The sequence below is a fragment of the Magnolia sinica genome, chromosome 9, assembly GCF_029962835.1.
Source record: "Magnolia sinica isolate HGM2019 chromosome 9, MsV1, whole genome shotgun sequence".
NCBI classification, from domain to species: domain Eukaryota; kingdom Viridiplantae; phylum Streptophyta; class Magnoliopsida; order Magnoliales; family Magnoliaceae; genus Magnolia; species Magnolia sinica.
Genome location: NC_080581.1, coordinates 89,911,900 through 89,983,988, shown reverse-complemented (window position 1 = coordinate 89,983,988; position 72,089 = coordinate 89,911,900). Strand labels below are relative to the sequence as shown.

At 39.7% G+C, this 72,089-nt stretch overlaps 5 protein-coding genes and 2 pseudogenes across 5 annotated transcripts; 4 read left to right on the top strand and 3 right to left on the bottom strand.

The window, feature by feature from the left end:
* The first annotated feature begins 1,166 nt into the window (after positions 1-1,166).
* On the top strand, positions 1,167-2,394 carry LOC131255365 (putative disease resistance protein At1g50180). The gene is made up of 2 exons (XM_058256059.1): positions 1,167-2,324; positions 2,380-2,394. The coding sequence occupies exons 1-2, from the start codon at positions 1,167-1,169 to the stop codon at positions 2,392-2,394; spliced, it is 1,173 nt and encodes a 390-aa protein (XP_058112042.1).
* An 11-nt stretch (positions 2,395-2,405) lies between these two features.
* LOC131255364 (probable disease resistance RPP8-like protein 4) lies at positions 2,406-3,854 on the top strand. The gene has a single exon (XM_058256058.1). The coding sequence runs from the start codon at positions 2,406-2,408 to the stop codon at positions 3,852-3,854; it is 1,449 nt and encodes a 482-aa protein (XP_058112041.1).
* Positions 3,855-5,233: 1,379 nt separating this feature from the next.
* LOC131255363 (probable aquaporin PIP1-4) lies at positions 5,234-13,134 on the bottom strand. The gene is made up of 4 exons (XM_058256057.1): positions 13,037-13,134; positions 6,419-6,555; positions 6,290-6,376; positions 5,234-5,977 (listed from the first exon to the last, which is right to left on the bottom strand). Exons 1-4 carry the CDS (start codon positions 13,132-13,134, stop codon positions 5,625-5,627), a joined length of 675 nt encoding a protein of 224 aa, XP_058112040.1. The 3' UTR covers positions 5,234-5,624.
* An 8,810-nt stretch (positions 13,135-21,944) lies between these two features.
* On the top strand, positions 21,945-24,956 carry LOC131256032 (disease resistance protein RPP8-like). Its single transcript, XM_058257030.1, has one exon. It carries the CDS (start codon positions 21,976-21,978, stop codon positions 24,676-24,678), a length of 2,703 nt encoding a protein of 900 aa, XP_058113013.1. The 5' UTR covers positions 21,945-21,975; the 3' UTR covers positions 24,679-24,956.
* A 5,355-nt stretch (positions 24,957-30,311) lies between these two features.
* LOC131255362 (aquaporin PIP1-2-like) lies at positions 30,312-31,546 on the bottom strand (annotated as a pseudogene).
* Positions 31,547-32,637: 1,091 nt separating this feature from the next.
* Positions 32,638-44,252, bottom strand: LOC131255361 (aquaporin PIP1-2-like; annotated as a pseudogene).
* Positions 44,253-64,022: 19,770 nt separating this feature from the next.
* Positions 64,023-66,713, top strand: LOC131255360 (probable disease resistance protein RF9). The gene has a single exon (XM_058256056.1). The coding sequence runs from the start codon at positions 64,023-64,025 to the stop codon at positions 66,711-66,713; it is 2,691 nt and encodes an 896-aa protein (XP_058112039.1).
* The last annotated feature ends 5,376 nt before the right edge of the window (positions 66,714-72,089 follow it).

Here is a 72,089-nt window from a genome sequence, read left to right as displayed (position 1 = left end):
GAGATTGTTTTATGGTATTACAAAGAAAATGAGATAGATCTAAATTTCAAGTGGACCCACCACAGAAAACTGTGGGAGCCATTACACCCACCGTTGAAACATTTATAGGGCCCACAGTGATGTATTTATGAGATCCATCCTATTCATAAGTTAACATAGCGATAGATGAAGTGAAAGCAAAAATATTAGCTTCATTGGGAACTACTGTGGTCCCTAAGAAGTTTTGAACGGTGGATATTACTGTCCCGACTTTTTTCTATGGTGGGGTCCACTTGAACTTTAGATCTATCTCATTGTCTTTGTAATGCTATAAAACGATCTCTCAAAATGGTTGGACGGTATGGATACAACACATGAATCATGGTGGGGTACACAGAGCTTGGTGACGTCCCTTCGGCGGCGATTTGGCTGCTGACATTGTCATCCGCGGCCGGCGCGGATTATCTACCGACAGGTCGAGTAGCCGCACTCGCTACGAAGTTGCATCCATCGTGTGTATGTTGTATCCCACTGTCTTAGAGAGATCATTTTAGGGCATGATTCAAAGAAAGGAGCGGATCCAAGGCTGGAGTGACCCGCTATTCAAAACAGTGGGGAGAGTGACACCCGCCGTTGAAACCTTACGAAGGTCCACCGTGATGTTTATTTGAGATCCAACCTGTTCAAGTGTTAACGCACGTACAAGATAAAGGAAAACACGAATATCAGCTTGATCCAAAATTTTCTTAGCCTTCAAAACTTTTTAACGGTGGGTGTCACTCTTTCCACTGTTTTTTGTGGTAGGGTCCACTTGAGCTTTGTATCTGACTCATTCTTTGGATCATGTCCTAATATGTTCTCCCCAAATGGATGGACGGCTTAGATACAAAACATAGATCATGGTAGGCCCACATAACTTGTGAAGACCTGTCAGTATCTAATCCGCGTCCGTATTTTGTAAATAATTTTTTTAAAATTAAAGTATTACGGTGACAACAGCGAAAATGACGTGGACCAATTACATTTTAGGGCACGGAAAACCCTGTGCGCCGGAAACAGACAATCCGCAGAAATAATTGAGTGGCTTTGCTTTTGCAACGGATGTATCTTCCTTGTTGTAAGAAGAGTTCCAGAAAGACTTGTTTTCACGACAAGAGCCTTCTCAGGAAGAAATTGAGAGAGAAAAAATGGAGAGTGTTGTTAAGTTGGTCATACAAAAATTGAACGATTTTGTAACGAAGGAAGCAGATTTGGTATTCGGAGTACATGATCAGATCATATCGGTTCGAGCCGATCTTGAATGGATGCGTGCCTTCCTCGAGGATGTCGATAGGGTTGGCAGAGAGAATAAAAGATTTAAGATTTGGGTGACTCAAATAAGAGACGTAACCTATGATGCTGAGGATGTCATCGACTCTTACATTGAACAGAAACGACGAGAAGATACAAGTGCTGGATTGATGAGATGCTTAAGTAGTTTTGCTGATTTCATCAAAGATATACCGGCCATCCTAGACGTTGGAAAGAAGATCCGCAACCTAGAAAGAAGGCTCGGCCATATCAAGGAGAACATATCACGGTACGGCAATATATCAGTTGGTGGAGAAGCTTCATCTTCTTCAAATCAAAGCCAGCTGCGGAGGGAGAAGATGGCTCCCATCGTCGAGGAAACCGATGTGGTCGGTTTTGATGACGAGACAAAGACACTGGTGGGGCGGCTGACTGAAGGAAATGTGCGGCGTGCTGTGATTTCGATCACAGGTATGGGAGGGATAGGTAAGACTACTCTCGCAAAGAAAGTTTACAATGACATCCATGTAAAGAAGAGTTTCGATTTTCATGCTTGGGTGTATGTATCTCAACAATGTCTAGTCCGAGAGCTTTTACTGAGCATTATAAAATGCTTTAGAGCCCTCCAACGAGATGAAATGGAGAAGACGCGTGAGGAAGACTTGCGGCAGGAACTCTCTCAGTACTTACAAGGGAAGAGATATCTGGTGGTAATCGATGATATATGGCATAGACAAGCTTGGGACAGTTTGGTTTCTGTATTTCCAGATACGGAGAATGGCAGCAGAGTGCTGCTCACGACTCGCAATGAAGATGTAGCAAGGCACGCAGATGCACAGAGTACACCCCATAAACTCCGTTTGCTGGATGGAAACGAGAGCTGGTCACTATTTTGTAAGAAAGCACTTCCCGGGAATCTTGCTCCTACGTGCCCTCCAAATCTGGAAGAGTTGGGGAGAAAGATGGTCGCCAAATGTGGAGGTTTACCTCTAGGAATCGCAGTATTAGGAGGCGTGTTATCAAGAAAAGAGAAGTCAGTGAATTCGTGGGAGAAGGTGCTTAAAAGTGTGGAATGGTGGCTACATGAAAGCAAAGAAGATGGGATATCAGGCATATTGGCCCTGAGTTACCATGACATGCCCTACTACTTGAAGCCCTGTTTTCTTTATTTTGGAGCTTTTCCTGAAGACGATGAAATCTATGTCCCCCGATTGATTCAGTTGTGGATAGCAGAAGGATTTGTGCAGAGAAGAGGAGAAGAAGAAATGGAGGATGTTGCGGAGGATTACCTAGATGAGCTCATCAGTAGAAGCATGATTCAGGTGGGGAGCAGGAGGAGCAATGGAACGGTTTTTATATGCCGTATTCATGATCTTCTACGAGACCTCTCAATATCAGAAGCGAAGGAGGAGAGATTTCTGGAAGTGCATGGGAACATGGCGCCTGAATTACCTACAAAGGCACGCGGACTTGCAGTTACTTGTGGTGACATCAATAAGTCCATCTCTCTTAACTGCTCCACTCCACAACTACGCTCTTTGTTGCGCTTCAGTAGAGAGGATCAAATGCTGGAGAAACCGCAGTTGAAAATCATCTGGGGAGCTTTCAAATTGCTCAGGGTGATGGATCTCCGTCGGGTACGCATCTCTAGTCTCCCTGATGAAATAGGGTATCTAATCCACTTGAGGTACCTATGTCTCATCAGGACAAGGTTGGAAAGGCTACCATCCACCATAACTCGCCTCTCCAATTTACGGACTCTCGATCTACGAGGTACAAATGTCCACATGCTACCAGATGATATTTGGAAGATGGAACAGATAAGGCACCTACATCTATTAACTACGGCAAGACTTCCTGTTCAAATCAGCAACGTCATGCAAATCCATCGCGTAAGCAATCTCCAGACTCTAAAATATGTAAAGGAGGGCAGCTGGATAGAAGATGGATTGGAGAAACTAACCAATTTGAGAGATTTGGGAATAGAGGGAGATCTCAAAATGGCATTGTCCCGTTCCATTACTAAACTGGCAAGCCTCAGATCATTGCGGCTAGAGGCAAGTCCTAATTGCTCGATTCCAGCGTTTCCATCCTTTTCAAATCATCATCATCTATTTTACATGAATTTGGTCGGACCCTTTGAGAAATTACCGGATGTGCATGAGTTCCCACCTAACCTCACAGAGCTATTCTTGAGGGGGTCCCAATTAGAGCATGACCAGATTGGAACGCTGGAGATGCTGCCGAACCTTCGGAGACTCTGTTTATTATCCAAATCATACATAGGAAAGGAAATGGTTTGCTCCGTCGGAGGGTTTCCACTGCTCGACTATTTATATATTTATGATTTGGATGAATTAGAGGAATGGATAGTGGAGGAAGGGGCGATGCCGAATCTTAGACGTTTAGAGATTAATAAATGCAGAAGATTGAAGATGCTTCCTGATGGATTGCGACATATCAGCACCCTTCAAGATTTGCAGTTAAGAAGCATGCCGGAAGGATTCATAGAAAGGGTGCGAAAAGACGATGGAGAGGACTGGTTTAAGATCCAACACGTACCCGCGCTCACCATCAACCCGTAGTGTATGGGAATCTTTCCATGTAGGTAATTGGTTTTGGACCTGTTCGCATCCATTTCATCTATCCAGACCGTCCGTTAGGTTCAGTCCACTCATCTTCTGTACCTTCCAAAATTTATAATGATTGGATGATCCAAACTGTCCATTTAGTTTCATTGAGAAAGTAAGGACAGGATTGCTCATAGAATATAGGTTTAGCCAAGAACGCTTACTGTCATTTGATTGCTGTGATTTTTACAGTGGAGAAGAGTGGACAGTACCTAATGGACGGTCTCCATAGATGATATTGATTCGTACAAGTCTAAATGCAGTTAGGTGCATGTAGAAGTTTTTATACACTAAGGGGTCGTTTGGCACCATGGGTTTGGAGATCGTTTGAAGGGATTTCAAAACTCGGTTCTCATATTTCAATTGAGGGGGTGTAAATACGTAAGCTATCTACTTTTCTTGGAAAATTTAGGCTTTTTAAGAAAATGTCCTCTTGTATTTGTTGGCTATTCCTCTATGTTATTGATGTAATAAAGACAGGACAGGATTTGGTGAGGCTTGTAGCCGGTTTGAAATCTTATACTTTTATTATTATTATTTATTTATTATCATTTCAACAAAGTTACAGGTGGTTTGCTCCCCCTTTCTCCGATGAAAGTTGGGATGACTAGTATATTTCTTCCAACTTATATATATTTGACATAAGAATATTGCCATGCATAAAATGTTGGCATGTGGTTGGTGGATTTGTGTCGTAAGTAGGTGATGATGGGTTGAATTTACTTCTTTCATGATTTTCATATGACTTGTTTACGCTGTTAGTAGAGAGTGTGCAGAGGAGGTTGGACAATGTTCTCATATAGTACTCTTATGTTTCATTCCAATTCCATCAAACAACTACTTATATGATGTTTGATGTAACTTCTTTTCATTGTGTCTTTAGATTAAATGAATTCATGGATTACCAAATATTAGATATTGATGTTTACTTGGTTTTCCTTTTGTGGAGATCAGGTTGATGTCCCCCTCTTTTGTTTTTTTTTTCTTCAACCTATCAATAAAATTCAGTGTAATCTGATCATTGAGCACCAAAGAGGCAAGGAAACAAATGACGAAGAAGCCTACTCATCCAAACGAGTAAGGGAAATAGACCAACTTCAGCAGACTTAAGTTCTAAAGCGCATTAGCATAGTGTACACCTCTTGTTCAAACTAGAGGTTGAAACCAAACTTCTGCTCAGAATCTTTTCTGAGATTCAAGAATAGTAACTGATTTGAAACCAAACATGTCCATAGTTCATCAGTTTAGACTATCCAATTAGTTTGTTCCACTTTAATTGACCAACATGAGAAGACACACATCATAGATGAAATTTTCCATCCCATATAATAAAAAACAAACCTTCGGAGCAAAGGTCCAATATTCTAGTGAGTTTGCATTAGATATCATACTCCAAGGAACCATTTTGGTCACATGACTACATCTCTGTTTTTCTTTTTCTTTTGGCAGCAAACAAGACAGCATAACCTTACAATCATCACCAATATCAATACCACGTTCATCTTCAAAATGCTCCACACCTCATCCATCCAAAAGGACAACATGGGAACCACACACACACACACACACAGAGGATTACACAAGGAGAATGACAAAGAAAGAAAACCCGAGAAGAGAGAGAGAGTGATGATGATAGAGAATCTAAGCCTTGGCCTTGAATGGGATTGCCCTTGCCACAATCTGATGGTACACAACTGCAAGCGCTGCCCCAATGAATGGGCCTACCTAGAATATCCAATTGTCATCCCACGCATGGTCCTTTTTGTAGATGATGGCAGCTAAAAGGCTCCTGGCTGTGTTGATGTCGTTTTCAATGATGGGGAGGGTGGCCAACTGCAATAGGAACACAGCTAACTCAATTGGGAGAGGTGCAAGGATAGGCACATGAGAATCTCTAGCATTTCTCTTGGCATCAGTGGCAGAAAAGACAGTGTAGACAAGAACAAAGGTGCCCACAATCTCAGCACACAAACCATCTCCCTTGGTGTAGCCGTGCTTCACAACATTGGCTCCCCCACCCAACATCTGGTAAGGGCCCTTTTGGAATCCTTTCACCGCACCAGCCCCACAGATTGCCCCCAATCACTGCATCACCATGTACAAAACAACCCTCATCAGGGAGATCTTCCTGGCCACCAGAGGGCTGCTGCTATTTTGTTGGCGCTCGCTGAATGGTTGTACAGAGCTGTTTTCAGTCAAGAAATTTCAGGTGAGTGCTTCCACATTCCATTAAAAAAGAAAAGAAAATAAAATAAAAGGAAAAGGAATGAGAAAAGAAAGCAGCAGCCCAAACATCACAGCTGTGTTTATGTGTTCACTTGAAATCCGAGCCATACAATAGACCAAGGCAAAAATCATGCCACCAAATGCCCATGCAATCCCCTGAATACCCACACTGGCACACATGGTAGGTGGCCTTTTGACACCCATGACAGTGAGGATGGTGATGCAGAGGAATGGGAAGGTGGCCATGAAATCTGCAATCCCATGCATCAAAAATGACCATGAATTGAACTCACCAGGCTCAAACAAGGTCACTGATGGTGGCTCCTCGTAGGCCTTGTCTTGGCTTTGTGCTGCTGTCCCTATAGGCTGCCTCTGTGAGAACTTGTTTGCTCCCAGCTTCTCATGACTATAGCTATTTCCTTTGATGGCTCTGTAAATTGACAATATAAATAGATATGCTAATTTTGGAAGGTTAACATTCTCTAATTGAGATGAAATTTTCAAGGTGGCCTATAAATATGAGATGAACCTAACAGGCGGTCAATACCAATGATTTGACACTCTGCTTCTGAAAGCACTGTGGCACACTAAGGCCATGTCTGGATCCCAAGGATTCCATTCCAAACAATGGGAAAGGAAAACAGTTTTCCTTCGACATTTACAATTTGTCATGTTTAGATAATAAAGAAAAAGATGGATTACACAAGGATAAATATAATTAGGTGACTAATATCATGTTTTTTCAGTGTATAACGACATTATTCAACTTGCAAAATCTTGCCAAGCAGCAAATGCTTGCATGTGAAAGTCAGTGGTGGCAGTTTGAATTTGCTTCTTTCGTGGTTTGATCATCTTCTCCATTGTTATTGTTATGTGCAGAGAGAATGTGGAGAACTTTGAATTTAGTGTTTGAACAATGATTTATATTTTGTTGGAACGAAAATTGTTATTTTCAAAGAATGAAATGTTAGATATCAGATATAAAAAAAATACCGTGTACAACGTGAACAACTAGCTGCCTATCTTGGGATTCACAGCTGCATTATCGCATAGACCCTGCAGTTGATCGTGTTTCTTCATTGCGGCATTTTCACAAACACCTAGCATCTTATCTTGCTGATCCGACCGTGCTACATCTGCTGGCCCCTCCTTGTCTTGGTTAATACCTCCCTTTCCTTTCGAGATGGAAAACTCTCGTCTGACTAGCGTAAGCAGCGGATTATATGACCACTCCCTATCTAAACGACACGTGTCGGAAGATCACATCATACAAACGAACGGACGCTACGTGAACGGAAGAGTTCATGTAGATGGGTCCACCTCGTTCATCAGCTGGCGATTATATAACCATTCCCTATCTAAACGACATGTGTCGGAAGATCACATCATACGAACGAACGGACACTACATGGAATAGCGTTAATTAATTCCATCATGCATGCTTCCTCATGGAATAGCTAGAATACAAACGCCGATCATTAAAACTGTTTAGAATTTATACAGGCGGCCATGCTTTTTAAATATATCCTGTCCCATTCTCAAGATGCATCTATTAAGGAGGATGAATGGACACCACATCGTGATGTATGTGTTATATCTACGTTGTCTTTTTTTTTTTCTTTTTATTTCTTTTTTTTTTTTTCTCTTTCTTTTTTAATGTTCATATTAAAACATAGAGCCGAGGTAGATGTAAAGTCGAAGCGGACCACACAACAAAAAACAGTAGAAATTGAATGCCTATCATTGAAAACTTCTCAGTGGCTATAAAAGTTTCGGATCAAGATGATATTTGTATTTTCCTTTCATCCATGTCCATGTAACCTTATTAACAAGTTGGATCTCAAACAAGCATCATGCTGGGCCCTATGTAAGTTTTGATGGTAGGCGTGCCATTTACTTTAGCTTTGGATTTGCTTCCTCTTTTGCTCATATCTTAAATGAGAGGGCAAAATATAGATATTTGGGTCCAGTTTAATCATAGCTTGTGGTTTTATAAATTTGAAGTTCTTGTTATAGTTTTCTTATTATTAATGTCAGTTTGGAAAACTTCTATTTATGAATGTGAAACCGACTCTCTCCCTTGCCATCTCGTGAAAAAAATTTCTATTAGATTGATGGAAAAGTTAACACAGCGTTGATGTCAACCAGTAGCGACACCAAAATGTTCAGGCAAACAACACAAAATATTAGGTCAACACTATTTCAATGCCTCAAATAAGCACCATTCTGGCCAAAATGTTTTATGACAGGTCGGACATGCTCCTATTAAGGCTTGACATGAATTTTGAGCCAAATTCGAGCTAATTATGACTACATAACTCTTGTTAATCTCGCTTGACCCAAGTGAGTTGGAATCGGGGCTATTACTTACGAAGCTTGACACCAGTTTTGAGCCGAATCCAACCCAATTGAGGCCATTGAACCCTACATGACCCAGCTTGACCCCTCCCAAGCTGAAATCAAATCTACTACATTTATTGCTCGAGTGGGGTCACACGGGTCATCTAGGGTTCATTTATGAGATACATTTATGAGCTGACTATAACATAGGAAATAATGATGATGGACCGTTAATGAGTCCAAAAAGTTCCTGATAAAGTTGATATTTGTTTATTAACATTCGCAATAGATTTGATGGCACATAAACAGTAAGTAGAGATTTACATGAGTCATTAAAAATTTAAATGATACAACACTCAATCTCCACTGATTTCTAGATTATGGTCCACCTGATATTTAGATCTTTTTAATTCTTTGCCAAATCTACTAGAATATGATTTGAAAAAAATGGATGGACAGAGTAGATATAGAAAACATACATCGAGGTTGGCCCCACGGTGAGGGGCTGGACCGTCTTGGGTATGACAGCGGATGCAACTAAAATGCTCCTATCCTCGTGTAGCAGCATTCCACGAGTGTACATGTACGTGGGAACGGAAACGGATTGGCTACTCTCCTGCCACCAGCCAATGGCTGGTGATCGGTGCTCTGTGGGGCCCACCATTATGTATGTGTTTCATCCATGCCATTCATCTATTTTTATAGATCATTTTAATGAATAATACCAAAAATTAGGTATATAACATTCTCAAATGAGGTATATACCCAAAATGGGTCCTTACTCTTACTTGGGTGGTAGACTCTAAGGAGTTTCAACACCGGTCAAGGGTTTGAGTACCTATAGGTGGTGAAATTCCACTAAGGCGTGACTGTGCGTGTGTTAAAAAAAAAAAGTATATAACAATCTCAAATGGACCACGTTATACAAAAAAGTGTTAAATCAACACCAACCATTAAAAACTTTTTGGGGGCCATAAAAGTTTTGGATCAAGCTGATCTTTATTTTTTTACCCTTCATCTAGGTCTGTATTACCTAATCAACAGATTGGATGTCAAATAAAAAGTACAGTGGGCCTTAGGAGGATTTTTATGGTGGATATCCAAACACTATTGTTTTCTTGTGGTGTGGTCCACCTGAGATTTATATACCTCTCATTTTTTTGGTTCAAGCTATAAAATGATCCGTAAAAATGTATGAATGGCATAGATGAAACACATACATCATGGTAGGCCCATAGAGCACCGACCACCAGCCACCGGGCGTGTGGCAGGGGAGTAGTCAATCCGTTTCCGTGTAAACATACATACTCCACCATTGCTTATCTTCATTTCTTATCTTCATTATCCATACCAACCAATGAATTTTACTGAAAATATTGTAAAATAGCTAAAAAATTGACGTAGATCAAAAGATCAACCGAACCAGCCGGGACAGATGACTTTTAATGATGCACAAACTGCACTGTTAAAGCTTCGTACGGCCCACCAACCACTTAGATCCGCGCCATTTTTCGATCAATAACCTAAAAGGATAGGAGCAAAAGCATGAACGGTGGTGTTTAGCACACCAAGCAATCTGCTTCCGACTGTCTCTTGCATCCTTAATTTTGGTGGGCCCCAATCGAAAATCCGAACCGTCCACCATTTTCACCGTCTAATTTTATGGTGTGGGCCCATAACCCAAGCAGATTCAATATAAAGGTGGGTCCCAGGACATGAAAATGTGGGTATATGGATTACTACCATTAAAACTACCAATGGTCCAGCTTTGATATTTCTAGGCCATCCAAACCATTAAAATAACATGTCCAACCGTTCAAAATGCCATTTCCAGTGGGTTAAAAATAGCTATCTGTATTTGCCCTTGATCTAAATTTTTTGTGGCCCCATGACAATTTGAAGATGGTAGCTTCAATGTGCACTCTTACCCGTGTGGCCCACTCGAGCTTTGGATCTAGATCTTTTTTGGGGCTAAGCCCTAGAGACATATGAGGATATGGCAGACAATACATAATTTTCTCAAAGAACACAGTGGGTCCACTGTCAGAAACGCCATCCGCTTGGACACGGTGTCGTGGGAGCGGATTAGGTGCGTCCCTGGCCTCACTCAAGATGGTGCAGCCCTTATCATTGGGCCCACCATGACTTGTTTATTCTATATCCACACTGTCTATCCGTATTTCTAGATCATTTTAGGGCATGCATCCAAAAATGAAGTAGATTTAGTTTTCAGGGGGACCATACCATAGGAAACAGTGGTGATTGACCATTAATAGGTCACAAAAGTTTTGGATCAAGCTTCTGTTCATTTCTTTCTCTTCATCCAAGTTTACATGACCTTATCAATGGGTTGGATGGTACATAAACATTACCGAAACTTTATGATAGGCCTTGGGATGTTTTTAATCGTAGAGCGCTCAATCAATACTATTTCCTATAATATAGTCCACATGAGATGAGACTTGGATCTTCTTCTTGTTGGTCTTATGCCCTTAAATGATCCAGGAATATGGGTGGACGGCATGGATATAAAATAAATATATTAAGGTGGGCCCATGGTAACGGTCGCATCGTCTTGGGAGAGGATGGGACGCACCTAATCTGCTCCAGTCAAGTACAGAGACGTGACTTCTTAATGCAACCATGATTTTGGTGGACCCCACTTTCCCGATACTTATCGCAAATCCAGACTGTTGGCCAAGTTTTTCATCTCATTTTAGGGCAGGGGCTCAAAATTCAGGCTAATCCAGTGCAAAGGTGGATCTCATGGCAGGAAAAGGTAGGTGTGTGGCTTATCACCTCTGAAAGGAGCCCAGATCAGGTCAACTCCATTTCAACACCTCAAACGAGCTCCGTTCAGCTGAAATTTTTCTGACACGTCGAACATGGTTTTAAGAGACAGGAACATCAGCTTTGAGGCCAATCCAAACTAGTTAAGGCCACAAAATCCTAGTTAACCTTGCTTGACCTCACTGAGCCGGGGTTCCATGCCTTAAACGAGCCCATCCTAGTTGCAATTTTTCAGACATGTCGGATGTTGTCCTAGGAGGCACGTCACTAGGTTTAAGGTGAATCCAAGCTAAAGTGACAGAACTCAAGTGCCTCAAACGAGCCTTTTTCTGGCTCAAATGTTTGCAAGGTCAAACGTGCTCTTAGGAGGCTTGACATGAGTTTTGAGCCAAATCTAAGCTAATTACCTTGCTTGACCCCAACCGAGCTCGAATCAAGGCTACTAGGTTTTGGCGTGTCAATAGACCTCCATTCTAGCTGATACAGCGCTGACACATCTAACGTGGTCCTAATAGGGTTGACATCATTTTTGAGCCAAATTTAACCCAATATGGCCGTTAAACCCTATATGACCCCGCATGACCCCACTTGAGTCCGAATCGGGTCTACTATGTTCTGGCACCTCAAACGAGCATCGTTCAGGCTGAAATTTTGCTGACACGTCAGACCTGGTCTTAAGAGGGTCGACACTAGTTTCAAGAAGAATTTGAGCCATTCAAGACCACTAAACCCTAGTTGACCCCACCCGACCCTATTGGAGCCGAAATCCGCTATGTGGGACAAACATGCATAAAATCCACCCCATCCATAAGATGTTACATCACATTTTCACCATAGATCCTAAAATTCAGTCAAATCCAAACTTCAGTGGGCCACACCACACCATAAGATGCACCATCACAGTTGCTTGCCTTAAGTCCAGGAATGAGCTTTAAAATAAGGTAAATAGAAACCTTAAATGGGCTACACCATAGAAAATAATAGGATAAAAATGCCCACCACTGAAACCTTCCGGAGGCACATGCCATCCAACTCATTCATGAGGAGATTCATAACAAGATCAAGGGAAAACACATATCACAGCTTTAAAATGGTAGACATCTAACCCCACCTTTTCTTGTGGCACGGCCAACTTGAATTATGGATATGCCTTTTTTTTTTGGGGGATCACGTCCTAACATTAGCTGTGCGGCGTATGAACGGACTAGATGTAACACGGGCATCACACTCGGCCCCAGATCTAGAATAATAAAGCTTTCTCTAGTCTCCCTTCCTACTGTTGTAGCGTGACTTGCGTGGGCAACTTAGGGCCTCACTTGCGTTAGCAGATTGCTTCCTGGAAGAAGCATGCAGCAGATCACCCCGTCCACCGGATACTCCATCAAATTTTCACCATGGATCTTAAAATTCAGTCAAATCCAAGGCTTAGGTGGACCACACCATAGAGATAATGTAAAAGCAGGCCTAAACTCCACATGCGCGTTGCTTGCATAAGTCCAGGAATCTCTTGATTTTAAGGGAATCGATGCATCCTAGTGCGGTAGGTAGGATGAGTGGTTTGGATAGAATACAAATATGACCGTAAAAAAAAAAAAAAAAAAAAACAATTTAATGGCTGAACTTCCCATCTCAACTGTTTCCCATGGTGTAGCCCACTTGTGTGTTGAATCAGCATTATTAGTTTTTTTTCCTTAATGTACCAACATTTTCTGGGGTACCTGATGGACGGAGTGGATCACATCCAAATGAAAACTTTCCATCAAAGTCAGCATTGCAAGTACAAGACTCGAGTTGCTACACTCAGGTGTTGGCAACTGGCAATAGAAGGCCCTGCAGCTAACTTTGCATCCGCTTCCTGTGTAGAATCATCAAACCTCATGATTTTGGGAAAGTCATGCGTCCATGGATGTACCAACAAGATGAACGGTTTGGATCATATATCCAAGTGGGACCCATTCATCTTGGATACAATGCTAAAATCAAAATCAATGTTCTATATGCAGACCAAAATGAATGACTCCAATGCATGTGGTTAGGCGAATTTCTTAATCAAATGAATAGTCTAATGACAAGTTGATGGTGTTTATAAATTAAAGTCAGTCAACAAATGTTTATATATCATGCCACATATGGAACCGTACCATATTTCCCGCAGCAAGCCACTGGGGTGGTATGGTAGGCCCCGCCATAAAGATTCTCTGGCACAGAATTCAGGAATCCATGGTCAGATGGCCACATCATTTGAATCAACGGACAGAAGAAGGTCTGACTCAAGATATGATATGGGTCACCATGTGAGAAGATCTAACAGATTTCTTTAGATCAGCAACATTTATAGATTTTTTTTATTTTTTTTTTTTCCAGATCCTTACAGGACACCAAAGTTCAAGTGGACCACACCATAAAAAGTAGTGGAGATTAAGTGGACTACCGTTAAAGCCTTCCAAGAGCCAACAGTAAGGTTAGTTTGCCATCTAACCTCGTCATAATATCACACAGGCACGGATGAAGGGCAGAAACAAATATCAGTTTGATGAGAGCCTTCCGGCCTCAAGAAGTTTTCAATGGTAGACATCCAGTTCATACTGTTTTCTGTGGTGTGGTCCACTTGAGCTTGGATTGACCTTGTTTTTGTGCTCCTGTTTTGAAAAGACCTGAAAAAAAATGAATGGACGGTGTGGATATAAGAAATACATCATTATGAGGCCACGTAAATTTCACACGTTTGCTTGCATCCAAGTGGGACCCATCTAGTCTTGGATGCAAGCCAAAATCAAAACTCTGATACATGCGGTTGGTGGCCTTTCTCAATGAAATGAAAAGTCTAATGGCAGGTTGCTGATATTTTAAATCAAAGTCAGTAAACACGTGTTTATCTGTGATGCCAATTGTATAACCACGCCATCTTTCCCCAACATCCACTGATCACTGCGTTTTCAATACACAGTCTTTTGAAGAAGAGAGAAAATGGATCAGAAATTTTGGTGTAGTAATGTCTTATTTTTTGTACCTATGATTTTATTATATATATATATATATATATATATATATATATATATATATATATATATATATATATATATAGTTGTTTATCATAAAGAATCTTATTTTTTCTAAATTAACAAACTAAAATATAAGACAACAACTCCTTTAAAAATCATGTTGTGTAGCACGCAATCTATTTGGGAGAGAGAAATCTGGCATATCTTGTTAGCTTGAGTCATCAGAAATGGTGTGGACCAATGAGATCGGACAACATTGGAATTTCCCGTGCCTTCAACAAAGACGATCCACAATTATAATTTATAAGTAACTTATATATCGATCGGTTCGAGTTGGGTCAGGCAACCCAAGCCTGACCCAAGTTTTATTGGGTTAGTGTTTATATAACTCAAGCTCGAGACCAAACCCGATACATATTGCCCAAGCCCAACCCAATGTTGAGTGAGTCATGGGTCAGTCAGGTTGAACCCGCCCAACTTTCAGCCCTAGGCTCATATGCAGGCAAAGGTGGTTCTCTACTCCGTAAAAATTCTAGCCCATGTAAATTAGTATCAGTAAGAGCAATCCAGAGAGAGTCATCCAAAAGCTCCGACTTCATCGTACTCTTGGAGGTTTCAATTCCTATCAGCCAGAGAAGTCCTTGCATGTTAATACTCTACTTCCAAAAGAGCCAATTGGAGCTCCATCTTTTTACTTGCTTTCCCAGCCGTTTGTGTTTTGTGGCTGCTGTTTCACCCTCTTCTTCTTCTTTTTTTTCCCCGCTCATCTTTTGGTTTGTTTTATTGTTGCTTGTAGCCGGTGATTGCCCTGTAGCTCTCTGCATACGGTTGGTGGCCTTTCTCAATGAAATGAAAAGTCTAATGGCAGGTTGCTGATATTTTAAATCAAAGTCAGTAAACACGTGTTTATCTGTGATGCCAATTGTATAACCACGCCATCTTTCCCCAACATCCACTGATCACTGCGTTTTCAATACACAGTCTTTTGAAGAAGAGAGAAAATGGATCAGATACACGTGGGCATACTTAGTGCTTGAAAGACTCAACTGAATTTATTTTCAAAGAAAAAAAAAAAGAAAAAATAAAATAAAAATAAAATAAATCTACAGAAAATCTGGAGGGTTTAAAAGAAAACTTACCTTAGTTATCTTGCACAGATCTGATCTATCTCAGTCTCTCCCCGGCAACGGCACCAAAAACTTGATTGCTTGCCTCTAAGTGCAGAAGTTCGTAAGTAATATCCTGTGAATACAGGGTCGCTCCCACAGGGAGATGAATTGCGAGAAGAAAAAAATCAAATGCAAAACAAACTAAGTAATAAAAACTAAATTGATGATTTGATTTTGGGATTTTTGAATGGATGTAATTCAACTGAATAAAATAACACCCAAGCTTCAAAGTTCCACACATAGGTTAATGTTTCAAAATCATGATGACTTAGATAATACAACTAGGATCTGAGCACTATGGTCAGCCTAATCGAAAAATAAAATAGTTTAAATATTTTAATAAATGATATAAAAGATTAGAAAATAATGGATTTGCACCATTGACATATATTCTCAAGCGTCAGTGATTTTAAGTATTCAATATCTACAGGATAATGAATATCAAAGAAATATAACAGGTTGAGAACCTCTCCTATTTAGGAAATCTGATTGATCTAGAGTAAGCCTATCCATCAATGTGGATCTCATATGATGGAAACATATGGATCTCACAAGAGGATAAAAAACAAAACTTAAATAATAGATAACATGCATACACCATTCTTCTCATCATTAAAACAATCAATCATCATAACTTAAAGAAATATTAAACCCATGTGCTTCCCTTCTAGCTTGGGCTAGAGGGAACTTAGAAAAACATAATTAAATTGCAGAAATAAAAAGCAACAAGAAAAAACAGAAGAAGAAAAAAATGCAAATAGAAAATATCTAAAATAAGAAAAATAACTTATAAAGCTTTAATAAAACTAAAAACTCTTTAAAAAAATTCTAAATATTGCTCTTGAATGCTTCTAATGATGTTTAAAAATGCCCTAGGAGGCCTTATTTATAAGTAGGGAACTCCAATTTTCGTACAAAGTTGAAAACCCTATAAAACGCCTCAAATATACATATTTTTCTAAAATAAACTTCTCGCTGCATAGTTCGTTTAAAACAGACTTCCTGCTGCGTAGTTTTTCAAAATAGACTTTAGAGCTTTAGAATACACTTTTCAGGACGATTTAAGGATTCTTTACTTCAAATCTTCGATTCTTTTCATTCCTTACTTGGTTTTCTTGGATCTTTGGCATGTGAATTCTTCAATCTTGGTTTCCTAAGATCCATCCCTTGCCTTGGTGATTTTTTAGCATCAAATTCTTACTTTTTAGCACCATTTTTCAATCCAAGCTTTTAAATTCACCTTGCAACACATACATGAGTAAAATAGAATATTAAGATGATTTATGTTCATAAAACTAAGATATAAATGGGAAAAATTATGCAATATTTGAGTCTCAACAGTGGGGCCCACAGAGCACCGACCACTAGCCATTGGCTAGTGTAGGGGGAGTAGCCAATCCGTTTCTGTTGGAAGCGTTGGGCGGTGCCCTCCCATTTGTGGGAATGTAGATCACAGTCTGTTGATCTTTGGGTAGTGCTCTAGCTCTGCACATACAAAGCCACACATGACCAGTTAAAGTCTTGAAAGAGCTGTAGTTAATAGTGTCATGGGCCGTGTCTTTGCATTTGGACTTGAGGAGATTTAGCTGATCACCTGAGATCTTCAAGAGGGCCACGGTAGGACTGGTTTCAGATGTGTGGGATTGAAAAAAAAAAAAATGGGTAGGATTGTGGTGGGGTATACATGAATGGTGGGGGTTGGTACTCGATGTGATTGAAGAATGGAGTGGGTGGGTCCGTGCTCGCATTAAACTTGGGTCGATAAATGTCTGGATGTTGGGATTGAGCCGGCGGGCCACTTCTGACCAGTATTTGATGAAATGAAACTGTGAGGGCCCGTTGGCGACTGTGTGGTGGGAACATGAGCCCAACCAGACGCCTCCACATTTGAAGTAAGTTACCTGTGGGTCAGTAGAAAATGTAGCATTGTTAAAAAAACTCAAAACTCACCTCACTTCGAAAATCTTGGCAAGTTGAGACGAAATAAAAAGTGCAAAAGGAGAAGAAACTATTCGCGTTGTACAAAAAAAAATCTACATCAATGGTGGTTAGAATCTTCAAATTCGGTGGTTCATCCACCGTGAAACCGGATTGCCCGGTGGCCCTGACCCACCTACCGCATTCTCTCACACCAAAATCCCAATTGCACTTGATATATATATCGTGTTACACCTGAAATAGAAAACTAATCCCGCACTAACACAATTTTGGATGGGACTTGGATGGAATCAAGCACCCATTGAGGATGTGTCCATGGAATTGACCACTCATCAAGGATCCCTCGATGGCATCAAACTCTTTTGGTGCCATCAAATAGCAGTACCGAAACATTCCAACAACCAATAACAGGGGTCTATCGGTGCAGCATTGGGTAGTGCTGACACACAGGTGCTCAAAGTCATTGAAAAAATTCAAAACTTTTATGTTGGTTGTTGGAATGTTTCGGTACTGCTATTTGATGGCACCAAAGGAGTTTGATGCCATCGAGGGATCCTTGATGAGTGGTCAATTCCATGGACACATCCTCAATGGGTGCTTGATTCCATCCAAGTCCCATCCAAAATTGTGTTAGTGCGGGATTAGTTTTCTATTTCAGGTGTAACACGATATATATATCAAGTGCAATCGGGATTTTGGTGTGAGAGAAGTGTTTTTAATTTGTTAAAGGGTTTTAAGGGAATAGATAGGGCTTGTAAAGGCGATTTGAGACTTCTTCGAATCAATAAGACTCCATCTCTTGTAATCTGTTTTCATAGTGCATTATTCATCACTTTATGTCATAGTTTTTTTCTGCAAAAGTTTTTCCACGTAAAATTTGAATTGTTATTGTTTGGACTCAGTTGTGTGATTGTGTGTATGCTTGATTCGTATTTAAGTGTTTCCACAGTTTCCACCAATAACTTTGTGGGGCCCACCCTAATATATGTGTTTTATTCATGATGTCCATTCCTTTTGCCAGCTCATTTAAAAGCATGAACCTAGAAATGAATAGGACTTAAATCTCAAGTGGACCACAATACAACAAATAGTGGGGGTAATGATGCCCACCTTTGATCTAAAGCTTTTGTCTTCCAGGAGTTTTTCATATGCAGGCAGTCAATCCACACTATTTCCTGTGGTTTGGCCTACTTGAGCTTTGGATATACTTTATTTTTCATCTGGTCCAAAAATTGAGCTGATAAAATGGACTGATGGTGTGGATAAAACACATACATCACGGTGGGCCGCACAGAGTCTTCCCACTGATCATAGGGATAGAATCATTCGATGCTTCTTGTATTTCAAACAAAATTTCATCCAAACTATAGATAATTAGATGGACAGTTCTAATTGACACTTCACCCTATCACAAGTGTTGTGGAGATAGAGTTCTAACATATTGTAGTTCCAAAGGCTTTATCTTCCCATCTATCTGAATGGACCTTATTGAGGGAACGTGAATTGCCCACCCCGTCTGTCCCGAGCTCAGCATGGCCAGGGCCTCTGAGGGGCCACTGTGATTCATGGGTTTTATCCACAGTCCATCTATTTTGCCATACCATATGTAGGTCTAATCCTAAGAATGAGGCAAATCCAAGGCTGAGGTGGACCACAAAAGTTTTGAATCAAGCTTATATATATATATATATATATATATATATATATATATATATATATATATATATATATATATATATATATATATATACACGCACACGACCTGTGCACTGTGTACACATCTCTTACACAGGGCTCACCGTGATGTTTACGAGAAATCCAATCCGTCCATCCTATTTGTCATCTATTTTCAACCATCAGCTCCAAGTTTGAGGCAGTTCCAAATATCAGGTGGGCCCCAGGGTGAAGATTAATGGGCTGATCTGTCCGTTGGACCACTTCCCGCGATCTTCAATGGCTGAAATTTAATATGTACGGTTAATTCACGGCCCTCATCTCATGTATGAAGTTTCGAACTGATCGGATAGTGGGAACCATGTGATCTTGCATTCTGGACCATGTATGTATATTTTAACTTATGAATAGGTTAGATCTAAAAACTACATCATGGGCCCTATAAATGTTTGAACGGTGGGTGTAACTGATCACATGGTTTTCTGTGGTATGGGTCGCTTGAACTTTAAATCCATCCCATTCTTTTTCTCATGCCCTAAAATAATCTCTACAAATGGTTGGACAATATGGATATGACACATGCATCATGGTGGGGTCCACAAAGCTTGGTGATGTCACTTTAGTAGGGATTTGGCTACTGACCTTGTCAGTATCTAATCCGCGCCCGCTACAGCATCGCTAATGGGGCAGTGGATTGCATATTTAGTAAACTCTGTGGGGTCTAACGTGATTCATGTATTTTATCCATTCTGTCCATTCATTTTAACAGATAATTTGAGGGCTTTAGACTAAAAGCAAAGTATATCTAAAACTCAAGTGGACCACACCATAAGAAACAGTGTGAATTGAACATCTACCATTGAAAATTTCTTGGGGGCCACAAAAGTTTTGGATCAATCTTCTATTTGTGTTTTCCCTTCATCCATGTCTTTGTGATCTTCTGAACAGGTTAGATGAGAAATAAAAATCACTGTGGGCCCTAGAAAGGTTTCAACTGTGGAAGTCATTATTCCAACTGTTTCTATTGGTATGGTCCACTTGATCTTTGGGTATACCTAAATTTTGGTCTCAACCTGTAAAATAATATGGAAAAATGTATGGTCGGTGTCAATAGACCAAATACCTTCACGGTGGGCCCAAGAGAGTTTAATCAGTTTTTTTGTTTTTTTTTTTGAACATACGCACACACACCCGTACACACTCACGCCGTAGTGAAATTTCACCACCTATACCTATGGTACTCAATTACTCAGTACGCAATCCAATTTCCGCTAATGGACGCTGTTAGTGATGCAGTATTTCGTTGAAGCGGATTGCCTCCCGATGGTGTTAGTAGTCGGTAGCTACTCGACGGTGCTATGTGCCATCAACTATGATGTATATTTTATCCATGCCGTCCATCCGTGCCTCCCGATGGTGTTAGTAGTAGGTGGCTACTCAACCGTGCTCTGTGCGATCGACTATAATACATATTTTATCCACACCGTTTATCCATCTTTTAAGATTCTTTTAGGTAAGGAGACCAAAATCTAGGCATATCCATAAGGTATAAGGACCACACCATAGGAAACAATAGTGATTGAACGCACACTATTAAAAACTTATTGGGGCCACGAAAGTTTTCAATGAAGCTGATATCTGTGTTTTAACTTCATCCATATCCGTGTTACCTAACCAACATGGTGGATGGAAAATAAACATTACAATGGGCGTTCAATCACCTTTATTTTCTTGTGATGCGGTCCGTTTAATATTTTGATCGGTCTAAATTTTTGACTCATGCCATAAATTCATTTGGAAAAATAGATGGTAGGCGTCGATAGAATAAATACATCACGGTAGAGCCCACGTAGCACTGTCCAGTAGCAATCTCGTTACTGCTAGGCTGGTAGCGTAAGTATCAATCCCCGTCCGTATTTTTTATTATTAAAGTATTATGCTGACATCAGCGAAAATGACGTGGACCAATTATATTTTAGGGCATCGTAAACCCTGAACGCTGGAAACAAACGATCCGCTGCTTTTTCTTTAGCTAAAAGCAAAGAGTCCGGATCCTCTGGGAAACGGATTGGCTGCTCCCCCTGCCACCATCCCCGTGGCTGGTGATCGGTGCTCTGTGGGCCCAACCATGATGTATGTGTTTCATCCATTCTGTTCATCCATTTTTACAGATCATTTTATTTCCTGATTAGAAAAATGAGCGGGATATAAGTCTCAGGTGGACCTCACCATATGAAAACAATAGTAATTGGATATCCACCATTAAAATCCTCCTAAGGCCCACTATACTGTTTATTTGACATCCAATATGTTGATTAAGTCATACAGGCCCAGATGAAGTTAAAAAACAAAATAAGCTTGATCCAAAACTTTTATGGGCCCCAAAATATTTTTAATGGTCGAAGCTCATTCAACACTGTTTCCTGTAATGTGGTCCACTTGAGATTGAAATATAACTCATTTTTAGTATCATACCGTAAAATGATCTGTAAAATTAGATGGACAGCATGGATGAAACACATACATCATGGTGGGGCCCAAAGAGCACCGACCACCAGCCATTGGCTGTTGTCAGGGAGAGTAGCCAATCCGTTTCCGATCCTCTGTTACCTGGTTAACAGGGATTTCCTGTTAATGGTTTAGCGTCCGAAGCTTTTTTTAATTTTTTTAATTTTTTTAATTTTTTTAGTGAGTGGTGACGTGGACCAATGAAGATTGGTTAGGGTAGCAGGAAATCTCTGTTGACCAGATAACAGATGATCCCGACTCAAAAGCAAAAGATGAAATAATTGAGTGCCTTTGCTTTTGCTAAAGCAAAAGATGAAATTATTGAGAGCCTTTCCTTTTGCAACGGAGGTATCTTCCTTGTTTAAAGAAGAGTTCCAGAAAGACTAGTTTTAAAGACAAGCCTTCTGAAGAAGAAGTGAGAGAGAGAAAATGGAGAGTATTGCTCAGTTCGCCATACAAAAACTGAACGATTTTGTAAGAAAGGAAGCAGATTTGCTACTCGGAGTAGATGAGCAGATCATATCCCTTCGAACCAAACTTGAATGGATGCGTGCCTTCCTCAAAAACGCACATCGGATGCGCATAGAGAATGAGTTATTTAAGCTATGGGTGTCCCAAATAAGAGAAGTAGCCTACGATGCTGAGGATGTCATCGACTCCTACATCTTTAACATTGAAAAAAAACGACGAGGAGAGACAAGTGCTGGTTTGATGAGATTCATAAGTAGTTTTGCTGGTTGCATCAAAGACATACCAGCCATCCACGACGTTGGAAAGAAGATCCTCAACCTAGAAAAAAGGCTCGGCGATATCAAGGAAAACATATCACAGTACGATGTCGGCAATATATTAGTTGGTGGAGAAGCTTCGTCTTCTTCAAATCAAAGCCAGCTGCGGAGGGGGAAGATGGCTCCCATCGTCGAGGAAGCCGATGTGGTCGATTTTGAGGACGAGACAAAGACACTGGTGCGGCAGCTGACTGAAGGAGATGCGCGGCGTGCTGTGATTTCGATCACAGGTATGGGAGGGATAGGTAAGACTACTCTCGCAAAGAAAGTTTACAATGACATCCATGTAAAGAAGAGTTTCGATTTTCATGCTTGGGTGTATGTCTCTCAACAATATCTAGTCCGAGAGCTTTTACTTAGCATTATAAAATGCTTTAGAGCCCTCGAACGAGATGACAAGGAGACGACGCCTGAGGAAGACTTGCAGCTGGAACTCTCTCAGTACTTACAAGGGAAGAGATATCTGGTGGCATTCGATGATATATGGAGCAGACAAGCTTGGGACAGTTTGGTTTCTGCATTTCCAGATGCGAAAAATGGGAGCAGAGTGCTTCTCACGACTCGCAATGAAGATGTAGCAAGGCACGCAGATGCACAGAGTGCACCCCATAAACTCCGTTTTCTGGATGGAAACGAGAGCTGGTCACTGTTTTGTAAGAAAGCACTTCCCGGAAATCTTCCTCCTGCGTGCCCTCCAAATCTGGAACAGTTGGGGAGAAAGATGGTCGCCAAATGTGGAGGTTTACCTCTAGGAATTGCAGTGTTAGGAGGCGTCCTATCAAGAAAAGAGAAGTCAGTGAAGACGTGGGAGAAGGTGCTTAAAAGTGTGGAATGGTGGCTAAATGAAAGTAAAGAAGATGGGATCTCAGGCATATTGGCCCTGAGTTACCATGATATGCCCTGTTACCTGAAGCCCTGTTTTCTTTATTTTGGAGCTTTTCCTGAAGACTCTGAAGTCTCTGACCTCGACTTGATTCAGTTGTGGACAGCAGAAGGGTTCGTGCAGAGAAGAGGAGAAGAAGAAATGGAGGATGTTGCAGAGGATTACCTGGATGAGCTCATCAGTAGAAGCATGATTCAGGTGGTGAGAAGGAGGAGCAATGGAACGGTTGCAAGATGCCGTATTCATGATCTTCTACGAGACCTCTCAATATCGGAAGCGAAGGAAGAGAGATTTCTGGAAGTGCATGGGAACATGGCGCCTGAATTACCTACGAAGGCACGCCGACTTGCAATTACTTGTGGTGACATCAGTAAGTCCATCTCTCTTAACCGCTCCACTCCACAACTCCGCTCTTTGTTGCACTTCAGTAAAGAGGATCAAATGCCGGAGAAACCGCAATTGAAAATCACCTGTGGAGCTTTCAAATTGCTGAGGGTGATGGATCTCCAATTGGTGCGCCTCTCTAGTCTCCCTGATGAAATAGGGTATCTAATCCACTTGAGGTACCTAAATCTCAGTTGCACCTGGTTAGAAAGGCTTCCATCCACCATAACTCGCCTCTCCAATTTACAGACTCTCGATCTGCAGTTTACAAATGTCCACATGCTACCGGATGATATTTGGAAGATGGAACAGATAAGGCACCTGTATCTATGCACTACGGCAGGACTTCCCTGTCAAATCAGCAACGTCATGCAAATCCATCGCTTAAGCAATCTCCAGACTCTAAAATTTGTAAAGGAGGGCAGCTGGATAGAAGATGGATTGGAGAAACTAACTAATTTGAGAGATTTGGGAATAAATGGAGATCTCAAAATGGCATTGTCCCGTTCCATTCGTAAACTGGCAAGCCTCAGATCATTGCTGCTAGGGGCAAGTCGTAATTGCGCGATTCCAGCGTTTTCATCCTTCTCAAATCATCACCATCTATTTCACATGAATTTGGACGGACCCTTTGAGAAATTACCGGACGTGCATGAGTTCCCACCTAACCTCACAGAGCTATTCTTGAGGGGGTCCCAATTAGAGCAAGACCTGATTGGAACGCTGGAGATGCTGCCGAACCTTCGGAAACTCTCTTTATTCTCAAGATCTTACATAGGAAAGGAAATGGTTTGCTCTGTAGGAGGGTTTCCACTGCTCGACTATTTGTATATTTATGAATTGGATGAATTAGAGGAGTGGAGAGTGGAGGAAGGAGCGATGCGGAATCTTAGACGTTTAGAGATCAGGAATTGCAAAAAATTGAAGATGCTTCCTGATGGATTGCGGCATATCAGCACTCTTCAAGATTTGCAGTTATCACTCATGCCGGAAGAATTCAGAGAAAGGGTGCGAAAAGACGATGGAGAGGACTGGTTTAAGATCCGACACGTACCCGCGCTCACCATCTACCCGTAGTGTATGGGAATCTTTCCATGTAAGTAATTGGTTTTGGACTTGTTCGCATCCATTTCATCTATCTAGACCATCCGTTAGGTTCAGTCCACTCATCTTCTGTTCTGGATGATCCAAACTGTCCATTTAGTTTCATGGAGAAAGTAGGGACAGGATTGCTCATAGAATATAGGTTTAGTCAAGAACGCTTACTGTCATTTGATTGCTATGATTTTTACAGTGGAGAAGAGTGGACAGTACTCCTGTGGACGGTCTCCATAGATGATATTGATTCCTACAAGTCCAAAACTCTGTTCTCATATTTCAATTTCATGGGGTGTAAATATGTAAGCTATCTACTTTTCTTGTAAAATTTAGGCTTTTTATGAAAATGTCCTCTTGTATTTGTTGGCTAATCTGTGTTATAGATGTAATAAAGGCTGAATATGTTTAGGTGAGGCCTTTGGACTTCTGTGGTGCCTGTTTGAATTCTTGTACTTTTTTTTAAAATCATCATTTCAACAAAGTAACAGGTCAGGTCCTGTGCTCCCACCTTTCGCCAATAAAAGTTTGGATGACTAGTATCTTTCTCCGACTAATATATATTTTGACATATGGATGTTGCCATGCATAAAATGTTGGCATGTGGTTAGTGGATTTGTGTCATAAGTTGGTGATGATTGGTCAATTTACTTCTGTCATGATTTTCATAAGACTTTTTTTTAAGTTGTTAGTAGAGAGTGTGTGAAGGTCGTTGAACAACGTTCTCATATAGAACAATGTTCTCATATAGCATTCTTATGTTTCATGCAAATTCCATCAAACAACTATTTATATGGCGTTTGATGTAACTTCTTTTCATTGTATATTTAGATTGCATGAATTCATGGATTACCAAATATTAGATATTGATGTTTACGTGGGTTTCCTTTTGTGGAGGTCAGGTTGATGTCCCCCTCTTTTATGTAATTTTTTCTTCAATCTATTGATAAAATTCAGTGTGATCTGATCATTGTGCACCAAAGATGCAAGGAAACGAATGACAAAGGAGCCTACTCATCCAAATGAGTAAGGGAAATGGACCGAAAAAGGGAAAAAGACCAACTTCAGAAGAATAAGTTCTAAAGCACATTAGCATGGTGTTCAAAACCTAGGATCTTTTTCAAGATTCAGGAATAGTAACTGATTCAATCCATTTATGGAGTTTGAAACCAAACATGTCCGCGGTTAGTTAATCACTTTAGAATGTCCAATTAGTTTGTTCAACTTTACTTGGAACATCATGAGAAGATACACAAATCATAGATGAACTTTTCCATCCCATTTATGCCATATAAAAACAAACCTTTGGAGCAAAGGTCCAATATTCCAGTGAGTTTGCATTAGACATCATACTCCAAGGAACCGTTTTGGTCACATGACTACATCTCTTTTTTTCCTTTTCTTTTGGCAACAAACTAGACAGCATAACCTTACAGTCATCATCGATATCAATACCACAATTCATCTTCATAATGCTCTCGTCATGTCATCCATCTAAAAGGATAACATAAGAACGAAACACACATAGTGTCACGCCCGGAAATTCGGTACCCGAGTTGGCCAGACCCAACTCTGAATCCCAGGTCATGATTTAAAATTAAACATTCACAACCACACTTAATTAATCTCATTACAATAACAACATTCATTAAATACAATATTTAACTATTACGACTTAAACTCACTTCTAAATTCTTATTGTACTTTTTTTTCTATCAGTACAAATAAAAGATAAGTAAATTGATGATTGGATCTTCACTCCACTTTGCTCTTGACTAAACTCTGATGCCCTGAAACACTGTTATTTTGAGTATGAGCATAATCGCTCGTAGGATCTTATCCAACCAAATCTGAAATTTCTAGATTTATATCAAACAAATAAATAATAAAGTATTTTCTTGAAATTCGAAACATAATTCAAAATATTGAATATTAAATATGACATGAATGCGATGCTGGAATCATAAAGACGTACCGAATGCTACACTATCATGAATTCAATAATAAAATTATATAATCATCACATCTTACAATACTGTACCTAGGTATATGGTCACGTTGCATTAACACCCACACATTAGTACCTCGTGGTGAGGGACCCATTTATACGTTAGCTGGTCAGACTACTGCTCCGGTTGTACCTCTGACGTATGTCCGCGCATACAATTGTACTCATACGCCGTACACAAAGGAGACTCCGAAGAATCCAACGGGTTCTAAGGTCTTTTACCTAAGGGACATGATTGCCCTACTTGCTAGCTTTAGGGTCTCTCACCCAAGAGACATGATTGTCCTACTTACTAGTTTTAGGGTTTTTCACCCAAGGAACATGATTGCCCTACTTACTAAGATCACAATCATTTCCTTATTTTTCTTTCTTTTTCTATAATTTTGTAATTAGTAGAGATGAATGCATGTCATGAATTATTCCAAAATTAGTAGCGAAATAATTTAATTGTTTAAATCCCCATACAACAATGCAAGTTCTATACAAAATATGCAAAAATTCGATGCCGTAAAAATTCAATTCCTAAAATTTACTGAAACATCAAGTTATTTTCTTTGCTCTTTTTTTTTAAAAAAAAATAATCAAAAATTAGAATCAAATTAATTAATATTATTTTAAAGCAATTAATTTAAATCAAATACTTTAATGCAAATTTAAAGTCTAATTCTTAACACCTAATTTTAGAAATAAAAGTTAGATTAAAACCTAATTCTATAAGTTAATCAGATTCAGTAAATGCTAAAATTTAGAAAAGTAGATATTAGGTATAAAGGAATTTGACAATATTAATTTAAAGTCATTATGTTAAAAAAGATTTTAAAATACATAAAATCAGAAAGTTCAAAAATAGAGGAGAATCACCCACTTGATTTTTGGACCATCGATTTCTGGACTAGACCATACGCCCACAACCTACTTAGTGTCGTATGCTAGACCTGACCCACGCTTACGTTCTCAACGAGTTTCTCCCGCTGATGCAACATATAGCATTAATTTGCTGTCTACACTCGCTGGATGCGTGAGAAGTTGAGTTTCGAGACACCAGTCTGTTTTACCATGATTGCTTCCAATCAAGGTTTTCTATTGTTCATGTTGTTGGGCTGATATGGTAGGTAAGATGAATCATTGTTTCACAATCGAAAATATCAATAATATAAATTTTTATTTCTAATTAATAATTCTAGCTATCATTTTGTTAAAACTTTAATAATTCAAATACTTAAATAAAAATTATTTTTACTATTATTTAATTTAAGAATTACTATGAAATAATGTACAAGAAATTTTATTTAAATTCTAACTTTAATTAAATTAATTTTTTTACACTTAAATAATGTTAAATATTAGCATAAAAATATTTATTATTTTTATTCACTAAATTCTAAAATTAAAATTTTCATTTTATTTATCACATAAACTTAACAAATATATACATATATATATATATATATATATATATATATATATATATATATATATATTGAAATAACTTGATTATTTTATAACAAATTTTAATTTCTCTTTGATAATTCATTGAGAATGTATATTTAGGTTTAATCGATAAATTATTTAAATAAAAATTTTGAATTATAAGGAAAAGATTTTTTTTTTTCAAGTTAAAAATCTAATATTATACTTTATTAAAATTTTAATATAACAAAGTTTTAAATATACATTAATCACTAGAATTCCAAATTATAGAAATCTAATCAATTTAGTTTCAATTCCAAAATTTTGAAAAAATTTCTTAAACTTAAGTTTATTTAAATTAATTAACTCTTTAAAATTTTATAATTAAAATTTGGATTTTAATCTTTACAGAAACAAAAATATTACACTGATTTTTATAATATAACATTAATAATATAATAAAATTATTATTTAATAATTTAAGTTAATATATCTTAAAAAATTTTAATCTAATTGTTTTAAATCTGAATTCAGAATTTTATTATTATTTATTTTTATATCTAAATTTAATCAGTTAAAGGAAGTTATTAATTTGAACTTTAAATACTATTTTTTTATTTAATTTTAAATTAAAATATTTTTTTATAATTAATTCTAAATATATATATAATTCGAATTAATTACACGATTAAATTTAATAACTAGCATACTCATTAATTAAAAATATTTTAAAAGTAATTCAAATTTACTAATTTAAATAAATTCATAAATTAATTTGAATTTAATCTATTCTTAATAATTTACTTACAGATTAATTAATTTTTTAAAATTTAGGAATAATTTATATTTAATTTTTAATCTTAACAAAAAAATAAGAATTAATAAATTAAAAAATAAACTTAGATAAATTATATATTTTATTCTGTATTTTTTTTCTCTCTTTTGAAAAGGACAGAAATAAAGCAATTAATATTTACTTTAATCAAACAAACTTAAATTAGATATTCTAACTTAGAATTAAAGTCTAAATTTAGTGAATTTAATTTAATATACCTAAAACTAAATTTCAGATTTGATGTTAGAATAAAATTGAATTTTATGAATTAATAAAATTAAATTAATATTAAATTCAACAATATAAACATCATGTATAAATGAATTTAATAATTCTATTTATAAGAAATTTATTTCAAATTTTAATTCACAGAAATATATAAAAATAGAAAATTCATAAATGAGTAGGATTACCCACATAATAATCAACTAAAAATAATATTCCTATTAAAATTTTGTAATAAATAATCATCATAATTAACTGAAAATGATAAACTTCAAGATAAGATTACCTACCTCAAAAATCTAATGATCCCACCTTGCTCCACTCTCTCTCTCTCTCTCTCTCTCTCTCTCTCTCTCTCTCTATCTACAGAGTTTTCTCTCTCCCACTCTCTCCTTTCGATATGATTGAATCTTTGTTTATATCTTTCCTTCCTTTTTAATGGATGTGAGAAATGAGGCGGAAGAGTGGGGAGTGTAGGCAATTTCGTTTCGTAGGAGGGTTCGGTGCCCATTACCATACGAAAAGGAAGGAAGAATGGAGAAGGTGGGTTAGGCAGCGGTGGAAGATAAATTTTTTATTTTTATTTTATTATTATTTTAAAAAAAAAGATATGGTGAGTCCCACTAACGATGATATAAATCTACTCCGTCTATCATCTCGGCCTGGCCATGAGAGGATATAAGGTAAAAAATGAGATTGATCCAAAACTCAAGTGAGCCACACACAAGCGGACGGTAGGGTTGGTTCCCACAAAAACTGGGTTGTTCTCAATTTTTATTTTATTTTTTAACAACAATCTAGTGGTTAAGATCAGTTTAATCTCAGTGCACAGTCAATAGTTGATGTTGGCTAAATTTGGATTAGTTAATAATTAAACACGTGGTCTTAAGTATATGAGTTGAGAGAGTGCATTATAAATAAACTTATATATATTCTACCAAAATCATGTAATCATTAATGACATTAATTAATAGTTCGCACTAAACAAAACGATCACACATATCAACGGTCACAATTTGCATGAGCCGATAGATGCATGCGTGCATGGATGCGTGGATGTATGCATGGATTTATGTGTGTATACTCCAATGAAGACAATTGTACATACATGTATGTGTACGCACGTGTACCAAAATCTTAGGTCATTACACACACAGGATTGCACAAGGAAAATGACAAAGAAAGAAAACTGGAGAAGAAAGAGTGATGTTGTAGAGAATCTAAGCCCTGGCCTTGAATGGGATTGACCTTAACACAATTTGATGGTATAATGCTGCAAGAGCTGCCCCAATGAATGGGCCTACCTAGAATATCCAATAGTCATCCCACGCATGGTTCTTTTTGTAGATGATGGCAGCTCCTTTTTGTAGATGATGGCAGCTCAAAGGCTGTGTTGATGCTGCTTCCAATGATGGGAGGGTGTCCAGTGCAATAACAACACAACTAACTCAATTGGGAGAGGTGCAAGGATATGCACATGAGAATCTCTGGCATTTCTCTTTGCATCAGTTGCAGAGAAGACTGTGTAGACAAGAACAAAGGTGCCCACAATCTCAACACACAAACCATCTCCCCCAGTGTAGCCATGCTTCGCAACATTGGCTCCCCCACCCAACATCTGGTAAGGGCCCTTTTAGAATCCTTTCACCGCACCAGCCCCACAGATTGCCCCCAACCACTGCATCACTACGTAGAAAACAACCCTTATTAGGGAGATCTTCCTGGCCACCATAGGGTTGCTGCTGTTTTGTTGGCACTCGCCGGAATGGTTGTTCCGGTCAAGAAATTTCAGGTGAGTGCTTCCACGTTCCATTAAGAAAGAAAGGAAAATAAAATGAAAAGGAAAAAGAATGAGAAAAGAAAGCAGCAGCACAAACATCACAACTGTGTTTATGTGTCCACCTGAAATCCCAGTCATACAATAGACCAAGGCAAAGATCATGCCACCAAATGCCCATGCAATCCCCTGAATACCCACACTGGAAAACATGGTAGGTGTCCTTTTGACACCAATGACAGTGAGGATGGTGATGTAGAGGAATAGGAATGTAGACATGAACTCTGCAATGGCTCTGTGCTGCTGTCCCTATGGGCCACCTCTCTAAAAACCTGTTTGCTCCCAGCTTCACATGACTATAGCTATCCCTTTGATGGCTCTGTGAATTGACAATATGAAACTGTTGAAGCATTAAAATGTGTTAAAAAAATGAATTACTGCTTAACAAACTATGCTTTTCTTGAGGTTACCTTAATAAATTTTGTTGCAAGAATTTCCATTTTAAAAGTGAAACATTTAACCAGGCAAGTCGACTCGGTCGAGATGAATGGAACTCGCAAGATCAACAGTTGCGATCAGTTGATCATACCTTCATGTTGGCTCTCTTGGGAGGCACATGCTGATGATCCAAAGCATGCATAAAGAATTCTTCCCCAGGCCAGATCCAATACGAAGTAGGTTTTGTCTAAACTTTAGAAGGGCAATCTTCATGGTGGGGCCTATTGTCTCAGTGGATTTCATACATAAGTGTCATGGTTGAATTGATTTCTCTGTGGATAGCTGAAGGCTTGGTACAGAGAAGAGGAGAAGAAGAAATGGAAGATGTTGAAAAGGATTACCTAGAGGAGCTGGTTGATAGAAGCATGATTCAGGTGGCAGAAAGGAAAAGCATGATTTCCGCACATGTAGATCTTTACACCTCTGTTCATTCTTGCGCTTCACCCAAGAGCATGAAATGCTTGGGAAAAAGCAGTTTGGAATTCATTCTGGAGGTTTCAAATTTCATAGGGTGATGGATATCTGAAACACACAGCTCTATGGTCTACTAGATGAAATTGGGTCTCTTATCCACCTTAGGTACCTATGTCTTGAGTATAGACTAGTGATATACACTCTGCTTATATTAACAGGCTGCAGAATGATATGGGAAGATGGAACAAATAAGGCATCTTTGACTATACAGGATCAAGCACCACTGTGCAGAATCAGAAAGCACATGCCACATCATCACTTAAACAATGTCCAGACTCTACCAGTTGTTGAGGGTGGAAGCTGGATGGAAGATGGGTTGGAGAAACTAACCAATTTGTGAGAATTGGGAAGAAGTGGGGATCACAAAAAGGCATTATCCTGCTCCACTGGTAAATTGGTCTGACTCAGATAATCGCAACTGCTGTGTGAATTCCCAATTCCAGTTGGTGAATGCCCAATTCCAGTTGTCTTTTTCAAATCATCAGCATATAACATAATATGGATTTGTTTACACACATAGAGAAACCACTATACCTGTATGATTTCCACCATACCTCATCGAGCTATGCTTGATAGGTTCTAAGTTAGAGCAAAACCTGATGGGAATGGTTGAGAGGCTGTCAAACCCTTCAGATTCTGAAATTAAGAAAGGAAATGGTTTGCACAGTTGAAGGATTTCCTCTGCTCGAAGTTTTACATATTGGATTTCTTGAATTAGAGTGGGGAGTGGAGGAAGGAGAAATGCCGAAACATAGATGTTAAGAGATTGGCGATTGCTCTTAATCGAATATGCTTCCTGATCTGCTGCAACATGTCATGACCCTCCAAGAACTGCAGTTGGCAATATGCCTGAAGAATTCAAAACAAGGGTACAAATGGATGAAGGAATGGACTGGTTTAAGATCTGACATGCACCCTCACGCATCAATAAAGGATAGGAAGGATGGTTTTCTTTATATTAACCAAGTGATTCGTGCATATCTCACCCTTCAATTCTTCTTCAATTTCATCTCCAGCTGAAATATGTTATGATATGCATGCATGCATATGATATGTCGGCCCACTAAAATCCTTCCATCAGCTAGAGGACCCCTCGTCTTAGGTCTTTTGGATCTAAACTCTTTTGGATCTAAACGTGCAGTTTGGTAGCACATGGGAGCACAAATGAATTGATCCTTGGTCTCTAATTGGTGGAAAGGATAGGACCCACTATTCACACGCATCGTCTCCTTTCTTTTCAATGAATGGGTGTTTTTATCACTCAAAAGATGCAAATAATTACAAACTCATGGAAGCTAAATGAAGAACTATACATAGGCATGGCACAAGGAAAAACTGAGAACCTAGCAACAGCATTGTACAAAAATTTCACACTATCCCAACTTTATCTTATAATCCCTTCCTTGCGTCACTGCCCTTCGCTTTCCCATAAGATCACTTCCCAGCTCACCTAAAACTGATTCCACTGGATTCCCACTGCCCGATTATCAAATGAGGTCTATTCCACCATCAGGTTGAAAATTCTGTGCAATATCCCAGAGGAGAACTCTTTCCTTTGAAAATACAAGCATTTCTCTCTTTCCACTATCTTCCACTTCGATCCTATCCACCCTGCAGAAAGCTCCAACACTGTCATCTGAGTGACCCAATTCACTCCAAAATTTCTGAAAATTGCTGTCCACACTTGATATGCATAGTTACAATGAATCAGTAACCATGAGCAATTCTCCTCTGCTTCACTGCACATTGGACATCTATTGGGCATCTTATATATGGATAGAATGTTATCTGTATGCTTCCAAACAAAAAAACACTTTCAATGTAACTCTTCCCTAAACCACTAAAGCCCATTCCACCCCTGACAAAGTGCTACTCCCACATGCCATCTGCTTAGGGGGACAATATGGGCCCGTTGGGTGTTTTATGTGACTTCTTTTCATGGTATATTAGATTATATGTTTTCATGGATTACCAAATATTAGATATTGATGTTTACTTCGTTTGCTTTTCGCGGAAGTCAGGTTGATATTCCCCTTATTACATAATATTTTCTTCAATCAATCAATAAAATTCAGTATTTTACTATGATCTGATTGTTTTGCATCAAAGAGGCAAGGAAACAAATGACAAAGGAACCCATTTTACTCCAATGAGTAAGAGAAAGAGGCCAACTTTAGTAGACTCAATTCCAAGGCACATTAGCATGGTGTATTCCTGTTTGAATTGGAGCTTGAAACCAACCTTCTCCTCAGTATCTTTTCTGAGATTCAGTAATAGTAATCGATTCAATCAATTTATGGAGTTCTCAATGTCATTCTCCACCACCCATAGTATGCCTGGTGCATTTACACATCAGAGGTCTTCTCAACAGTTTAGACCATCAAATTGGTTTGTCTCACTTCACATGGGACAGCACTCATGCTTACATAGATGAACTTTTCCATCCCATCTGTGCCACATATAAAAACAAACCTCTGAAACAAAGGTCTAATAGTCCACTGAGCTGCATTAGCTATCATGTCTCCAATGAATTGTTTTGGTCATATGAATATAACTTCTTTTTATTTCAGCAAACTAGACAGCACAACCTTCTTAGTTTACACACATAATCATCATCAATATCAACTCAACATTTCATATTCATAAACAGGATTGCCCTTATCACAATCTAATGGTACACTGCTGCAAGTGCTGCTCCAATGAATGGGCCCACCAAGAATATCCAAGGGCCATCCCGCGCATGATGATGGCAGCTCCAAGGTTCCTGGCTGGGTCGATACCAGTTCCAGTGATGGGGATGGTGGTCAAGTGCACTAGGAACACTAAAACCCAATTGGAAGAGTTACAAGGATAGTCACATCAGGATATCTGGCATTTGCTTTGGCATCAATGGCAGAGAAGACTGTACGGAAGCACAAAGGTGCCCACAATCTCAGCACCCAAACCTCCATTGTTGTATCCATGTCTCACAACATTGGCTCCGACACCCCCAATAATAATAATAATCAAAAATAAAAAAAATCAAAATCAAATAAAGATAACAAAAAATGGCCCTTTTGGAACATTTTGACCACACCAGCCCCACAAATTGGCCCCAAGCATCAACATGTAGAAACAGCCCTTGCCAGGGACAGTTTCCTAGCCAGCAACAGCCCATAGGTCAAAGCTGGGTTTTGGTGTTCACCTGAAATCCCAGACGTGCAATAGACCAAGGCAAAGATCAGGCCACCAAAGGCCCATGCAATCCCCTGAATAAACCCACACCGGCACACATGGTAGGTGTCCTTTTGACACCCATGGCAGTAAGGATGGTGATGCAGAGGAATAGGAAGGTAGCCATGAAAGCTGCAATCCCAGCCATCCAAAATGACCATGAATTGAACTCACCAGGCTCGAACAAGGGCGCTAGTGGTGGCTCCTTGTAGACCTTGTCTTGGTTCTGTGCTGCTGTCCCTATAGTTTGCCTCCGTGATAACTTATTTGCTCCCAACTTCTCATGACTATAGCTATTTCCTTTGATGGCTCTGTAAATTGACAATATAAATAGATATGCTAATTTTGGAAGGTTAAAATTCTCTAATTGAGATGAATTTTTCAAGGTGGCCTATAAATATGAGGCGATCCTAACAGACAGTCAATACCAATGATTTGACTCTCTGCTTCTGAAAGCACTGTGGCACATAAAGGCCATGTCTGAATCCCAATGATTCCATTCCTAACAATGGAATAAGGAAAACAGTTTTCCTTTGACATTTACAATTTGTCTTGTTTAGATAATAAAGAAAAAGATGGATTACACAAGGGTAAATATACTTATATGACTTATATCATGTTTTTTCAGTGTATAACGATATATATTCAATTTGCGAAATCTTGCCAAGCAGAAAATGCTTGCATGTGATGACCGGATCGGTATCTTGAAGTCAGTGGTGGCAGTTTGAATTTGCTTCTTTTGTGGTTTGATCATCTTCTCTATTGTTATGTGCAGAGAGAATGTGGGGAACTTTGAATTTAGTGTTTGAACAGTGATTTATATTTTGTTGGAATGAAAATTGTTATTTTCAAAGAATGAAATGTTAGATATCAGATAAAAAATATCGTGTACAACGTGAACAACTAGCTGCCTATCTTGGGATGCACAGCTGCATTATCGCATACACCCTGCAGTTGATCGTGTTGGTTCATTGCAGCATTGTCACAAACACCTTGCATCTTATCTTGCTGATCAGACCGTGCTACATCTACTGGCCCCTCCTTGTCTTGGTTAATACCTCCCTTTCGTTTCAAGATGGAAAAGTCTTGTCTGACTAGTGCAAGCAGTGGATTATATGACCATTCCCTATCTAAACGACACGTGTCGGAAGATCGCATCATACGAACGAACGGACGCTACGTGAACGGAAGAGTTCATGTAGATGGGATCCAACTCGTTCATCAGCTGGCGATTATATGACCATTCCCTATCTAAATTCGGTGTGGTCTACAAGTAGACTGTCTACTTGAGGTTATGAAACAGCAATGAGAGACAATTTCAAACACACTCGGAAAGCGTTCATTAATTCCATCATGCATGCTCCCTCATGGAATATCTAGAATGGAAACGCCGATCATTAAAACTGTCTAGAATTTATACAGGCGGCCATGCTTTTTAAATATATTCTGTCCCATTCTCAAGATGCATCCATTAAGGGGGATTAATGGACACCGCACCGTGATGTATGTGTTATATCTATGTTGTCCCTTTTTTTTTTCTTTTCTTTTTTTTCTTTTTTCTTTTCTTTTTTAAAACACATATTAAAATATAAAGCCAAAAGAAAAGGAAATAAATAAGGGAGACGTAAACCGCAAGTGGACAACACAATAAAAAACAGTAGAGATTAAATGCCTACTATTGAAAACTTCTCAGTGGCTATAGAAGTTTTGGATCAAGATGATATTTGTATTTTCCCTTCATCCATGTCTGTGTGTCCTTATGAACAAGTTGGATCTCAAATAAGCATCATAGTGGGCCCTATGTAAGTTTCAACGCGTGCCGTTTACTTTAGCTTTGGATTTACTTCCTTTTTTGTTCATATCTTAAATGAAATGGCAAAATAAAGCTATTTGGGTCCAGTTTAATCATAGCTTGGGGTTTTACAAATTTGAAGTTCTTGTTATAGTTTTCTTGTCACTAATGTTTGTTTGAAATACTTCCATTTATGAATGTGAAACCAATTCTCTCCGTGGCCATACGGTGAAATTTTTTTCTATCAGATTGATGGAAAGGCTAAAACAGCGTTGATGTAAACGAGTAGCGAAGCCAAAACATTCTAGCAAACAACACAAAAAATTAGGTCAACACTGTTTCGATGCCTCAAATAAGCCCTGTTCTGGCCAAAATGTTTTATGACAGGTCGGACTTGCTCCTATAAGGCTTGACATGAGTTTTGAGCCAAATTCGAGCTAGTTATGGCTACAGAACCCTTGTTAACCTCGCTTGACCCCAACTGAGTTGGAATCCGGGCTATTAAGTTTTGGTGTGTCAATAGAGCTCTGTTCGAGCTGATATATGGCTGACATGTCTAATGTGGTCCATCAATTTCGAGCCAAATCTAACCCATTGATGGCCATTGAACTCTACATGACCCCGCTTGACCCTACTCGAGCCTTAATCGTCTACTCTGTTTCGGCTCCTCAAACGATCTCTGTTTAGGCCAAAATTTTGCTGATACGCTGGAATTGGTCTTAGAAGGCTCCCCTCAAGTTTCAAGAAGAGTTCCAGCCAATTGAGACCATAAATCCTAGTTGACCCCACCAGAGCCTAAATTGGGTCTACTAAGTTTTAACGCCTTGTCGGTGCGTCCAATGTGGTCTTATGAGGCTTGATACCAGTTTCGAGCCGAATCTGACCCAATTAAGGCCACTTAACCCTATATGACCCCACTCGACCCCTCCCAAGCTGAAATCGAATCTACTACATTTCCGTGACTCTAACTAGACTTGTTACGACTGAAATTTTGCTTACACGTTGAACATGATATTAGGAGGCTTGACAATAGTTTCGAGCAAAATCTGAGATAGTTAAGGCCACCGAACCCTAGATGACCCGCGTGACCCCACTTGAGCAAGAATCAGGTCTACTAAGTTTTGGAGCCTTGCAAGATACATTTATTAGGTGACTATAGCATAGGAAACAATGATGATTGACCGTTAATGAGTCAAAAAAGTTCCTGATAAAGTTGATATTTGTTTAGTAACTTCATCAAGGGATATGTAACATTGGCAATGGATTTGATGGCACATAAACCGTAAGTAAACATTTACATGAGTCATTAGAAGTTTAAATGATACAACACTCAATCTCCACTGATTTCTAGCATGAGGTATGTGTTATATCCAAACTGTCCATCCATTGGGCGAGCTCATCTTAAGGCTTGAGACGAAAAATAAGACAGATCTAACTATCAATGGACCACACTGCAAAAAGCAGTGGGGGAGTGAACATCTACCATTGAAACCCTTTTTGGGGTCACAAAAGTTTTGGATCAATATGAAATTTGTTTTTCCTCATAATTCAGGTCATTGTGACCTTATGAACAGATTGGATGGAAAATAAGCATTATGGTGGGCCCTACGAATTGTTTAACAGTGAAAATACGTTGCTATTTGTGGTGTGGTCTGGATGATCTTTGAATATGATTCATTTTTTTGGATAATACTCTAAAATGATCTCTAAAATTAGATGAACAGTGTAGATATAATAAATACATCACTGTAGGGCCCATGTAACTTTGATCTCCTTTGAACCGTTCGTATAACTCGGAGCTCGAGGAGCATCATTGCTCGTCTTCGGACGACGTACTTACAACAGCTATACAACAGTGGACGCAGATTGCGTCCAACCCCCACCCGGACGGTAATCTGTCTGGGCAGGGCTATGTGGGGCCCACCATGATGTAAGTGTTTTGTCCACGCCGTTAGCATCTTTTTTCATATCATTTTAAGATATGATCCTAAAAATGAAGGAGGATCTGTAAAATGAAGTAGGTCCACAGATCCACTGGACCACACCAGATGACGCTGCAGTGATAATGACACCCACTGTTGAAACCTTTCTAAGGGCCACCGTGATGTTTTTTTACCATCCAACCTATTCATAAGGTCACGTAGATGTGGATGAAGTGAAAACACAAATATCAGCTTCATCGGAAACTTCTGCAGTTCCCATAGTAGTTTTTATTGGTAGACGTTCAATCTCTACTTTGTGGTCCATTTAAGCATTGGACCTGCCTCATTTTTTGGCTAGTACCTTAAAATGATACGAGAAAAGCATAAACGGCGTGGACAAAAAACTTACATCACGGTGGGCCCACAGAGCCCTGCTTGGAGGGATTACTGTCCGCGGTGGGGTAGGACGCAATCCGTGTTCCTATATAGCTGGTGTGTGGTACACGAGCCAATCCGCTTCCCTGGTTTAGTACGCGGATTTCCTGCAAAAGCCTTCGGCAATAAGTTCCTGCACAAGGATCCTTCGTGTGGGACACTACAATGTTTTTGAGAAAGCCACTCCGTCCATCCGTTTTCCAAGTTCATTTTAGGACATGCAACCAAAAATAAAGTTTATCCAAAATTAAACTGAGCCACACAAGAGGAAACAGTGGAGATTTAGTGACCACCGTTTCAGTGAAAATGACCTCATAAACGGTTTGGATGGAATATAAACATCAAGGTGGAGCTTAGGAAGATTTCAACGGTTTTAGTTACGTTCCGCACTGTTTCTCATACGGCCCACTTGAGTTTTGGATCCTCTTAATTTTTGGTCACATATCTTAAAATGAGCTTGAAAAATAGATGGACATATCGTAAAATGAGCTTGAAAAACAGATGAACGGGTTGGTTTTATCACAAACATTACAGTGGGCCCCACCCAGAATCCTTGCCCAGGAACCACATGCTAAAGGGGAAATCCGCCTCCATTGGTTTAAGATCCAGCATATACCCTCTGCTAAGGGTGTTAGTGGGCTGGGTTGGCCATGGGCCTCCGTACCTAGCCTGCCTGGGGCAGGGCTTAGGTGGAAGTATCAGGCTGTGAAGGTCGGTCTCAAGCTTAAATTTTAAGACTGTTGGGCATGAACTAAGATGGCCAAAGGCCCATTAGCCTGCCCAGCCCGTTAAAGTTTAAAACATCCTTGGAAGTGCGGATTAGATGTAGAAGTGGCAACAACTTTGTTGGCCAGGCTATGACTATGAGGCCCACATTGATGTATGTGTTGTATATCCACACCATTCATCCGTTTTACCAGCTCATTTATGGCATGGTCCTAAAAGTGATGTAGATCTGAATCTCAGGTGGACCACAACAAAGGAAAATAGTGGTGATTGAATATCCATTGTTAAAAACTCCCTTGATTGGACTCCCACCATTAAAAACTTTTTAAAGCCTATTGTAACGTTTATTTTCCATCCAACCTAGTTATAAGGTCCCAAGATTTGGATGAACAAAATAAATATTAGCTTGATTCCAAACTTTTGTGCCCCTAAAAGTTTTTAATGGTGAGAATTCAATCCCTACTATATGGTCCACCTAAGATTTGGGTCTACCTCTTTTTTGGTACCATGCCCTATAATGATCTATAAAAATGGACAATGTTGATATACAACACATACATCAAAGTGGGCTTCACGGTCAGGGCCTCACCTACTAAGACTAAGCTGTTATCCCTCCCTCTACTTAATTCACGTCCTATTCCAATTAGGGCCGTCAATGGCCAGGCATGGGTTAGTCTCGGCCCAGATTTTAAATTGTTTTGGGCTGGGCCGTCATGCCGAGCTTATTAGAAATTCTGATTTTGTTGGGCTGGAGCCCGGCCCATTGATACTCTAATTTCAGTCGATTGGACTCAGAGCATGATGTTAATTATCCAAAAGAGAGAAGGGGTTAATGTCTTTGGTGGGGCCCACTATGGTGTTTATGTAAAATCCAACAAGCCAGCAGGTGTGTCATCGCATGTTAGGCCGGGGACTAAAATTCAGGTCCATCTATATTTTAAGTGGACCACGCGATTGGAAATACTATACATGGCAATGCTTACCCTCCAAACTGTTTCCCTTAAAATGACCCACCTGAATAACAGCTGGGGTGGATGTTGGGGCTAGGGTTCTAAGTTTTGATGTGATATCTAATGGTTAGAGTGGATCTTTTATAATAATCGCAGTGGGTCCTATAAATATCAAGGGTAGACATCTTTCTCCCAACGGTTTTCCTTGATGTGGCTCACATGAATCACGTTTAAAACTAGTTTTTTGGTTGTTATCCATAAATAGGATTACACATCTAATGGTCCGAGTAGATCTTACTTACACATCTAGTGGACCTCTAAAATAAAGGGTGGACCTTTCCAAGAGAATTGTTTCACTTTTACATCTTAGGTATCGAGGAAGAGTAATTTCACGGGTTGCGGTTTGGGTGGGCTCCATCTTTGTTTTGATGTAAAATCCACCCCATCGATCATGTTTTTCAGACCATGTTAGGTCCATAGCCCAAAAATTAGACATGCTTAGTTCATTCTAACCCATACCCTACCTTTATTAATTGGTGCCATTGACCCACTTCCTATAAGGCCTTGTTTGATTAGCTGTAAATGCATGTATGGTAATAAATAAGTAATGAGGACTTAATTTGGTATTTTTACATGTTGACGGGTATGAATTTTGAAAAGAATGCATGCATAGTTATAAATAAGTAATGATAACTTAAATTGATATTTTTAGCCGTTGACATATATGGATTTTTAAAAGAGGCTCGCATCACGTAAACTATAAGGCGGCACATAATGTTTATGTTTTGTTCACATCGTGCTTTTATTTTCTTATATTATTTTAATGCATGGGACTAAAAATAAGGTAGATCCAAAACTTCTGTAGCCCTGAAGTTCTCAATGGTAGGCATTCAATGCCGACTGTCTTCTATGGTGCTTTTTATTATAGGCGTTCAATCCCCACTTTTATATTTTGGAAAAATGCCTCAAACTTTTATTAAAATTATTATAGGCTTGTATAGAACATTTGGAGGGCCAAACAAAAGATAGGGCTGCAACAAAGAAAGAGTGCCAAAATGACCTCCACGAAAACACAAACTTTTCCCATCAACCAAAGAAACAAAAAGAGGCACTCTCCAGGACCAGCTATATATTTTGGGCAGCTCGGAGAAACAAAAAAGAGCTCCTATTGACTGCCTATCTTATAACTCTACATTCGATAGAAAAAGAATAGTTCTTGATATCTCTCTTCTGACCCAGCCTCAGCTTGTTGCATCCCCCGAACTGCTCGAGGGAGGTCGATCTGACTCGTCCTGAAACACAATAGAGGACTGAGACTCACTCGCTAACCTAGCCGGCGCATCCGCTACCCCAGTCACCTCACGAGGAGCGTAATAAATCTTGAGTTCAATTCCCCTCCCAAGCGAGCAGATGCAGTTCCAACCATACCATAAATTCCAATTTGGCGGCCTTTCCTGATTTAGGATATCCATTACAATCATTGAGTCACTCTCTAACAAGATTTTGGAATATCATCGTCAAATACAATTAGACAGTCCCTCTATCAATGCGCGTGCCTTAGCTTGAACATTCGTTCCCTTCCCTGGCCATAACTGATAGCATAAGCAAAATTGAATTCACCTGAGCTTCCTTTGCAAACACCCCCTCCCCCACAAAAACCTAAATTTCCACCCAATGAACAATCGGCATTTATATTAACCCAGCCAGCCCCAAGTCTTGAATGATCTATCACCGAGTAAATAGTTTATCTTTAATGGGTGAGAGCAGCGGGCTGTTCCAATGAAGCCACCTTCGAACTCAGAAAATGATCCTGTTGGCATCTACTTGGTGATTTTCATACTGGTCATATTTCCCTTCATTACACACCTCCCAGAAGATAAGGCATGGAATGAATCCATGCATGGAGTCAAAGCCGCACACCACCACTAGGGGGACATGGATTTCCTGCAAAAGACTTTCGCAGGAAGTTCCTGCGCAAGGATGCTTGGTGGGGCCCAACGAGATGTTTGTGTGAAATCCACCCCGTCCATTCATTTTGAGAGCTAATTTTAGGAGGTGCGACCAAAAAATATGTGTATCAAATACTCAAGTGAGCCACACGAGTGGAAATAGTGAGCATTCATTGAGCACCATTGAAGCATTCTTATGGCAATAAAAGCTATGCATTAGGCTATATTTTTAGTGTTTTCACTTCATCCCATTTGGAATGACCTTGTAAACGGTTCGGGTGGAGTCCGGGAAGGTTTCAACGGTGGGAATTTCTTTCCCCAATATTCCCTCTACCCACTTGAGTCGTGTATCCACCTCATTTTTGGTATCACGTCCTAAAACGAGTTCATAAAATGGATGAATGGAATTAATTTCTCAGAGATATTACAGTGGGCCCCACCCAGCATCCTCTAGGCAACTCACATTGCCGCTAATTGGCCTTCCATAAAAGAAATTTCAAAAGTTACATTGAAATTGATGAATGAGGTCAATCACCGTCTTTCTCAAGGATAACTACATTCAACGGAGCTTCTTTGAACTCATCACAAATACTTTTCAAATCCATGAACAAAAAGAAGCAAGAAAGTAAAAATAATATTCTAGAAAATTCATAAATTAATTGATGAATGATAAATGAGTTTACACCCCTTTAAATAGGGATACTAAGCCATGGAATAAGTTTCAGAATTAAACTACAACTAAAACTAAAACTTTTAGAAATTGCGACTTACTATAAATAGTAAACTTGCTATTTTTATAAACGGTCGTGATTCCTATTAGTGTGCATGGTTTTTGGCCAACGGATGAAGAGTTATAATCAAACTAAAACTTACCATAAATAGTAAAAATGAAATTAAAATAGGAATTCGACCATCAATCTAATGGTATTTCGCAAATTCGGCATGTGCAACCTCGCATAGCGGGGTTGGGTGGCTAAGGTAGCTCGTCCTACCCAAAAATCATATGGTACATCCAATAGCTTATTACGGTTTGCGAGATACATCCATTTTAAGTTCTGACGGTCCTGATCATCTTTATCTCCGATCGGGCCTTTTCTGATCCATCTTGGCCATGAAACTATTTGCGACCCGCTCTACATAAAAAATGAATCCATACCTTAGTTGCCAACTCTCCCAAGGCGAAGAGGTGATTTAAAGATTCAGTGTTTGGTTTGGATGCTAATGTACAGCAGGCATACTTTGAAACCAAGCTGATTCCATGCACTTGGATTCTCCCATCAACAAGAATTGCGCCATGCAACAATTTCCAAACAAAAATAGAGATCTTTGCCTTCAGTGGCATTTTTGCATGCCAAACCCATCTAGATCGGCTTCTCTAGGTGGCAAAAGACCTAATCCTTTAGGCCTCTAGAGTCCAAATGCATCTGTCCTCGTCCTGGGATGTGTGAAAACCTTTCCTCTGAATGTGAACAGGACTTCCTAAGGGAGCACACCATAGATGGGGGAGTTTTGGATGATCCCCTTAGGACCAAGAATATCACAGACTCTGAGCTGAATCAAACTGTCTAGAATCTGGTTATTGCTCCAATCTTTCAGAGGGTCAAGCCCGGTCCAGTCCACGTTCCAAATATCATAATCTCCCCCACCGACTAGCCACCGTGAAAAATAAGTTTCTACTATCCTTAAGCCACTTAATTCACCCCCATTGTGGGTACGATGTAGAGCTGGTGGCGGACACTCTAATGGCCAAGGTGGACTAAAGGTTTGATTGGAGGCAGACGTGATTAGGACCATCAGAACCTTAAAACATTCATATCTCGCAAACTGGAATGAGTTTTTCGACATATCATATATGATTTTGGGTAGGAGAAGCTACCTTAGCCAACCAACCCTGCTATGCTGGTTTCCCATGCCAGATTTGTGAGATTCCATCAGATCGACTGTCAAAAGTCCATTTTATTTTCATTTTTACTATAAATAGTAAGTTTTAATTCGATCATAACTTTTGATCCTTAGAAAAATTAGGAGAATGGTTAGGCCAAATTCAATACTTACTAATTTTGGGTGAAAACCAAAAAGACTAATAGGAATCATGACCGTATATAAACAGTAAGTTTACTATTTATAGTAAGTCATGATTTTGGGGAGTTTTGAGTTTGAAACTCCATCTTAGAATTGAGTTCACTATTTAAAGGATTGTAATTTCATTTTTTTTTTATCAGTCAATTTATTTCAAATTATTAAAAATTATTTCTATTTTCGTCTCTTGTGGACTTGAGGAATATTTATGAGTCCAGACTAGCTCTATGAATTTGGAGTAAGAAGGTGATCAACCTCATCACCTCCTTTCCTACATCTGCAGGGTAGAACGAATTTGTTCCAGCTCAACCGAAGTAGTTTCTTCCTTCCATCTTCTCATCTCCAGAAAAAAATTAGCATACTCCTTTTTCATGGTCGAGATGATCATTGCTGGGATGTCTGAAACCATCATAGAGTGGATCGAGATGCTGGTAACCACATGATTAATAAGCAACCATCTGCCTAGCTGAGAGAGGCACCACTCTTTCCACCCTGCAGTCCAATTTCTCATTCAGTCGACCAGGCCTACCTGCTGGTACTCCGAGGTAAATTAAATATGACGATGTCTTTAAAATATCAATTGTTCTTTCGATTGATCTTGCTCCAGCAGTGGACAATTTATCTGAAATATAGCAGTCACTTTTTTTTCAAATTAATTTTCAAGCCTGATACCTCCTCAAGAAGTCCTTGACTGCCTCTAGTGGTCTTGTATGGTTGGCAATAACTTCTTTGATCAGCCAAAGGAATCCCCTCTGCTTAATGCTTCTACCATAAGGATAAACAAGGTCGGCGAGATTGGATCATCTTGCCGTGTACTCCTCTTTGATTTGAAGTAATCACTTACCTTGTCATTTATACGCACCAAGAACAAGTTATTAGCCTAACCTTTGTCCAGCAGACTAACCGAGTCCTGCTGAACCCAAACTTCACCCGAACTTCCTATTCCAATCCACCTGGTCGTAGGCATTTCTCATTATTTTCTAAGTGTGTGGTTGACCTGATCTTTAGATCTGTCTCATTGTTGGGCTCATGCTCTAAAATGATAGCAAAAAAATTATACATGGATGGCATGTATGTAATGGAGCTCACGTGTTACAAGATTCACTTATGCCTGATTTTTGAGTTAGTTTTTAACTCTATTGCAAATTAACATGGATCACATGTCGTAAATGTGCCAGATAAGAGGGAAATGCAAGTTAAACTTCTTTTCATTCATAATAACCCAAGGTTCAGCGATCTGGACCATTGATCAGTTGGATCCATGGGGGATGGAGCATGCCCAACTGGAAGCCGATTGTGTAATGTGCCACTATCTCTATAATGTGGTGTGTTGATGTCACCAATTTTTACAGTCCCTACCATGATATGATGTATTTATTATATCCACACTGTCATTTGGCGAAATCATTTCAGGGTATAAGCTGAAAAATAAGTCATATCCAACAGCTCAAGTAGTCCACACCACAAAAATATGTAATGACAATGATTCCCACCTTTAAAAAAATAATAATAATAACAATAAATTAAAAACTAAAAATAAAATCCACCGAGATGTTTATTTGTCATCCAAACTGTTTATAAGGTCACACATTTTTGGATGAAGGGCAAAAACAAATATTAGATTCATCCAAAATTCTATGACCGTAAGAAGGTTTCAATGGTAGCCGTTCAATCCCCACTACTTTCTGAAGTGCACGCTTTGGATGGCTTATTTTTGGGTTGGAGTGTTAAAACATTCTCCCCAAATGAACATAGGATTTGGATACAACGCAATGATCATGGTGGGGCCCACAAAACTTGGTTACGGCAACTCACGGGATGTAACAGTAATAACATTACCATCTATCACTAGCATCAAACCAGAGATTGTGACATCCGCATTCCAATACAGAAAACAACAACAAAAAAGGTGCAGATTAGCGACTACCCCGGCCTGTTCGGTGCTCGGGACAGGCAGATGCTCCGAGGCTACTGCAGGACCAAAATGATTTATAAATTTTATCCACACCGTCCATACATTTTTAAATATCATTTTAGATTATGAAACCAGAAATGACAAAGATACAAGGTTCAAATAGATCACAAATTAGGGATTAAATTTCAACCGTTGAAAAATTCTTGGAGGTCACTGAAATTTTGGATCAAGATGATATTTGTTTTTTCACTTCATACAGATGCATATGACCATATTAACAGGTTGGATGGCAAATAAAAAATACGGTGGACCCTAAAAAGGTTTCAATGGTGGGTATCCTTAGCAATGCTCCTTCATTTGGTGTGGTCGACTTGAGAATTGGATCTGACTTATTTTTGGTCCAGTACTTTATAATAATATGAAAAAATGTATGGACGGTGTGGATAAAATCCATACATCACGGTTGCCCCTCAATAGCCCCGGAAGCCTCCACCTGTCCCCAGCTCAGAACAGCCGGGGGTAGTACCTAATCCGTGTGCCAAAAAATAATATTTCAATTTATCACTGTCATCAAACCGGACACAGTGACATCCAAAATTCCAATAAAACAAAAATAATAATAATAAATAATAATAATTTCAATTTATCACTATCATCCACTTGAAAATTGTGACATATATTTACAATAATAATAAAAGTATTACATCAACTATATATACAACGAGAGAGAATAATGCTCACCTGGGCACCTTCTTTTGTGAGCACCCATATGCATCTTTGCACACATGTCATGGGTACAAAATCTTAACGGTCCACATGATGTAGCACCCTGTGAAGCCTTACAAGCCCAATTTTCAGCCCAATACAAATTTCTAATAGCCTATGGTAAAAGGAAACAATTTTCTCCATTGATTTGCATTTCTCTTTGCTATGCCCCTCAGAGTAATGGATCGGGCTGAAAATTGGGACTATAGAGTTTTATATTGAGCTGAAAATTGGGCTTGTGAGGTTTCAGTGGGTGCCACATCACGCATTGCACTCTCGGTGTATGTATACACACACACCGCGGTACACGGTGACTACAATAACAATGGGATGGACTCCAACCACAAGTTTATGTTTGAGGGTAAACATGGTATTATATTCCATCCAATCCATTCATCAGGCGCAGTTCACAAGGATTACCAAATACCCTAGAAATCATCCTCATCCAAAACTCAGATGACGCCACACAATGTGAATTTAGAGGTTTTCAGTACGTTTTCACGTTACTCCAATGGTGTGATCGAATGAGTATTGGATCAGGCTGAATTTTACGTTGTACAGTTAGAGTTACATGGCTCGCCTGATGAACGGAGTGGATTTCACGCTTAAAACAGCGTGGGTTCCACCGTGCATATAACAGGTGTTCTTGTGTAGGAAGATCCTACCAACAAATCTTTTGTCATTTTTCAGGCCACAAATTGAAAGGCTATAATTGTCCCTCAAGTAGATCTCTAGGGCCACCAATGGTCTGGATTACCGACTGATTAGTCCACTTCCATAAATTGGAGCAGTGGAGTGTCACTGAAGTACACATCTCTCGTAATAGTCTCCCTAATTGAATTTCAAGCCTTTAATTTTATTGTTTCCTGACATACTGGGCTGTTTGATTAGCTGTAAATGCATGCATATGATTATAAAGAAGTAACGATGGCTTAAGATGGGACGGCCGTCTCCAGCTGGGAGCCGGCAGGAACTTTGAGTGGCCCCCCTGATGTATGGGTTTTATCCACACCGTCCATCCATTTTTTTTCTTACCATTTTAGAATATAAGCCAAAACTAAGGCTGATCCAAGACATATGTGGACTATACACAATGGGGACCCTTACTGTTGAAAACTTATAGGAGGCATAGAAGTTTTGGATCGAGCTGATATTTGTGTTTTCTATTCATCCAGGTCTATGAAACTTTAAGAATAGGTAATTGGATGTCAAATAAACATCATGGTGGGCTGTATAAAAGTTTCAACGGTAAGAATCATTATCACAGCTGCTTCCTGTGGTGTAGTCCATTTGAGCCTTGGATTTTCCTAAAATTTCATCCTACCTTATAAATTAATATAGAAAAATGAATGGACAGTGTGGATAAAAACACATACATCACGATGGACACTCAAAGCTCCTGCCCGTTCCCACCTAGAGACCAGTGCGGGTAGGACACAATCCAAAAGTAGCTATACATGTATATTTACAGGGGTTTGAATTTAATTACTAAATCAACTTTAATATACCTAATTAATGAAAGTATATAATGTTTGATACAATAGTTGTAATAAGTCCACTAAAATATATACTTGGGCGAAAATGATGAAATTCCAAGTCTTGGATGAGCCACAAGCACAAGACCACATCCGAGTGACTAACCAACGAATTTTAACTGTTGATTTATATGAACAATGTTTGAACGGTGCTGATATTCACATTAAAGTAATTATAGTGATGCAATTGATAATTTAATTGTTTTGGGATATCATTAGTGGGCTATGTGCCCAATAAATAAATAGGCTAGTGATACACATATTACACATGCACTTTTGGAAGGATTTTAGATGTAATCCTTCCAAAAGATACAGTGCCAACCAATCAAGGATTTGAAATCCCCCCAATTCATGGTTCCAAACAGCCCCTTCATAACATGAGGCCAAACATAAGATAGAATTAAAATTTCCTGCAACCTTAGAAAAGTTTTCTATGGTAGGCATTCAATCCCATAGCGTGGTCCACCTGAGCTTTGGATCTACCTCATCTTTGGGCTCATACCGTTTGGATAGCATGGATATAATACATACATTATGGTGGGGCCCACCTATTAAGATGGTACAGCAAGATGGGCTGTTCACACATAAATTGCACTGTTAAGATTACATTAGCTTAATTTTAGAAATTGAGATATATTCTTTTCTGTATATATTTAGGTGATTTGTAATCCCTTCAATTAAGGGAATTATTTGAGATCTTTATTTTATTTTCCTGCAATTTAGGATCTTGATTTACTCTTGTAAACTTGTATATAGCAGTCCATTTTGACTGTCAAAAAATTACAGAGGAAAACACAGTTTTTCTGAAAACTTATTTTTCTCATGGTATCAGAGATATGATCTTGTTGCCTCTGTAAACCATTTCCGCCTACTCTGATCACACTATGTCTACGTCTACGATTGATTCCATAAATCCTTTTTTTCTCCATCCTTCTGATCATCCTGGCATGATTCTTGTTTCAAAATTCTTAGATGGAATCAATTATGCTATGTGGAAGAGATCTATGCTGATGAGTCTTAGTGCTAAAAACAAACTGGGGTTCATCAAATGAACAATTTCCACCCCAGATGAAAACGATCCAAAATACTCTTTATGGCAGCGCTGCAACGATATAGTGCTTTCTTGGATATTTAACTCTCTTAAGTCAGGAGCTTACAAATAGCGTACTCTATGCTGAAACACCTTTAGAGGTCTGGACAGATTTTCAAGAACGATTCTCTCAAGGTGATTTTTCTCATGTCATAGGTGTGGTTCTTATGCAAGGATTTCATCTCCTCTTGCATAGCTTTCAACTACTCTCTCTTATGCTCATCGGCTAGGGCCTTAGAATAATCTTATGGCTCTCCCCCATCAGTCAGCATAATGTACTCATACGGTGAGTACCTCTTAGATGACTATCTGTCCCTAGATGACCTCCTCACCTGTGGCTCAACAAGCGGATCAAGTGGGGGCTGCTCCCTTGGTCCATCTTCTAAAGGAACTCCCTCGTCTTCTACACCTTACTGTACTCCCCATCATCAGGCACCACAGGAAGAGTAATCGGATCCATGTCCTTTAGCTCACCTGAACTAAGCTGATTCTTTTCTGGCTTACCAATGTCTTCTATACACTGATCTTCAAAGAAAACCACATCTCTGCTCCTGACGAGCTTCTTCTCGGTCGGATCCCACAATCTGTAACTGAACTTTTCATCACTGTACCCCAAGAACACATACTGCCTGATCTTCATATCGAGCTTGGACCTCTCGTCCTTTGGTACGTGAACGGATGCCCTGTATCCAAACACCCTAAGATGAGTATACGATGGATCCTGTCCAGTCCACACCTTCTCAGGTACTTCTCCATTCAACGGGGCTGACGGAGACCTGTTTATCAAATACACCGCCATGTGTATTGCTTCTCCCCAGAACGTCTTGGGCAATTTCGCTTGGGATAACATGCATCTGATTCTCTCTACAATGGTGCGATTCATTCGCTCAGCTACACCATTATGCTGGGGGGTCCTGGGAACCGTCTGTTCATGCCGTATACCCAGGGACTTACAATACTCATGAAAGTCGCTAATGTATTCACCACCATTATCAGTGCGGATGCACTTCAATGATCTACCTGTCTCTCTCTTGACCATAGCATGAAACAATTTAAACACACTAAAGACCTCATCCTTGGATTTCAAAGCATAAACCCAAACCCTCCTAGATGCATCATCTATAAAAGTGATAAAATACAATGCTCCACCCAAGATTTTTGTCCTCATAGGACCACAAACATCAGAATAAACCAAATCTAATGTATGCACTTTATTAACATGAGAAGCAGTTTTAACAAATGAAACTCTATATTGTTTCCCTGATAAACAATCAAGACAGGTTTTGAGATGTATACCTATCATGTCTGGAAGGAGCTACTTCCTCGCTAGTAGCTGAAGCCCTTTTTTACTCATGTGGCGTAGACGCCTATGCCACATGCTAATATTTAAATCTTTCGCTGCATTCAACCCACCCTTACACACACTGACACTTGCCTTGTAAAAGGTGCAACACTTCTTTCTTCTGGCTGCGATCAACGAACCCTTGATGAGCTTTCAGCGCCCACCAACAAACTGGCTTTCATAACTATCATCTCTAACCTTCCCGTCGACATCAAGTTGAGGCGAAGGTTTAGGATATGTCTCACATCCCTAAAAACCAATGTGCAGCCCACATCGGTCTTCACACAAATATCACTGACCCCTACGATCTTCGATACGCCAGAATTTTTCATCTTCACGGTCCCATAGTCACCTGACTTGTAGCTTGTGAAAAAGTCTTTGTATAGAGTCACATGAAAAGAAGCTCTCCCAAGTCAATCACCTAGTCGGTGTCCTAACTCGTGGCCGTGAGACATATATCGTGATTTACTGAAAGAATAACTACAACGTCACCATCTGAAGCGACCGTAATGAAATCTGATTCATCTTCCTTTTCTTTTCCTTTCTTGTCATTCTTATCCTTACGACATTCATGCTTATAGTGGCCCTTCTTACCATAATTCCAGCATTTAACATCTTTTCTATTACTCCACTTGACTCTTGATTTATCTCGGGCCTTCTCGCCCTTCCTGTTCTTTCCTCTCCCCCGTTCATGTGTCATAAGGGCCTCTTACTGAGTAGACCCCTGAGACTTCTTCCTTATCTCCTCATTGAAGAGACAAATGGTTACCTGTTCCATGGATATTTTTTTGTCTGGTGCGGAGTTACTTAGAGACACCACCAATGTCTCCCAACTGTCAGGCAATGAACTAAACAAAAGTAAAGCCTGCAATTCATCATCCAAGACCATCTTCATAAAGGAAAGTTGGTTCTATATCGCTGACCTCATTCATGTGCTCGGCCACAGAACCATCATCCTTAAACTTTTTATTCACAAGTCGCCTTATCAGAAAATTTTTATTACCGGCTGTCTTCCTCTCATACAGCCCTTTTAATTTTAGCCATAGGCTAGCGGCTGAGGTCTCTGTAGACACATGGTGGAACACAGAATCATCCAACCATTGTCTAATAAACCCCACCACCTTTCGATCCATCTTTTTCTAATCATCATCAGCCTTTGATTTTGCTGATATGCCTAAAATTGGTGAATATAGGTCCTTGCAATAAAGCAAGTTCTCCATCTTAGCCTTTCATATGGTCCAGTTAGAACCATTGAGGCTAATCATCCTTGATGAGCCACATTCCATAATTCAAAAAAATCGATCCTACCCGTTCAATGAACTTAGCTCTGATACCACTTTGTTAGGGGCCTTACACAAAACCTTAGGATCTACCCTCCCGAAACAAACTAGAATTATAGAATAATAAAGCAAGGAAATAAATCAAAGCATCAACCACACACCACATAAGATATTTTTACGTGGAAAACCCTCAAAGAGGTAAAAACCACGGGACTTCGTCTACATCAACAATCCACTATGAAGTAGAACGTTACAACCATCTTCACTCACGCATGAGTGGATAAACAATGAGAGAAACAAAGAAAAACGGAGAGATCTCACCGATTACGAGGACGTAAAAGCGCTGATATATAAATTATACAGTAGATAACCTCCACGAGCATAACCTCCCTTCTACAATCTTCCTCTCTCTCTTTCTCTCAATGAAATAAATTAAAGCATCAACCACACACCACACGAGATTTTTAAGTGGAAAACCCTCAAAGAGGTAAAAACCACGGGACTTTATCCATATCAACAATCCACTATAAAATAGAACGTTACAACCGTCTTCACTCACGCAGGAGTGGATAAACAATGAGAGAAACAAAGAAAAATGGAGAGATCTCACCGATTACGAGGATGTAGAAGCACTGAGATATAAATTACACAATAGATAACCTCCACGAGCATAACCTCCCTTCTACAATCTTTCTCTCTCTCTTTCTCTCTTTCTCTCACATCTTTGATAGTCCTCTTGTATTTTTCATTACACTAGAAAAACCCTAGGAACCTCTATTTATAGTTTTAAGAAACTCCTTTCCGCATCCCAGTTGCGAAAGGACTCAAAGTCCGCAATCCGCATAAAATCGCGGAACGAATCTGCATAATCATGACCGGTCGAGACGAGGCCACGACCGGTCGAGCGCCACCCACGACCGGTCGAGCACCCCAGAGAAAAATAGTCCAAAGTCGCTGGACTTTGAGTCGAGTCAGGGCTCAACTCCACGACTGGTCATACACCAGCCCTCGACCGGTCGTGTAAGGCTCATGACCAGTCGAGCACGGGTCAAAAACCCCATCAATAAATAGGTCGGGCTTAATTTCCCGGTCCTTGGGCCGGATCTGATTTTTCCTAACCCCCCGTGGGAGAATAAAATATTAGCAAGGCATATTTGTTGCTCTCGAGATTCGAACATAGGACCTTCCGCTCTGATACCATGTCAAACAACCATTTACTCCTAAAAGCTTAAGCTGTCAAAGTGTGGTGTATCAATGTATATCAAGGGATTTTATTACTCTAACACCCCCCGCACGTGCGGGGTGGGAACTCCGCACGGGAGCATATTGAGAAGGGTGGAGGGATACTCACACCATAAATAGGCCGGGCTTGATTTCTTGGTCCCTGGGCCGGATCTAATTTTTCCTGACCCCCTTGTGGGAGAATAAAATATTAGCAAGGCATATTTGTTGCTCTCGGGATTCGAACATAGGAGCACCGTCGGATTTAACGGCAATGGGTGCTTGAAATTCTTGTGAGTTTACCAGTGAGGCATGAGTGAGGACCTAGAGCCAAGCTCTTATTACGCAGGTTCCAGCACTAACTTCATGGCAAGGTAGGAGTTCTTCAGAACACGGGGGAGCTCATCACTATTAGAGATAGCAAGCATAGTCTTTTTTATTCTTTTTCTTTTTTTCCGCTCTCAAATGCTCCTATTTTGGAGTACATGAGTCTTTCAACATACTATTCATTCCACACCAAGCCCGTAAAGCCATGGCATGATACAGGGCACGCATGGCTTGCTTGAGCTGCTTGGGGCATGGCTCATTCGTAAAGCCATGGCATGATACAGGGCACCCATGGCTTGCTGGAGCTGCTTGGGGCATGGCTCTTGCTCCGTTAACTAACGCGAATTGGCAGACGATCTACTGGACTATCGTTCTATACATCCTGCTGAACAAAGTGCACTGGGATCTGAGATCTGGACATGGACGAGACCTCCCCGCCTTGATTCTTTTACATAGTCCAGGAGCTGGCTGCAGCAGAGAAGTGGGGCATTGCAGGGCGCTGGCTTAGTACCATTCCTGGACCTAGCAGCGGAATGGAAGGCTAGGCCTGAATTCAGACCGCACCAGAATCTCACGTACGGTGGGAGTGTTATAATATTTAGTGTAACAAAATACACCCTAAAACAAAAGGAAGAAAAATACCTGAGAGGAGGAAGTAGATCAGAGAGACGGACGGAGGCAGGCTTTCTCAGCCAGACACTGTTGGTATTTATCGAGGGTGAGACGGACGTTGGTTTTGGTTGGAAACCGACCCGGGTGGACAGAATCGATCCAGGCAGGGGCTCTGTGGGGCCTAGTATGATGTATGGATTTTATCCACGCCGTTAATCCATTTTTACATATGATTTTAGAGTATTATCCAAAACACGAGACAGATCAAAGGCTCAAGTGGACCACACAATGGGGATTAAAACTCCTTGGAGTCCACAGAAGTTTGGATCAAGCTGATATTTATATTTTACCTTCATCCAGGTCTACGTGACCTTATGAACAGGTTGGACGGATAATAAACATCACAGTGGCCCTGAGAAGGTTTCAACGGTAGACATTGTTACCACCGGTGCATCCAGTGGTGTGGTCCACGTGAGCCTTCAATCTATCTCATTTTGTTTTAGCTCCTGCCCTAAAATGATCTTGAAAAATGGATGAACAGTATAGATAAAAACCATACTTCATGGTGGGCCCCACAGACCCCTTACCTGGGAAATCGGATTGCCTACTGAGTTACTCAGTACTTAGTAGGCTCTTATTGTACTGAGTAAACTCAGTTGGGCCCACTTTGAATGTATGTGTTCAATCCACGCTGTCCATCCATTTTTTTCATCTAATTTAAGGGGTCCAGTCCAAAATTGAATCATATCCAAAGATCAAGTGGATCATACCACATGAAACAGTAGGGATAATGATTTCTACCATTGAAACATTGCTAAGCCCCACAGTGATGTTTATTTGTCATCCAACCGGTTCATAAGATCATAAAGACATGGATGAACGTAAAGCACAAATATAAGCTTGATACAAAACTTCCGTGGCCCCTAAGAAATTGTCAACGGCAGAAGATCAATTCAACTGTTTCCTTTGGTGTGATCCATTTGAATATTGTATATGCTTCATTTTTTAGCTCAAGAAATAAAATTATCTAGTAAAATGGATGGAAGGAGCAGATAAAATACATAAATCATGATGGACCTCAACGAGTTTACTCAGTACGCAGAGCGTAATGAGATACTCAGTACTCAATCCGCTTCCCCTACCTAGACCGATTTCTGTCCAGTAAGGGCAGGACGCAATCCCAACCCGTACATCACGGTGGCCCCACAGAGCCATGCCTGGACCAATTCCTATCCAGCCGAGGCCGGGCAAGACGGACGCGGATTAGCTACTGACAGGTCGAGTAGCAAGACTAGCTACTGAATTGACGTCACCCAGTTATGTGGGTCTCACCATGATGTATGTGGTGTATCCACACCGTCCATCCATTTGGAGAGATAATTTTAGAGCATGGTCCAAAGAATGAGCCAGATACAAATCTTTGGTGGACCCCACTACAGAAAACAGTAGAGAGAGTGACCCCACGGTTGAAATCCTCCTAAGGTCCATTTATTTGATATCCAATCAGTTCATAAGTTAAAATAAATATTAAATAAGTTAAAACACAAATACCAGCTTGATCGAAAACTTTTATGGCCCTTATTAGTTTTTAATGGTGAGAATCACTCTCTCTACTGTTTTCTATGGTGGGGTCCACTCGAGCTTTGGATCTGACTAATTCTTCGGCTCATACCCTAAAATGGTCTCTCCAAATGGATGAACGGTGTGGATACAAATATACACCATGGTGGGATCCACAGAACTTGTGACGTCACTTCTGTGGCGATTCTCGCTCCTCAACCTGACCGTAGCGCACCCGCGCCCAGGCAAGACCCAATTAGCTTTCATTTGGGCAGGACGCTTATTAATTGCTGAGAGCCCACTCGTAAAAAGACTGGCGGAGGGCGGTCCTTGCATCACTTTCGCCAGCTCGGGTGCGGCTCGGGTGAATCCGCGGGGATTTATCGAGGTGGGTAGGATTCATGACTGTGGGGCCCGTGTTCTATATGCTTTGTATCCGTCCGTGCTCGGTTTTTGTTTCATGTCATGTGTAGTGTGTGGGCGTGCAAGTTCAACATAGCAACTCAATTTAAACAACTCAACTTCAACCCCAAGTGTCAAAATAAGCATATATATCAAATATATAATTGTATGTGTTTAGATTTTAAGAAAATCGGTCACTTATTTACCTATTTGTAAAATTTTATAATGATCAAGCTATAATTAAAGGGTGGGGCCTCTTCCAAAGATGAGTTATTTTATGTTTTATGCAACAAAGGACTTTTAGAATATTGGTGCAATCAAACAAAACGAAAAACTCATAATCGATCATTAGAAGCAACTGTGAGAGAATGTCTTTTGAAAGAACTGTGTGATATTAGATAGATAACAAATCTAGCCTATAAGTATAGATTTGGATTACAACTAAAGATAAATTGATAGATTTGTTCGATTATTTTTGGATTAATAGTTTTTTTTTTTTTTAATGTTTAGTTTGTTGATTTCCTCTGTTATTTATAGAGTTCTTTTGCAACTTGTTTTTCCATATCATTCTTCCATTACTGCAATCGTTATGGCAATCGAAAAGCTTTTCTAGATCCTTCTTTTGTGACAGTTATTCTTGTATTGGCCAAACTTTGTTCCTCTCAATCGCATTTTGTATTTTAAAATGCTCAACCGCGTTTCTCTATTCGTCATTAGACTTTTGAATAACTTGACCACATCATTCCGTTGACCATTCACTAACGTTTAAAATTGAATTTACGCCAACTATAATTCTGAAAAAAATACTTCAAGTATTTTAAAGATCTTTTTTTATGCAATGTCATATGTCATATTCCTATTAGCTTTCCTTAGAATAGCCAAAAATAGGGTACAAAAGCATCCACCTCATCCATCTACATTGAAAACTCATTTTAGGTCATGAACCAAAAATGAAGCGGATACAAATGTCAAGTTGACCATAGTATAAACATGGATGAATGCAAAAACAAATTTTAGATTAATCCAAAACTTTCATGGCCTCTTAAAAAGTTTTCAACAATACACATTCAATTCATAGGGCTTCCTATTGTGTGGTTTACTTAAGCTTTGCATATGCTTCAGTTTTTAGCTCAAGCCCTAAAATGTAATGTCCTGAATTTTTGCTACTTTGGGTTGTCAAAAATCATAAATATATATATATAGAGAGAGAGAGAGAGACAGAGAGAGAGAGTCATTCTCCCCTGCGCACCTACGCACGTGCGCACCTTTGCACATGTGCCATGGGTGTCTAATCTGAACGGTCCATGTGATGCGGAATCCCATAAAACCCCATGTGACAAATTTCCACCCCGATCTAATATTCTGGTGGGCCATAGCAAAGAGAAATGCAAATCAAGGGAGGAAACTATTTTCATTTTTCATGGCCCATCAAAGTTTTAAATCAAAGTAAAACTTGTGCCCGAGGGGTTTTAGGAGGTGCTACTTCACATGAACGGTTCAGATTTTGGATCCACATCACGTATGATGGGTTCTCAAAAAAGTTCGTACGTAGTACGTACGAACTGGTTCGCAGGTGAGCGTTTCCGTGTGTGTGTGTGTGTGTGTGTGTGTGTGTGTGTAGCATATATTATCACTTACTGACCCTTGACACTCGAGGTGAGCTTATACGTAGGTGATACCAATAAAGAACCATATGAATCCGATTAATCAACCATATGAAGCCAATCAATCCGCCCAATTACTTAAACCTCAAGTATAGGCTCGTGATTTATTCATATAGGGTTCAAATCTATCCAACATATCACTGACCAATCGAGACGATCACAACTAAATTAAAAATTTACGTATAGCCAAGATAACTAAGGGTCGAATCTTAATTAACAAACCAAAGTGACACAATTATTCGTTTAGCTTAAGAACTAATGGTTCAAAGTGATTATGACCGAATCGCCATTTTTGGTAATTGTGAATAGGCCATAGTATAGACTTAGGTAATCCAGATCCTAACCGTTGCGCGTAAAAAATCTCCCTACCCAATTCATTCCAGAAATGCCCCAATTATCTGAACAAGTTAGATACCACTCGTTAGTGGGCTACTAGTTCTAAAATAATAGAATAATGTCCGTCTCACTAGGGCTTAACGCCCATTGCAGGTGGCGAACCAAGAAAGTACCCAGAACTATTTAACTTGGGCCAGAAGCTAAGTGCTTGAAATGCGCGAATCTCGTAAGTTGAAATCTAAAAACTTAAGTGAAATAGTCATTCCGCTATTTCATCAAGTTGGGGCTTTCCGACCGCTAGATCACAACCAAATTTGAGGCATGAGTTAATGATATTTTTTACTCATATCCGTATAACTGTAGCTCCGATCGTTCACCAGCAATCGTCCATCATGAGTGGGACCCCCACGGTTGATTAAAGTATCTGATTGCCACCCGATTCTGACAAACCCTAGATCCTGTAGTGGGGCACCTTTCCATTGACTCGGATGAGCTAGTGGGCCCTCAAAAAGACTCTGTAAATCAAAATCAACCCCTGAATGGACAAGTATAATGGAAAAGAGGCCCCTAGGGCCATTTGAGCACAAGTGAAGTGCATTCTTTTTCCGGATCATGTTAGAAAATGGCCCAAAAATGAGGTAGATCTAAAACTCAAGTGAACTGCAATATGGAAAATAATGAGAGTTGAATGTCCACCATTGAAACATAAGCGGGGCCACAAAAGTTTTAGATTTACATGTATTTTTGTGTTTTGAACAATGGCACATAAATATCACGGTGGAAACCAGAGAGGATTCGACAAGAGGCAATTCTCTTGCACATTTTTTCCTGTTGTGTAACCCACATGAGTTTGAGATTTATCTTATCTTTGGGTCATCTCATAACATAACCTGACAAAATCAATGGATAGGTGAATTTATCATAAACAACCTGGCTGCACTCAAGTCAGCTGGACGCACCACGACCAGTCAGAATGCACCTGAGCAAACCCGAACCAAATACAAGTATCTAACGCATTTCAATTTTTCCACTCAACCATACCTAACGCCAATTTTACAAAACTCTCAAATTAGAATACCCTAACATGATATATTTCACAAGAATAGATAAAAATCATGAAATATCAGTCTTTTCGAATACAAAATTACATTGATTAGTTGATTTGGAGAGATGAGTGGCCGTCAAGAGTCGGCAATGATCGGGTAGGCTAGGTGGGTGCGAATGAGCTGCTTATTCGAGACGAGCTAGTGGTTGTTGGGTCGGGATCGTTGGGTGTGGTCATATTGTAAATGAGAGAGAGAGAGAGAGAGAGAGAGAGAGAGAGAGAGAGAGATTTAAGAAAATGTGTTGGAAATATTTTATTCTTTCACCAGCTGAATCACGTAAAATATACACTATCCTTAAAGTGTGATTCGTTCTCTTATCAAATTGCTGATGGGTTACAGGTGAATTGCTTCTAGGATAAGACAAGCCTGTTTGGATCCTACATTCAGCAATAACGAAGGGTCCACCTAGGAACAATTTCAACGCAACAAATCTTCTGGCAGAATCAAAATGAGAATGTGTTAACAATATTTTAAAATGGAGATGCAATCCTTAGGATCTGATAGATGAGGAGAGATGTGAGTTTGAGACGATGGAATTTGGACCAGAATGGTCCAGTTTATATAGGCACCAGGGATTGGACCGTTGTTAGGTGGCCATCAATGGTTCAGAATGTTTGAAAAATGTTTGTCTATTGATCGTTAATTTCAGTTGTTTTTGGTCATTGGATCGGAAGATCTGACCGTTAGATCATCATATCCCGTCCATTTTTAAACCAAGGCTTTCAAGGCTCATAGTCGTTTTTAGAAATGGCTGACCGTTTTAGATTAATAATCTGACTGTTCTCAGTCACCTATAAAGTCCTGACTCATTTCAGACCCATCGCACCTGGGTTCATACTAGACCACTCACATCGTCTCGCGATGTTCTGCATAAGGTTGCGAGAGAGCGACCTATCTGCGACATGATGCGCATGTGCAAAGTGCAAGGTGTGCCAACTAGCGCTATTACTGCCACACTGCTCACACCGTGCCTAAGCACGAGTGCGTGCATGTGTTTCAGTGTATCACTGGAACATGCAACCCGAGCATCACAATCTCCAAAGCTCCAAGTAAGGATACTACACAGACATTCTCATATAAACCACGATTTTCTTCTTTTCATTTCCGATGTGGGACAAAAGCACACACTGCACTTTTCAATTTGAAATTCCCAAAAAGCGTTTTGGTGGCAAAATCCCAAAATTTTGAAATATATGTTTTTTAAAAAAACCACAAATCTCAACAGGGGTCGGGTCGGGTGTAATGTGTAGGTTAGATTAAGTCTTTAAAAAAAAAAATAATACACACATACACACATGCAACCCGAAACCGAGTTGAGGAGGGTTTCGAATCGACTCAGGTCAGTGTCGAGTTGGATTTCAGCTTGACTAGGTTACCCAAACGCAACTCAGTTTGAGTTTAGTTTCGACAAAGTCTACTCGGTTCAAATCAACTCACCCACTCAATTAGGCCGAGTCAGATCTCAACAAGTCAGACGAGTCAAGTTTGCTGAGTCAACTCATCCCATACCCAGCTCTCCTCCCAATGTAGGATATCTCCCTGCCAATAATTTTTTATTTTATTTTTTTAAAGTTTGAATAATGCATCCAAGCGGACCCATCTAGTCCCGAATGCAAGGCCAAAATCAAAATTCGAATGTATGTGGTTGGTAGCCTTTCTTAATCGAAAAAATAAAAGCAGTTTGAATAATGCATCGAAGTGGACCCATCTAGTCCTGGATGCAACATGGTTGGTGGCCTTTCTTAATAAAAAGATAAAAGCGGTTTGAATAATGCATTCAAGTGGACGTGTACTCCTGGATGCAAGGCCCAAATCAAAACCCTAAAAGGGCCTGCTTGGCCGAATTGATCCCACGATATTAGGAGGGATGGGATCGCAATATCCAGGGATATGCATGACGAGCCAAACAGGCCCGGTGAACTTCTCCCGGGATATAAGCAATCCCATATATCTTAAAACAATCCACTGATATCACCATCATTAATTACCTTAAACTTGATCCCATCCCTTGGTTGGATGGATTGGGAGGTAAAATCCTATGATATGCCACGTGCCAAACAAACCAAGTGAACTTATCCCGGGATATAGAAATCCCACGGATCTTAAACCAATCCACTGGCACCACTATCATTACCTTAAAATTCATCCCATCCCTCCTAATCCCATGGATTCGCCCGGCCAAACAGGCGTATGTGGTTGATGGCCTTTCTTAATCAATGAATAGTCTTGTGTTTTTAAATCAAAGTCAGTCAACGAAAAAAATAAAAAAAAAGTTTGAATGACCACTTTCCTATATACTTGGTAGTAGCCACGACACGTCCTTCGATAAGGTGCTGGAAGTGCGCCCAGGTCTCACTGACACCAGTGGATCCAAGGATAGGATAAGGTATCGGGGGAAGCGGATTGGCTGGTGTACACGTACGTGTCGTGCGAATAAGATAAGTTTTCGGAGGATTGGCTGGTGTAAAGGTACTTGTCATTCGAAGAGGAGCGCTGACGCTCCACGAGCTCGGAAGTTGTACGAACGGTTCAAAGGAGATCAAAGTTTCATCGCCCTACAGTTGCTGTATTTTTTACCTCCACACCGTTTATTCATTTTTCGGCAACACCACGAATAGCGGTGGGGAAAATGATTTTCACAGTTAAAAAATTAGTAAAACTCACCATAATGCTTATTTTCCATCCATCTGTTGATAAGGTTAAAAAGGCCTCAAAGAAAAAGAAAAACAAATTTCATGTTAACCTAAAACTTCCGACACCCATAAAAAGGTTTTGATGGTAGATGTTTAATTCTCAGTGCCTTTAGCAGTGTAGTCCACTTGATAGTTAGATCAATGTTATTTTTCAATTCAAGCCTTAAGATGAGCTCGCCAACTGGATGTGCGGTTTCGGTATAACAAATACCCCGTGATGAGACCAGTAGAACTTACTGATCTACTGACAACCCAGTAGGGAGGTGGTTATTTACCGTGCTACGTGAGCCTTACCATAATTCCATCCACGCAAATTTTTTTTTTTGGCAGACTATTTTATTCGTGAGGCAAATTCAAAAATGACGTGGAACACATCAAATGAAAGACTAGTAGTTCAACACTCATTGTTAAATATTAAATACTTCATTACGCTAAAAAGTATTAGGCTGACAACAGCAAGTTCCGTGGGCCCACCATTGCGTATGTGTTGTATCCACACCGTCCATACATTTGAAGAGATCATTTTAGTGCATGATTCAAAGAACGAGGTAAATCCATAGGCTGGAGTGGACTCCATCACAGAAAACAGTGGGGAGAGTGATGCCCACCGTTGAAACCTTATGAAGGTCCACCATTATGTTTATTTGAAATCGAACCTGTTCATGTGTCAACGCAGACATAAAAGAAAGGAAAACACAAATATCAGCTTGATCGAAAACTTTTGTGGCCGTTTTAACTTTGTAACGGTGGATGTCACTCTCCCGTCTCTTTTCTGTGGTGGGGTCCACTTGAGCTTTGTATCTGACTCATTCTTTGGATAACGTCCTAATATGATCTCTCTAAATGGATGGACGGCGTGGATACAAAACATACATCATGATGGGGCCCACATAACTTGGTGACGTCACTTCATTAGCTGAGTCTCGCTATTCAATATCTAATCCGCGTACGTATTTTGTAATTAATTTTTTTTAATTAAAGCATGACGGTGACGACAGCGAAAATGACGTGGACCAATTACATTTTAGGGTACGGGAAACCCTGTTCGCTAGAAACAGACGTTATGCAGAAATAATTGAGTGCCTTTGCTTTTGCAACGGATGTATCTTCCTTGTTGTAATAATAGTTCAGAAAGACTTGTTTTCAAGACGAGCCTTCTGAAGAAGAGGAAGTGAGATTGAAAAAATGGAGAGTATTGTTCAGTTGGTCATACAAAAATTGAACGATGTTGTAACGAAGGAAGCGGATTTGCTATTCGGAGTAGATGATCAGATCATATCCCTTCGAACCAAACTTGAATGGATGCGTGCCTTCCTCGAAGATGTCGATAGTATTGGCAGAGAGAATAAAAGATTTAAGATTTGGGTGACTCAAATAAGAGACGTAGCCTACGATGCTGAGGATGTCATCGACTCCTACATCTTTAACATTGAACAGAAACGAGCTGAGACAAGTGCTGGATTGGTGAGATGCCTAAGTAGTTTTGGTGGTTGCATCAAAGCCATACCAGCCATCCACGAGGTTGGAAAGAAGATCCTCAACCTAGAAAGAAGGCTCGGCGAGATCAAGGAGAACATATCACAGTACGGCGTCGGCAATATATCAGTTGGTGGAGAAGCTTCGTCTTCTTCAAATCAAAGCCAGCTGCGGAGGGAGAAGATGACTCCCATCGATGTGGTCGGTTTTGAGGACGAGACAGAGACACTGGTGCGGCAGCTGACTGAAGGAGATGCGCGGCGTGCTGTTATTTCGATCACGGGTATGGGAGGAATAGGTAAGTCTACTCTCGCAAAGAAAGTTTACAATGACATCCATGTAAAGAAGAGTTTCGATTTTCATGCTTGGGTGTATGTCTCTCAACAATATCTAGTCCGGGAGCTTTTACTGAGCATTATAAAATGCTTTAGAGCCCTCGAACGAGATGACAAGAAGATGATGACTGAGGAAGACTTGCGGCAGGAACTCTCTCAGCACTTACAAAGGAAGAGATATCTGGTGGTAATCGATGATATATGGAGTAGACAAGCTTGGGACAGTTTGGTTTCTGTATTTCCAGATACGGAAAATGGCAGCAGAGTGCTTCTCACGACTCGCAATGAAGATGTAGCAAGGCATGCAGACGCACAGAGTACACCCCATAAACTCCGTTTGCTGGATGGAAACGAGAGCTGGTCACTGTTCTGTAAGAGAGCACTTCCCGGAAATCTTTCTCCTACGTGCCCTCCAAATCTGGAAGAGTTGGGGAGAAAGATGGTCGCCAAATGTGGAGGTTTACCTCTAGGAATTGCGGTATTAGGAGGCGTCCTATCAATAAAAGAGAAGTCAGTGAATACGTGGGAGAAGGTTCTTAAAAGTGTGGAATGGTGGCTACATGAAAGCAAAGAAGATGAGATCTCAGGCATATTGGCCCTGAGTTACCATGACATGCCCTGTTACTTGAAGCCCTGTTTTCTTTATTTTGGAGCTTTTCCTGAAGACTCTGAAATCAATGTCCGCCAATTGATTCAGTTGTGGATAGCAGAAGGATTCGTGCAGAGAAGAGGAGAAGAAGAAATGGAGGATGTTGCGGAGGATTACCTGGATGAGCTCATCAGTAGAAGCATGATTCAGGTGGCAAGCAGGGAGAGCAATGGAACGGTTTTTATATGCCGTATTCATGATCTTCTACGAGACCTCTCAATATCAGAAGCGAAGGAGGAGAGATTTCTCGAAGTGCATGGGAACATGGCGCCTGAATTACCTACAAAGGCTCGCCGACTTGCAATTACTTGTGGTGACATCAGTAAGTCCATCTCTCTTAACCGCTCCACTCCACAACTCCGCTCTTTGTTGCGCTTCAGTTATGAGAGAGAGATGTTGGAAAAACCACAGTTGAAAATCCTCTTGGGAGCTTTCAAATTGCTCAGGGTGATGGATCTCCAATTCCTAGACCTCTCTCGTCTTCCGGATGAAATAGGGTATCTAATCCACTTGAGGTACCTACGTCTTAGGGGAACCGGGTTAGAAAGGCTACCGTCCACCATAACTCGCCTGTCCAATTTACCGACTCTCGATCTATGGGATACAAATATAATAACACTACCAGATGATATTTGGAAGATGGAGCAGATACGACACCTACTCGTAGGGAAGTATATAAACCAGCCATGTCGAATCAGCAACATCATGCAAATCCATCGCTTAAGCAATCTCCAGACTCTAAAAATAGTAGAGGGGGGCAGCTGGATAGAAGATGGGTTGGAGAAACTAACCAATTTGAGAGATTTGACGATTAGGGGAGATCTCAAAATGTCATTGTCCCATTCCATTTGTAAATTGGTCCGCCTCAGAAATTTGTGGGTAGAGGCACGTGCTGATTCCTCAATTCCAGCTTTTGCATCCTTCTCAAATCATCACCATCTATTTAACATAAGTTTGGACGGATCCTTAGAGAAATTACCAGACGTACATGAGTTCCCACCTAACCTCACTTCGCTACTCTTGGAGGGGTCCCAATTAGAGCGAGACCAGATTGGAACGCTGGAGATGCTGCCGAACCTTCGTAGACTCTGTTTATTCTCGAGATCTTACGTTGGAAAGGAAATGGTTTGCTCGGTCGGAGGGTTTCCACTGCTCGACTATTTGACTATTTATGACTTGGATGAATTAGAGGAGTGGAGGGTGGAAGAAGGATCGATGCCGAATCTTAGACATTTGAAGATTTGGAAATGCAGAAGATTGAAGATGCTTCCTGATGGATTGCAACATATCAGCACCCTTCAAAAATTGAAGGTGAGAGGCATGCCGGAGGAATTCGGAGAAAGGGCACGAAAAGACGAAGGAGACGACTGGCATAAGATCCGACATATACCCTCGCTTATCATCAACGACTGCTAGGGATATTTCTCTGTCATATGAACGAGTCCGAGTTGCATTGATCCAGTTTTATTTTCCCAATACCTAGGTTATTGGGTATAAAAAGGCAATTCTTATTTCTTATTAGCTTGAGCCAAGGCAGTCAGAAATGATTGACTTCATCGACCCTGTTTGGTGCACCAAGTATAAAGAGCAATTAGTCAACGTGACCAACGTCCTTTGCTTGGGCAATATATGTACCTGTCAATAAGTTGTAAATTGATATTTATGGTGCTTCCCATGGAACACGTACTTGTCGAATTCTCAAAATGAAAGAGAAGTTTCAAATATTTTCACAATAGTCATTTGACAAGTTTTGGAAAGTTTTTTTTTTTTTTTTTTTTAAATACCAAATTGGTATCGTCCTTTGGATCATTAGTTGTTGTTCCATTTTTTAGTGAAGAATAAGTTATGTTATATTCAATTCTGAAAAGGTGATGTGGATAGAAGTTTTTATTAGTCATAAAGAATCTTGACCAGTACATTCATTTTTTTTTTTATAGTCATTTATTTGGAAAGATGATAACTTTTTGTTAACATGATCTCTTTGTTGCCCACAAAACTTGATAAATTATAATAATGTTTGTTCGATACGAACTATTTTCTTATAATGTGGTCAATGTAGGTGGCGTATATTGATCATGCTTCCAATCATAGTCTTCCATCAAATTCTGAAGTTAATGGATGGAGTGGATTTCGCACATATGCAATGATGGACTCCACTGATGGTATTCTTTTATAGTGTTAAGGGTCAGGGTTGAGGTTTCATGTGTTAAAGGTTGATGTTGTCATGTGTTAAGGGTCGAGGTTGTCATCTGCTGAGGGTTGAGGTTGTCATGGTCAAGGTTATCATATGTTAAGGGTTGAGGTTGTCATGTGTTAAGGGTCGAAGTACGTGTTGAGAATCGAGGTTATCAAGGTCGAGATTTTCATGCCTTAAGAGTTGAGTTTGTCAAGGTCAAGGTTGTCATGTGTTATGGGTCGATGTTGTCATTTGTTCACTACCGTCACTACTAAAAATGAATCAAATGCTATGGATTAAATCCGTAGCGAACCAAAAATGAATCAAATGCTATGAATTAAATCCGTAGTAAAAAAATATTTTAGTCTGTAGCCATTGGTACCATAATTGTAATGTTGTAAAGGTTGAGCTTATAGTATAAGAGTCGAGGTCGTGGTTGTAATGTGGTAAGGGTTAAGGTTATCATGTTATAAGAGTCGTAGTTGTATCATGGTAAAGGTCAAGGTTATCATGTTATAAGGCAAAGGTCGTGGTTGTATATTATAAGGGTAAAGGTTGTGGTTTTAATGTGTTAAGAGTCGAGGTTATCATTTGTTAAGGGTCAAGATTGTTATTTATTCATTACCTTCACTATAAAAAATGAATCAAGGACTACAAATTAAATTCGTAACAAAAGTTATGTTACAAGGATCGAGGTCGTAATTGTAATGCCGTAAGAGTCGAGCTTATCATGTTATAAGGGTTGAGGGTGTGGTTATATGTTATAAGAGACGAGGTTGTGATTGTAATGTGGTAAGTCGAGATTGTGATTGCAATGTGGTAAAGGTCAAGGTTGTCATATTATAAGGGTTGATATCGTGGTTGTAATATAGTAAAAGTCGAGGTTCTTATGTTATAAGGTTTGAGATCGTAGTGGTATCTTATAAGGGTTAAGATCGTGATTGTAATATGGTAAAGGTCGAGATTGTCATGTTATAAGGGTTGCGGGTCCTTCTGTGGATTATGTGTCGAATCTACCCCGTCCATTGGATTTATAATTTAATTTAATGTCATGGGCTAAAAAAGAGTTGCATCAAAAAATTTTATGGCCCCGGGAGGTTTTCAATGATAGGTTTTGAATCTCATTACTTTCTATGGTATGTTCCACATGAGCCTCTGGTATGCCTAAATTTTGGGTTCATTCCCTGAAATGATCTTTCGAAATGGATGGACGGCATGGTTAAAATGTATGCATCATAGTGGGCTTAACAAGACCGTCCATCTCTGGATAGATTCGGTTAGCGCATAAGGTCATGTTACATTGATATGGATATCGAGAGAAACTTTTTGAAGTCGGTTTCTACCATAAGTTATGTTAGGCCCACCATGAGGTTTGTAGAAAATCCACTCCATCCATTTATTTTGGAAGATAATGCTTAGACATGAGACAAAAAATTAAACAGATTTGAAACTCAGGTGGACCACATGACTCAAAATGGTGGAAAAGAATTGCCTACCATTCAAATTTTTCTAAGCTCCACTGTGATGCTTATATGCAATCCAAACTGTTCATAAACTCTTTGTGACGAAGATGGAATGAAAGAATAAAAATATTAGCCTGATCCAAAGCTTTTGCAGTCTATGAATGTTTCCAATGTGGGTGTACAATCTCAATTGTTTTCTATTGTGTGGCCTACTTGAGTTTTGGATCTACCTCATTTTTGAGATCTTGTAATAAAATGATTTAACAAAACATGTGAGCGGTTTGGATTTCTAACAAACACCATAGTGGGCCCCACGGTGTTTAACCATCTGAATCCCTCTAGCAGCTGTCACACACTGGTTGAACGCTAAAGTCAGCAAAGGGTAATTTCTTCCCAACATCAAAAAACAAAAAAGAAAAAGTGTCAGGTGATATATATGTAGGACATTTGTTTAATCCATCCAGTATTAACGGCATTTGGAAATACCACATCGGTTTTTTGGTCAAAATCCTCAATCGATGTGGAATATGCAAGAATCGAGAAACCCCGAATCCACTGAGGTGTGTGGAACCCCTGGCCATGTGGCCCGCTGTGATGTATGTGACTACATCCGTGCCAACCATATGTATATGAAGCTCAATTTTTAGGGCATGACCCAAAGAATGAAGCAGCTCCAAATCCCACGGGACCCATGGATAAGGAAACCATGGTAATTAACTATAACAGACTTCTCGTGTGCTACAAAAGCTTTCAATGAAGATGACAATTATGTGGTCTCTTCTTCTAGTTGTTTATGACCTTATCAACATGTTGGATGTCAAATCTTACAATTGGTGGAATACATGAAGTTTTTAATGGTGGGGATTCAATCATGACCGTTTCGTGTCGTGGTCCACCTAAATTCTGAGTCAGCTTCATTTTTGGAAAATGATCGCTTCGCAATCAACTATACGACCCATTCAGCAAGATGTACGGTCCAACCATCATCTATGTGGCTCACCGTGATACATGTGCGTTTAATCCACACCGAACATCCAAATTGAAACCTATATGTTTACGGCAAAATCCAGACTGAGGCAGATCCACATCCCACGTCTAACATACTACATTCAACATTCAACAATAGTTTCTGTTGAATCTTTCCCATTCTAGATACCCACAAGGTGGACATTCGAATGTCGAATCCAACACCTGAATGAATAGACCACCCTATGAGTCATACACCGACTCAATAATTATCTAACATGCACATTCCCGATTTGGATCTGAATTCAATCAAGAATATCATTCCAAATGATGTGGTCCACGATGATCTTGGATCCGTCTACTACCAAAAAAAGGGGTAAACGATACAGACCACGTAAGTTTTTTGCTACGGATATAAACCTTAGCTATATTTACTGCGGCTTTAATCCGTAGCAAAAAAGTTGACACATTATTAATAATTAATGGTGTTGTAAGGGGCTCTATGGGGCCTAAAAAAAACTATATGTTCTATCTAAGCCATCCATATATTTGAAAGTATTACGTTAGAGGATGAAATAAAAAATCAGCTAGATCGAATACTTAAGTGGACCACATGGTAGGAAATATGGATATTAAATCACATTTGCTTCTTCTGGTGTGGTCTACTTGAGATTTCAATATATCGTAAATTTGGTACCATGAACTAAAATAATTTAATAGAATTATGGACCGGAATGGATAAACCAAATACATCATGGTGGGCCCCACGGAGCCCTATTAGGACCGTCCATGTCCGTACGTGAGACAGACACCCAAATTTGGGCGCGCGCTCAAAACAGAGTCGCGCCCAAAAAGGCTATTTCTCTCTCTCTCTCTCTCTCTCCGTTCCGCATTCCCTAATCTCCTTTCCCTAATCCACTCTCTTCCTCCCGATCTTTGCTCCATCTCTCTCATTCTCCTCCTCTCTCTCGCGCTCTCTCTGAATCTTTTTTCTTGCTTCTGCTGGATTTCATTTCTAGAGTCTCTACTCCTTCTGGATTGATTCTTGCTTCTTTCGGAGGTCGACACTACTGCCATTTTCAGGTTGGATCCCATGGCAAGGACGAATCTCTCTCTCTCTCTCAATTATTTTAAGAGAATTTCTATTCAGTAGTTATCTGTATTTTCAAATTCATGGAAATAGTTTTTTTTTTTTCTATATGGGAAGTGGAGAAATTTTGGGGCTTTGAGATGCTGATTGGTTAAATGAATGGCAATGTGATGGGTTAGTGGATGCATAATTCAGCGGTGGTGATTGTTTTGGGCTGGACGGTTTTGATGTTTCTGGATGGGATTGGTTTTGAATTGAATTGGCGCTGATAGAGATTCTGTTGTGGTGTTAGTAGATTATTGCATTTTCTAAAATTGAAATATTGGGATTTGGTGAGAATTTTAATTCAGTTATCTGTATTTTTAATTTAGTGGAAAAAGTTTTTTTTTTTTTTTTTTTTGAAGCGGAGAAATTTTGGGGTTTTGGGACATTGATTGGTTAGATGAAGTGGCGTGTTTATGTACATTGCGTGGGAATGTGATTGGTTGGAGGAGATTTGGCGCAGTCAGAGATTCACACAAACACAAAGGGGTTCGACAGGAAAGTCGTTTCGATCTATATGTAATTGAGCGGTTGTGATTGTTTGGGATGAACAGTTTTGATGTTTCCAGGTGGGGTTGCTTTAGGATTGAACTAGTGCTGCTAGAGATTCTGTTACACTGTTTTGCATTTTTCTGAAATTCCAATTTCAGGATTTGGAAATTTGCCTATTTTGCTTGTTTATTCTTCTTTGATTCTTGCTTTGTTTCCAATTCCATGTTTTGATGCTAATGAGGTGAATCTGAGATGGTTCTTTCAATGCATGTTCCTAATCTGACTTTAGAAGCTTTTGAATTTTCCATGAAATTCTTTTTGTGAAAAGATTGCAAATTGGTTTTACTTTGATGATTTTGCCCTGTGATCGTTGGGTATTATTCCCTTTGGAAAGTTCGATGTTTGTATTTCTCATGTGTGTATCTTCTGTCAAATACATACATCCCTGAATACAACTTTACCGAGTCCCATGACATCTCTATTGTCCATGTGGCACTAGCGCAAGGTGATCAGGACCATTGATTTTGTAGTATGCCAAATGGATGGGCCATATCCCTATCATC

Excerpts from the sequence above, each read along its gene's own strand:
- LOC131255365 (XM_058256059.1), top strand. The coding sequence starts at position 1,167 with ATGGAGAGTGTTGTTAAGTTGGTCATACAAAAATTGAACGATTTTGTA.
- LOC131255363 (XM_058256057.1), bottom strand. The coding sequence starts at position 13,134 with ATGAGGTTTGATGATTCTACACAGGAAGCGGATGCAAAGTTAGCTGCA. Across the intron at positions 6,556-13,036 it reads AGTGTAGCAACTCGAGTCTT|AGCCATCAAAGGAAATAGCT; the intron begins GTACTTGCAATG and ends GTCAATTTACAG. Across the intron at positions 6,377-6,418 it reads AGTGACCTTGTTTGAGCCTG|ATTTCATGGCCACCTTCCCA; the intron begins GTGAGTTCAATT and ends ATGGGATTGCAG.
- LOC131255360 (XM_058256056.1), top strand. The coding sequence starts at position 64,023 with ATGGAGAGTATTGTTCAGTTGGTCATACAAAAATTGAACGATGTTGTA.
- LOC131255364 (XM_058256058.1), top strand. The coding sequence starts at position 2,406 with ATGCCCTACTACTTGAAGCCCTGTTTTCTTTATTTTGGAGCTTTTCCT.
- LOC131256032 (XM_058257030.1), top strand. The coding sequence starts at position 21,976 with ATGGAGAGTATTGCTCAGTTCGCCATACAAAAACTGAACGATTTTGTA.